General features: G+C 44.9%; 1 protein-coding gene across 1 annotated transcript; it reads left to right on the forward strand.

The window, feature by feature from the left end:
* The first annotated feature begins 890 nt into the window (after positions 1-890).
* LOC103345049 (beta-galactosidase-1-like protein 2) lies at positions 891-41,227 on the forward strand. The gene is made up of 21 exons (XM_017337615.3): positions 891-1,022; positions 2,325-2,417; positions 2,552-2,749; positions 10,289-10,357; positions 15,548-15,643; positions 17,033-17,141; positions 19,940-20,032; positions 20,385-20,466; positions 21,408-21,472; positions 25,051-25,135; positions 25,894-26,031; positions 27,472-27,552; positions 28,157-28,263; positions 32,831-32,977; positions 37,595-37,663; positions 38,158-38,245; positions 38,893-38,980; positions 39,323-39,434; positions 40,035-40,151; positions 40,263-40,326; positions 40,943-41,227. The coding sequence occupies exons 2-21, from the start codon at positions 2,326-2,328 to the stop codon at positions 40,948-40,950; spliced, it is 1,908 nt and encodes a 635-aa protein (XP_017193104.1). The 5' UTR covers positions 891-1,022; position 2,325; the 3' UTR covers positions 40,951-41,227.
* Positions 41,228-60,334: the final 19,107 nt, after the last annotated feature.

Genomic DNA, 60,334 nt, shown 5'->3' on the forward strand with positions numbered 1-60,334 from the left:
ATAAATAAAATAAATATTAAAAAAAGAAAAAGAGGCATGAAAGGGAGAGACGGTTCATCGCAAGTCTTCCTCAAAATTAAGTGGCAGAGGCAGAGGAATGAAAGATCTGAGCTCCACTTCTTTTGACACCCATATAGGCGTCCAAATGCAGCTGTGGGTTTTATACCGAGCTCCGTCTCCCACCAGGAGGGAGCCCACAGCCGAGCCTCCCACTCCAGCGACGCCAGCTTCTGGGGCCGGCCGGCCGGGGAAGTTAAGCCCGGTTGCAAATCAGAAGTCCTGAGGCACCAGCTCCACCTCCTCTCCCTGACTGTGCCCCTCAGAGTGCGGGAGGGGTGGGGGCTACTGCTGCAGACCTGTAGACCCCAAACTCTTAGAGCTGCTTGAGAAATGCCTGCGCGGGGCTGGGGAGGAGGCCGGCTGGTCCCTGCAGCTGCGGCTCACGCCGGCCAGGAGGGGATCGCGCTCTGGGAGACAACGGTTCACCTGGGATTAAGTGACTGGCGTCAGGGCAGGCCCACTCTGCCCCGGGGATGCGCATCCAGCGCTGTAGTCCGGGGCTGCAGAAGACTCAGCCCCCAGAGGACGGAGCGGGGACCGCCAGCTGAGCCCAACCTGGAGCACACGGAGGGCTCTCGGTTGCCTTGGGCTGGCGCTAGGGAACTTCGAGAATCCCCAAAGCCAAAGCCCTCGGGGTTGGTCACGGTAGTGGAGCCTGCCCGCGGAAGCTGGCCATGCAGGCGCTCAACCATCAGCAGAAAGGCGTCGGGCGGGGCCTCGGAGGCTGCCCCAGGGGGTGTGTGCGCGCCGGGGGACTAGGTTGGAGGGGGACCGAGGGTGGGGGAAATGGTCTGCTGGGGATGTTAGCAGGAATGCGGGGCTGTAGGGAGGGTAAAGACTGGCCTAACGAGTCGCGGGTCAGAGGGGCGGGTCTGCCCCGGGGTGCCCTCTTCATCCTGAGCCTGGAGGCTGCCACAAGGAGCCAGAGCTGCGGAGCCTGCCGCGGAGTCCTGGAGCGCAGGGTAAGGTGTGCACTGGCCCCAGCGCTCCCCCCGAGCCCGGGCTCCTCCACAATGGTCCCAGGGCCTCTAGGCATCGCCCACAATGTGGGCTTTCCTGCCCTGAGCATCCTGGACCGCTCCTGTGAGTAGAGATGCCTCACATTCTGGACATTTTTTTTGGGGCGGCGTCCTGCCTCAGTTTCCCTGGCGGGTCTGTGTCGTTCCTCTTTCTCCTGGTCCTTGATGGAGCGTCCTAACTGGGAAGGAGGGCCCGCTGCAGCTCCACTTCTCTCAGTCCTTGTTTTGTCTAATCCGCCTGCCCTCGTTCTGTTTTTCCTGATTCCCCAATTTTGTGCCTATCCAGCTCTGCCCAAGGTGATGCGGGAGGCAACAGCAATGTTTTAGCGATCCTGTAACTCACGGTGGTCAGGCTCTGCTCTGGTGCTGGGGGTACAGCCAGCCCCTTGCATGAGCCTCTGAAATCCAAGGTGCTTAACATTGGCCTCGGTTGCAATACTGCTCCTGTTTGCTCTGTCCACCCTGGACTCCTACTAGACTTTTATTTTAATTAATTAATTAGTTTGCAAGGCAGTTACAGAGAGATAGAGAGCTTCCAGTGGTTGGCTCACTCCCCAGATGGCCACAATGGCTGAGGCTGGGCCAGACTGAAGCTAGGAGCCAAGATCTCATGTGCTTGGGCCATATTCCCATACCTTCCTAGTCACATTAGTGGGGAGCTGTGGAGTAACGGTGTTGCAAACCATAGCGTAACCTGCTGTGCTACAGTGCAGCTCCCAGAATTTGGGATACACCATGGGAAGGGTCCTTGCTCCAGGGTGAGCAGCATAGAGAACACCATGGGCTTGCAAACCCCGAGATGTGTTTGGGGAATTTTTGGAGTGGAGCCCTATAATCAGCAGAGAAGTGGCAAACGAGTGCCCGACCATGGAGGAATTTCTTCTGCATCCTAGGCTGGCCAACACGTGATGACAAGTTCATTCCTGAGCAACTGAATGCTTCGGCGAACTTTCTGGAGATTATTCTCTGCTGTGCAATAAAACCAACCTTTGACTGAGGCTTGACCTCTGAAATGTTTCTGGTGCCTGAAAGCCCAGCGATTTAGCAGGAGACTCCGCCATGCAACAGTTCGCTCTCCAGTCAGTAGATGCCCGTCTGCCATGATTCCCAGCGCTGCAAACAGTCCCTCCTAAATGGGGCTGCTCTCCCCCAGCCCGCCAGGCCAAGACCCCTCTTAGCGCCTCACTACCTTTTCCCCTCTTTCCTGAGCGTCTCTCTGACCTGTGTTCCATCCTTTTTGTTTAGCATGTGGGCCTTCCTGGGGAGACTAGAGAGCATCCTGTACCTGTCTTCAGCTTTATCAGTGATGGTGCAGTTCAACCCTGGCCTCCCACTCAGGTATGTTCCAGAAAGAAGGGCCAGGGAGGTTTCTCGTTCCCCCTGGAGGTATGCCTAAGGCCTTTCTGATCTGCTCTGGTTGTGACTTCGTGGGTGGCATCTCCAGGACTTCATGTGCACCTTTATCTTTGCAGAATTAATCAGACTCACCTGCTACCCTCCTCCCTGAAGAATCGCAGAGTGGGTCTGAAAGTTGAAGGCTCAAACTTCACACTTGAAGGCTTCCCATTCCTGATCTTAGCAGGTACTATGCATTATTTCCGGGTGCCCAGGAAATACTGGAGAGACCGCTTGAAGAAATTAAAGGCCTGCGGCTTCAATACCCTCACCACGTGAGTGCCGTCCATTAGTGTGGGCTCATCCTGCAAGGCCCACACTGTCGGGATGGTGGGGCATGGCGTTCTTTGACAAGAAGCATCAGAGACAATTTCAGTGAACATGTCCAATTATTAGCAGTTAGGCACAAGCTTTTATAAGGCAGGCAAAGGGGAGTAGCTAGCTCATGGCAACACTAACTCTATAGGATAAAGCTGATACTGGCACTGCTATGCTTCTCCAATCAGACTTCCAGGTGGTCTTATGGGTCTGGGCCACACCTGGGAGCTGTTAATCTAGCTGACAATTACAAGGCCCCTCAACAGGAAGTGGGGATGGGGGAAATGTGCCTGGGGTCCCTGCCGTCTGCCAGCAGTCAGGTCATATGTGGGGCTCAGTGTGCTGAGTCCTCAACCAGGGTTTTTCCTGGGGGGCATGGTGTGCTATGCCCTCTTGACCTCCTGCACAGGCTAGGCAGGCAGTCTTCCAGCCAGGCACAGGATCACCCCCACACTAGTATTTGTTTCATTCTGTATTCTGAATTCCTAGCTGTGAGGTTGTATTTGTCAATATAAAGGTTGACTTTTCGGCACTTTTTTAAAAAAAGATTTATTTATTTGAAAGGCAGAGTTATAGAGAGGGAAAGAGATGAATCTTCCATCTACTAGCTTACTACCCAGATGGCTGCAGCAGCCAAGGCTGGGCCAGGCTGAAGCCATGAGCCTGGAACTCCATCTGGATCTCTTACATGGGTGGCAGGGGCCCATGCACTCAACTCACCTTCCACAGCTTTCCCAGGTGCACCAGCAGGGAGCTGGATAGGAAGTGAAGCAGCTGGGACTCAAACTGGTGCCTCTCTGGGATGCTGGCATTGCAGGCAGCAGCTTAACCCACAGAAACACAATGCTGGCCCCATATCACTCATATGTTCTTGCAGGTTATCTACCTTTTCCTTTAGAGGACTTAACATATTAAACATTATTATTTTAAATTCCTGACCTGATAATGCCAGCATCTATTTTTTGTTGTTGTTGTTGAAAGCTGGACATGATATATTGGGAAAATAGAACTGAGATAGATAATCTGATGTGAGGCTTCGTGTTTATCTGCTTAGGTCACAAAGGTGGGCCCTAAAATGCCTGCAAAATCTTTGTCTGGCTTGCCAATGCAACTGCTGGGGGTACTAGAAATTGGTAAAGTCCATAGCAGTTTTTTTTTTTTTTGTAGATTTACTTTATTATTTGAAGAATGAGTTACAGATAAAGATATACACACACACACTCACACACACACTCACACACACGCATACACACAGACCCTCCATCTGTTGGCTCATTTCCCAAATGGTTACAACCACTGGGGCTGGGCCAAGTTGAAACCAGAGGTAGGCGTTCCATCCTGATCTCCCATTGGGTGGCAGAGGCCCAAGCACTTTGGCCATCTTCCATTGCCTTCCTAGGTGCATTAGCAGGGAGATGGATCAGAAGTGGAGCAGCCGGGATTTGAACCAGTGCTCATATAGGATACTGGCATTGCAAGGGACAGCTTAACCCACTGTGCTACAACACCAGCCACAACAGGCTAATTTTTAAACTGATCATTTTGTTTGGCCTGCAAATGGGATTATAAATATGCAAATGGCTCTTGGCAGAAAAACGGATCCCTACCTTGGTGGAGTTTGGCTTTGCTTACCTTTTGCTGTAGTTCTGGTTTCAGAGGTAAAATTTTTTTTTCTAATGTCATTATTTTGTCTCCTTTATTATCCGGATTTTCCTAGACATTTCTTATTAATTAGAATCTGAATAGTTTCTTTAATCATTCCTTGTTATACAGGAGCCCAATTGGTGCAGGGGCAAGGTGTGGGGAAGGATAAGCATTCTATGCTGCTATGATTAGGTCTTGGTGTTTTTGTGAGCCCATGTTTGGTACTTCTCTTGAGCTGTGTTGAGTCCTGTGGTGTGCTGGATTTGGACTTTGCCCTTTCCACATGTGGAAGCTTAGAGTGGCCTGTGTGGGGAGCAACTCGGACTAGACTGTTACTGGAATTAAGACTTATTCTATGCATCTGCTCTCCCACAATATGGCGCTGGGAGAGGAGGAAACAACTTTTACACAGCTGCCTCCAGTTCGACCAGTAACCTGCAGGAGCTGATCCTGCTCCTGATTGGAGGAGAGCAGCGTACTCAGCGTGTGGGTAGCAGAGTTGGGATTGGTGGAAGAGGACTATAAAGGAGGAGCGAGACAACATGCACCAGGAACATCTAAAGGGAACACCTGAGGAACACCTGAGCAGCCCCCGAGAGAGCCGGCCGGCGGTGTGCCGCTCCCCCGTGGAAGTGGGGAAAGTGGCAGGGGGAACCGCCCTTCCACGGAGGTGGAAGGGACAGTAGCCAACCCGGGAAGAACCAGCAGCAAACCCGGGGAGGGCCGAGCAGACAAAAGAACAATGCAGGGTCTAGTGTCGTTCCTCCGCGAAGAGGGGGAGCGACAGCCTGAATTGTGTTGTTGTTTTTTTTTCCCCCCTCCAGTCTAGAACAAGCAGGAGTTGAATATTTTCTTTTTTCCAAGCTGGTTTGGCTCTGGCAAAGTAATTTCCCTTGAGTATAGATATTTGTTAAAAACCAAATATCCTGTGTCTACTTTCTCCTTTCTCTTTTGGAAGCAGAAGGGGATTTTTCTCAGATCTTTCCTAGGAGTTCCTGGAGGTAAAAATCATGAAAATAGGGGGACACTCCTCAGCCTTCTCCCTCCTTCTGAGCTTGTAAACTCTCACACTAGTCTACATGAATCCAGGATTTCATCAATTACAGTTTAAATATTCTTACCAGTACTAGTTCCAGTAATGGATCTCTGCTTTTTAAAAAAGATTTATTTATTTATTGAAAAGTCAGAGTTACAGAGGGCTGGGGGAGAGAGAGGTCTTTCATCTGCTGGTTCATTCCCCAAACAGCTGCAACTACTGGAGCTGAGCCAATCCGAAGCCAGGAGCCAGGAACTTCTTCCAGGTCTCCCACATTGGTGCAGGGACCTAAGGACTTGGGCCATCTTCTACTGCTTTGCCAGGCCATAGCAGAGAGCCGGATCACAAGTGGAACAGCCGGGACCTGAACTAGCACCCATTTGGGATGTCAGCACTGCAGATGGTGGCTTTCACCCACTATGCCACAGTGCCAGCCCAAAACATAGGTTATAAAATTTAATGATAATATATGCTGTGATCCTTTGGTTTTTATTTTTTTTTATTATCCATTTATCCACAACATCATGTCAGAATTGATTACAGCCACTCTGAATGAGCACAGGCTATGCACTGCTCTGTTGATATCAGGCACTGTCACACAGTAGACCTCCTTACATTCACTGCCTGAAGAATGTTTCTTTTTTTTTTTTTTTAAAGATTGATTTTATTTATTTGAGAAGTAGAGTTACAGACAGTGAGAGGGAGAGACAGAGAGAAAGGTCTTCCTTACGTTGGTTCACTCCCCAAATGGCTGCCATGGCCAGCGCTGCGCCGATCTGAAGCCAGGAGCCATGTGCTTCCTCCTGGTCTCCCATGGGGTGCAGGGCCTAAGCACTTGGGCCATTCCTCCACCGCCTTCCCGGGCCACAGCAGAGAGCTGGACTGGAAGAGGGGCAACCTGGACAGAATCCGGCACCCCAACCGAGACTAGAACCCCAGGGTGCCGGTGCCAGAGGCGGAGGATTAGCCTAGTTAGCCACGATGCCAGCCACAATTTTCTTGATTGGACTATACTGGGGCAGTAGATTCTGTATAAAAGATTTTATCACGTATACAAACATCACCTGTTTTCTTGAAAAAATATTAAAGATTATAAACTTGCCAAACTTTCTTTTTTTGGGGGGGGGTTTCTATAAAATGCCTTCAATTTTAATTTAACTCTCATATAGTAATAATGTCCTTTTCTCAGGACTATATTATTTGCATTTTGGGCAACAAGAAACCATTTATTTATTTTAAGATTTATTTTTATTTATTGGAAAGTCACAGTTACACAGAGAGAGGAGAGGTAGAGAGAGAGAGAGAGAGAGAGAGGTCCTCCATCCAATGGTTCACTCCCCAGTTGGCCGCAATGGCCAGAGCTGCACCGATCTGAAACTAGGAGCCAGGAGCTTCCTCTGGGTCTCCCACGCGGGTGCAGAGGCCCAAGGACATGGGCCATCCTCCACTGCTATCCCAGGCCACAGCAGAGAGCTGGATAGGAAGTGGAGCAGCCAGGGCATTAACTCACTACGCCACGGCACCGGCCCCACAAGAAATCATTTAAACTGCCTAAAACACTAATCTTTTTTATATCTCAAAAGTACATTTGTGCAATTTTGCTTTGATGAAAACCTCATAATTTAAAACCTTTAAATTATGTAGGCTAGCATTTTCAATACTACCAAATATATCAACAGATAGAAAGTTAAATCAATGTTAAGAAATGAAGATTCACAGTTTACTTTCCCAAGCTTGTGATTAGCACTTCACATTTATGCTTTAACTTTGATTTGACTGCTTCACAGATGAATTCATATCTAAACATAATTCCACTATAGCATAACACTGATCAGGCAGTTTTCCCAAGCCTAAGAATATCATGCTCATCTAGTTGTAAAGTTTTAAGGCTTGAAATTTAAACTCATGAAAACATCATGGAACCTATAGCTCAGGGTTGTGGAGAAAGGGTTCAGAATTTTTGTTGTTGTTGCTGTAATAATCCTCCTTAAATAAACAACAACAACAAAAAACCCATTTATCAGACACCTGTGAAATAATGCTATTAAAAGTGAACTGTTCAGGTTAAGTTTCATAATCCTAGATATGTTAAATGTTAATTTAATTTTGAATGGAAGAAGATAAATCATTACTACTAGTTAAGAAATTTAAATGACAAGAATGTATATGAAGGGGCTGGCGCTGTGGCCTGCAGTGTCAGCATTCCATATGGGTGCTGGTTTTAGTCCCAGCTGCTCCATTTCTGATTCAGCTCCCTGCTAATGTGCCTGGGAAAGCAGCAAAGGATGGTCTAAGTCCTTGGGCCCTTGCACCCATGTGGGAGACCCGGACGAAGCTCCTGACTTTGGATCTGATCGGCTCAGCTCTGGCTGTTGCTGCCATTTGGGGAGTGAATCAGCAGATGGAAGACCTGTCTCTCTTTGTCTCTGCTTCTCCCTGTAACTCCTTCAAATAAATAAAACAAAACTTAAAACAATGCTTTAAAAAAAGAATGTTTACGCAATGATCCCAAGTTTACTTTTTTATGCATGTAACTACTTTCCCAGAATTCCAGATATTATAGTACTACAGTGTTGAAACACCCTTGCACTTTCCAAACACCCAATGTCAAGATTGATCTGCTGTATCTTGCTTTTTCTTTAAATACACTATCCAAGTTCATATTGATTTTGCTTATAAACTAACGTTCTCAAATTAGTTCACATATGATCCAAAAGTTTGGTTCTATTGTGCTACTCAGCTAAATGAGCCAGAGCTTGGATCTACATAGGGCAAGATGATGTAAAATAAGAAATTACCATTTTACTGCTACTTTTAAAACTTGGGATGTTGAGGAAGGTACTTTTTTTTCATGCTGATTAATGAAATGGCTAACATACATACCAGAGTAATTGGATAATTACTTACCCTTAGGATACTGTATACAGTAAAAGTCTTCAAATATTAGCTGATCAGATCAGTGAAGTCACTTCCCCTTTGCTAGTGCAACTCCATTTTGTTTACTTTGAATAGAATTGATACTTTAATTCTTCAATTATAAAATAAAATTATAGCACTGGATAATTTCCTCTATATGGAGAATAACAATGATCCAAATTTACAAATTAAGGAACCATTTCAGGAATTGTTGGAAGGTGAGTTATTCTATAGTAACTGGCTTCAACTGCTGTGCAGTACACCCATACACAATCCATTTCAACTCCTGAGCTTTTGAACACTTGAGTACTGAGTTCAGCACTTCAATATAGGCTCTTGCCAGAGAGTCAAATCTCTGCCATTTATCTTGGAATGTTTCTGAAGACATTCTATTCCTGCTGTTAACTCTATACACTTCTGTGCTTGGATCTCTAATGTTGAGTTGTCGCTCCCCCTCTTCGCGGAGGAACGACACTAGACCCTGCATTGTTCTTTTGTCTGCTCGGCCCTCCCCGGGTTTGCTGCTGGTTCTTCCCGGGTTGGCTGCCGTCCCTCCACCTCCGTGGAAGGGCGGTTCCCCCTGCCACTTTCCCCACTTCCGCGGGGGAGTGGCACACCGCCGGCCGGCTCTCTCGGGGGCTGCTCAGGTGTTCCTCAGGTGTTCCCTTTAGATGTTCCTGGTGCATGTTGTCTCTCTCCTCCTTTATAGTCCTGTTCCACCAATCCCAACTCTGCTACCCACACGCCGAGTACGCTGCTCTCCTCCAATCAGGAGCAGGATCAGCTCCTGCAGGTTACTGGTCGAACTGGAGGCAGCTGTGTAAAAGTTGTTTACTCCTCTCCCAGCGCCATATTGTGGGAGAGCAGATGCATAGAATAAGTCTTAATTCCAGTAACTTAGTCTAGTCTGAGTTGCTCCCCACATTGAGTATCTTTTCTGTAGAAGTGTATATTCAATTCCTTTGATCATTTTTCAGTTGAAAAGTTTGTTTTTTGTTGTTATTAAGGTAAAGGAATTATTTATATATTATGATATCAATTCCTTATCAGATATGCAATTTTCAAATATTTTCTCCAGTTCTGTGAGCTGCTTTTTCCCTCTGTTGGTAGTTTCCTTTGTTGCAAAGGTTTTAAGTTTTGATGAAATATATTTTGTCTACCTTTTTTGTTGCTGGTACTTTTGATGCCACATTGAAGGAAATATTGCCAAATCTAGTATCATGAAATTTATCCTAAGAGCTTTATAGCTTTAATGCTTACGTTTAAATATTTGATCCATTTTGAATTAATTTTTGTATAAAGTATTTTTTTTTTGACAGGCAAAGTGGACAGTGTGAGAGAGAGACAGAGAGAAAGGTCTTCCTTTTCCATTGGTTCACCCCCCAGTGGCCGCTGCAGCTGGTGCACTGTGGCTGGCGCACTGTGGCCGGCGCACCACGCCGATCTGAAGCCAGGAGCCAGGTGCTTCTCCCGGTCTCCCATGCGGGTGCAGGGCCCAAGGGCTTGGGCCATTCTCCACTGCACTCCCAGGCCACAGCAGAAAGCTGGACTGGAAGAGGAGCAACCAGGACAGAATCCGGTACCCCGACCGGGACTACAACCCGAGTGCTGGCACCACAGGCGGAGGATTAGCCTAGTGAGCCGTGGCGCCGGCCTATATATAGTATTTTGTAAGAGTCCAACTTCATTCTTTTGGCCCTGGGTGTCCCAGCACCTTTTAATGAAAGATATTATATACTGTCTTAAGATTTTATTTATTTGAAAGGCAGAGAGAGCAAGAAAGAGAGAGAAGAGAGAGAGAGAGAAGAGAGAGAGAGAGAGAGAATGAGTGGTGCATAGGGCATCAGGTCAAGGAAGGGAGGGATGAGGTTCTTATATTTTTCTTTTTGTCCTGTTGCAGGCATGTTCCCTGGAACCTCCATGAACCGATCAAAGGACAATATCTTTTCACTGGAAACCTGGATTTTGAGTAAGTGTAAAATTCCCTAATTCTGTGGCTCAGACAGGGGTTTGATATGATCCCATATGTCACTGTTGCTTTGCTCATTTTTTTAAAAAAAAAGTCTTTGTTCTTCATTTTGGATAACTTCTTTTGTTATGTCTTAAAGTTTACTGACCTTTTATTATGACTATAGCTCCAACTGATGTATCTTTCATTTCACATATTATATTTTTAAAGTCTCAAAATTCTGTTTGTGTTCTTTTAAAAATGTCTTTTATTTTCCTCCTCATTATGGGTAGTCCTGTTTTACTTACTGAAGGTGTGGTGTATATTTGTATGTCTCTTAATACTTCTGTTTGCTAGTCTCAACATATATGTCAATTCTAGACTTATTTTTATTGATCAATTTTCCACCCTGGCTTTCAATTACATTTTCCTGTTTCTTTGTGTTCCTAGTAATTTTTAATTAATGCTGGGAATTATAAATTTTTTTCCTTTCCCTCCCCTCCCCTCCTCCCCTCCCCTCCTGCCCTCCCCTTCTCTCTCCCTTTCTTTCTTTCTTTCTTTCTTTCTTTCTTTCTTTCTTTCTTTCTTTCTTTCTTTCTTTCTTTCTCCCTTTCTTTCTCTTTCTCTCTCTCCCTTTCTTTCTCTCTCTCTTTCTTTCTTTCTCTCTCTTTCTTTCTTTCTCTCTCTTTCTTTCTTTCTCTCTCCCTTTCTTTCTTTCTCTCTCTCTTTCTTTCTTTCTCTCTCTTTTTCTTTCTCTCTCCCTTTCTTTCTTTCTTTCTCCCTCCCTTTCTTTCTTTCTCTCTCCCTTTCTTTCTTTCTTTCTTTCTTTCTTTATTTATTTCTCTCTCTCTTTCTTTCTTTCTTTCTCTCTTTCTCTTTCTTTCTTTCTCTCTCTCTTTCTTTCTCTCTCCCTTTCTTTCTTTCTCTCTCCCTTTCTTTCTTTCTTTCTCTCTTTCTCTCTCCCTTTTTTTCTTTCTTTCTCTCTCTCTTTCTCTCTCCCTTTCTTTCTTTCTTTCTTTCTCTCTTTCTCTTTCTTTCTTTCTTTCTTTCTTTCTTTCTTTCTTTCTTTCTTTCTTTCTTTCTTTCTTTCTTTCTTTCTTTCTTTCTTTCTTTCTTTCTTTCTTTCTTTCTTTCTTTCTTTCTTTCTTTCTCTTTCTTTCCTAGAGGCAGAGAGAGAAAGAGATCTTCCCCATTTTCTGGTTTACTCTCTAAGTGCCCATAATGGCCAGACAGGAGTAAGGAACTCAGTCCAGGTCTCCTATGTGGGGTCAAAGACCCAATTACTTGAGTCATCACCTGTTTCCCCCAGGATCTGCATTGGCAGGAGGTTGGAATTGAGCTCTGGAACTGGGCATTGAATACACGTGTTGCAATATGGGTGTGGACATCTAAACTGCTAGACTAAATGAATGCAAAAGAGTGACAGTGAGAGACATATCTCCCATCTCCTCTCTCTGTAATTCTGCCTTTCAAGTAAATAAATAAATCCTTTTTTTAAAAAAGACACCAAAAAGAACTCCGAAGTTTAGAGCTGGATAAAACATTTTTATTTATATGAATAAAATGAAATCCAGTAACCAACAATATAAGGTTCATAAGATGGGGTGAATATGATAGGAAGCACCATCCTTTCTGCCCTGAGAACCATCAGAATGCCCTGTGATAATTTTGTTTCTGGAGTGGAAGAACTCTTGAACAAGACCTTCATGTTTGATTTATGTTAATATTCACAGTGTGATTGGGAAATGGTGCATCCAGAATTCTATAGTGTTAGACTTTGGTAGAGAACCTGCTTACTCAGTTGTAGTAGATCTCTGGGCAGTGGTTTACAGCATTTCTAAGACCTGACAGAAGTAGAATAACTGCTCATGCAGGAATCCAACTGTCTTCCAAAAGTTCATGAAAAACTCATATTATTAAAAAAACTATGCATTTCAAACCTTTTATAACAAAATAAACCTATATTTTTTTCTAAAGATTTTATTTATTTGACAGGCAGAGTTAGACAGTGAGAGAGAAACAGAGAGAAAGGTCTTCCTTCCGTAGGTTCACCTCCAAAATGGCCACTGCAGCCATTTTGTGCTGATCCAAAGCCAGGAGCCAGGTGCTTCCTTCTGGTCTCTCATGTAGGTGCAGGCCCAAGCACCTGGGCCATCCTCCACTGCCTTCCCGGGCCACAGCAGAGAGCTGGACTGGAAGAGGAGCAATTGGGACAGAACTGGTGCCCCCACCGGGACTAGAACCCAGAGTGCTGGCACTGCAGGTGGAGGATTAGCCTAGTGAGCCGCGGCCATAAGATTTTATTTATTGCAGAGAGAGAGGAGGAGAGAGAATGAGAAAGAGAGAGAGAAAGAGAGAGAAAAGAGAGAGAGAGAGAGAGAGAGAGATCTTCCATCTCCTAGTTCCTTACCCAAATGCCTGCAAGAGCTGGGATTGGATCAGGCCAAAATCAGGAGCCTTGAACTCCATCATGAGTGGCAGGGGCTCAGATACTTGAGCTATCACCTCTGCCTCCCAGGGTCCATATTAGCAGGAAGTTGGGTTGGAAGTGGAGTGGAGTGGACACACTGATATGGGATGCAGGCACCTTTGCTGCATCAATTGCTTGCTCCTAAAACTATCTTTTCATTCCATTTTCCATGAACTTTTAGAAATGCTGTCATGTGTACCTACCACCTACTGTAGTTCAGATACTGTCTTTGATGCTGGAAATAGCCAGATAAAACAGTCTGTGCTTTCAGGAATAAGGATTCTGTGCAGTGAAGGAGGCAAATACAACATACTAGGGGAACAGACCATGCAAGACAACAGTGAAGCTGTAGCTAAAGTAAATTTCAAGGCTGATCCTGAGTTAACTAGGAGGAGCTGAATGATAATCCAGGTGGAATATCCAGACAGAGATGTGAGAAAAATTTATAAGCTAGCTAAGGTGATGTTGGCAGCTCTGACAAAGTAAGCCTCAATCTCTTTCAACAACAAAAGCTTATTTTTATTCAAGTAGAACAGAGATAGGGAATATTTTTCTGCCAAGGGTCATTTGGATGTTTATAATATCATTAATGGGTCATACAAAATTATCAACTTAAAAGTAAGTGTGCAACAGATTATTGAATTTTGAGTCCTGCATGCAGTTGCCTTGGCCGGGCCAGACTAAATGATTTCATGGGTCTTATATGCTTGATGGGCTGGACATTCCACAATCCTTGAAGGAGAATCTGAAATAGGTACTCCTGCTGAGGATGTCTGTTTCTCAAGAAATAACTGGAGAGATTCAGGACTATTCTTTCTAGTACTTCATCATCGTCAACACATAAATTCCAAACCATCGTGCACGTGTACATCAAGCCAGTATGTGGAAGAAAGGGCACGGGGATCTCCTTTGGGAGTTGGGACACGTTGCTTCTGTTCCCAGTCAGTCACGTCAGGGGAGGCTGAGAGATATAGTTGAGCTGCACACCCCAGGAAAAAGGGGAATGGGTTTGGTAATTAACTTGTGCTACACATGGTATTTTATGGGGACTGTAAGTAAAGTTGACTGGTTTTTCCTATTAGTTTTAAATTGAGGAATTGTCAAAAAATTAAGTTGGAGAGATAGCTAAAGTCCAGATCCTGGCTTTATCTACCATGCTGTAGAATTTGGAGTCTGTTCTGAGAACGTTGGGGAATCATTTGATGAGTTTTAATTTTCATTTAGAAAAATCAGTTCAGGTATATTTTTAAGAGATAATATAATAGAATAGTTAGGGTTTCATTTCTGGAGGTCCTCTGCTTGCATTCCCAATTTAGTTTTTTCTTTTAAAGATTTATTTATTTGGATGACAAAATGACCTGTAGAGAGGGAATAAGGAAGGGACTAAGGAAGAAGAGAAACAGAGAGAGGGAGAAAGAATCTTCCACTTATTGGTTCACTTCCCAGATGCCCCCAAAAAACTGAAACTGGACTAGGTTGAAGCTGGGAGCCTGAAACTCCATCTGGCTCCCCTAAATGGGTGGCAGGACTCAAAATGGTACCTGAACTATTACATGCTGGCTTCCCAGACTCATTAGCAGGATGCTGGATTGGAAGCAGAGGAGCTGAGGCTCCAGTGAACATCTTTGACCTGGGATGCGGGTGTTTCAAGCCTTGGCTTAACCCACTGTGACACAACACTGGCTGCACAATTAGTTCTCGAATTTACTAAAAATGTAATCTTTGTAAAAATTGTAAAACAAGACGCTCTAAAAGTTTTTATTTTCTTAATTATTAGATGGAAAAGATATCAGCATCATATCTCATTAAATTGTCAAATAAAGTAAACTTAGGGTAGATGTTTGGCCTCGTATGTGTGAGACCCACATCATACATCAGAGTGGCTGAGTTCAATTCGCGGCTCGGGCTCCTGATTCCAGCTTCCCACCAATGTGGATTGCAGGAAGCAACAAGCGATGGCTTTGCTGCTTGAGTCCCTGCTACCTACATGGGAGACTTGTACTGAGTCCCTGGCTCTCAGCTTTGACCTGGCCTAGCCATGGCTGTTGAGAGCACTTGGGGAGTGAACCACTGGATAGGAGCTCTTTTTCTGTCTCTCTGCCTTTTGAGTAAGTAAAAAAGAAAAAAAAAACCTAATAAGAAATTTATCTGTAGAGCCTTTTATTGATACGGAATAAGTATTAGTTCCTTTCACTGCTGATGATGTGACCAACAGTGGTTGTGGATGATTGTAACCAGGTAAGGATGGAGGAAGGAAACCAGTCAGGCAAGTGTTCCGGTAACTCAGGTGAGAAGTGCTGCAGTCTTCATCCAAGGTGGTCGCACAGGGGACTGCTGGGACATTATAAAGTTTTATAGAGAAGGAATAGACATGATTTGGTGCCTGCCTGACAGGAAGAGATGAGGGGGAAAGAACAGGGTAAGTTTCCACTATAGGTGGTGTCTTGTATCCCATCACAGAGGTGGGAAGTGCAAGGGAGTAGATTTGGATGGTAAGATTGGATTTGGTGCAGGATTTCTGGACTTCCACTCCAAAGCCCTCCTTTCTAGGGCTTTGGAAGGACCCATTTTTTCACTGAATGTTGGGCTCCTGTACCCCCAGGGTTATGTCTGTGAAAGGAGTTTTGTCGGCCTTAGTGGAAAGTCTACCTGTTCCAACCACAGAAAAGAATGAGAGACACTGCAGTGATTGTGGGTCCCAGCTTCTGATATGAGCTCATCCTTTTCACTTTGCTTCCTAGGGCTTTTATTTCCATGGCCTCACAGCTGGATCTCTGGGTCATTATTTGTCCAGGTCCCTACATCGGAAGTGACTTAGACCTTGGAGGTTTGCCCAGGTAAGTTGTCCTCAGAGTGTCCCCGGCCATGATTGCACATGGGCCACAACATGCTCAAATGGAAGTTAGAGCAAAGTGTTGTGCTTTGTTTTCTATGTACAATTTTTTTTTTTTTAATTTGAAAGGTGATGTTATACAGAGGGGAAGAGAGAGAGATATCTCTTTGGGTCAGGCCAAAGCCAGGAGCCTGGAACTCCACTAAGGCCTCCCAAGTGGGTGGCACAGGACTAGGCACATCAGCAGGGAACTGGATTGAAAGTGGAGCATCAAGGACTTGAACCTGTGTTCATGTGGGATGTGGGCACTGCAGGCAGTGGCTTAACCTGCTGAGCCAGAGTTGGCCCTCTATCCATTTTATTCTGTACTAAGGGTTAGCAAACTTGCTTTGTGAAAGACCAGATAGTAAACACAGTATACTATGTGGGCCAGACCCCATTTCTGTTGCAATTATCCTGCTTTGGTAGTCCAGAAGCACACATGGCATCATGCAAACACATGGGGATGGATGTGTGCCAATAAAACTTTACTTATATGTTGCTCCCCCTCTTTGTGGAGGAACGACACTAAACCCTGCCTAGGCTTCCTATCCGAGTCACGGCACCATTATGTTGCTCCCCTTCTTCGTGGAGGAACGACACAGGACCCTGCGCTGTTCTTTTGTCTGCTCGGCCCTCCCTGGGTTTGCTGCTGGTTCTTCCCGGGTTGGCTGCCGTCCTTCCACCTCCGTGGAGGGGCAGGCCCCCCTGCCACTTTCCCCACTTCCACGGGGGAGCAGCACACTGCCGGCCAGCTCTCTCGGGGGCTGCACAGGTGTTCCTCTTAGATGTTCCCCTTAGATGTTCCTGGTGCATGTTGTCTCTCTCCTCCTTTATAGTCCTCTTCCACCAATCCCAACTCTGCTACCCACACGCCGAGTACGCTGCTCTCCTCCAATCAGGAGCAGGATCAGCTCCTGCAGCTCAGTCAATCAAATTGGCGAGAGGCAGCTGTGTAGAAGTTTACTCCTCTCCCAGCGCCATATTGTGGGAGAGCAGATGCATAGAATAAGTCTTAATTCCAGTAACAGTCTAGTCCGAGTTGCTCCCAGTTGCTCCCCACACTTATAGAAGTAGACCACAGGTATGGTAGGGCCTAGGAACTGTAGTTTGATGAATCCTGTTGTAAATCAAGTAACTCTCTACTTATATTTTGAAGAAAGGTAACGTCTAAGGGGCAGAGCTACTTGTAACTGGCACAGACTATTTCTTAAAGCTGGAATTAGCCCTCAAAATGCATTATCCCATGTAGCTGTGCAAATTTGGGCTGTCTGAGCTTCCCGGGATGGTGTGCTGGAATATTTCTTATTGCTGTCTCTCATCTCAAGTCTAAGTCTTGTATTTTCAATCCTAGCTGGTTACTCAGGGATCCAAAAATGAAGCTGAGAACAACTTACCAGGGCTTCACTAAAGCAATGAATCGCTATTTTGATCAGCTGATTCCCAGGATAGAAAAACTCCAGGTAAAATATAGTCCCTCCTCCCATCTCTATGGCTGTAGAAAGTAATTACCTGAATGAATTTCTTAGATAGGGTTAGCATACTTTCTGTATACTCAGAGACAGGAATTCCAATTCCTTACTGACAAAACAGTGAGCTTTAACTGCTCAGTTTTTATGTGTTCCCTCTACTTGATGCTAACTGAACACAGTTCATGCACTGGAATCTGCCTTTTTCCTGGTGGGACACGTGGAGCCATACTATGTACATTTTTATTTTGTCTGGTTCATCATTTTTTATTCTCTTCATTACTATAAATGGAAAATTAATGATTGTCTCCAAAATGTCTTCATTTACCTCCTCAAGAAAGCTATATATCATTGTTCACAAGCAATAGCTCCTACAGAAGATGTTAGGTCAATGGTTATGCAGAAGTTGCAATTTGTTAGACTTAATATGCATGTCTACAGTACGAGCATGGTGTCACACATACTCATTGCTTGGGTAAAAACAGTGTGCCAGTACATAAGGAGTCTTCAAAAAGTTCATGAAAATTGCACATTAACTTTTAATTTCATTTTCTATGAACTTTTTGCAATAGCCTCATGAAAAGGACTATGTAGTCTTTCATTGGTTCACCTTATACTGTTTTTGACTGTAAGATGGTGTGAAAGTGATTGGCATTCAGTGTAAACCCCACCTTGAGTTTTGAGTCTGTCTTTTTCCTGGGCTGGCATGTGTGGTTCAGTCTTCTCTCAGGATGGCGGGCTGCGGCAGTGTGCACAGCTCCCAGTAGGTCCTGTCCTCACAACGGGAGGAGCGGATGCTCTGCAGTGCGTTGTGTTGCTAAGCTCAGAGGTGCCACAGGTTAGGGGTATTTTTTTTTTTTTTTGACAGGCACAGTGGACAGTGAGAGAGAGAGACAGAGAGAAAGGTCTTCCTTTGCTGTTGGTTCACCCTCCAATGGCTGCCACGGCTGGTGCACTGTGGCCAGCGCACCACACTGATCGGAAGGCAGGAGCCAGGTGCTTCTCCTGGTCTCCCATGGGGTGCAGGGCCCAAGCACTTGGGCCATCCTCCACTGCATTCCCGGGCCACAGCAGAGAGCTGGCCTGGAAGAGGAGCAACCTGGACAGAATCCGGCTCCCTGACCGGGACTAGAACCTGGTGTGGCGGCGCCGCAAGGTGGAGGATTAGCCTATTGAGCCACGGCGCCTGCCAAGTTTAGGGGTATTAAATGCCTTTTCCACTTACGAGATTTTCATAGGATGGGCTTATCAGCATGTAACTGCATCATAAGTCAAAGAGCATTTGTACTAGGTAGAAAATGAGCAGAGGCAGGCAACAAATATGTAACATTTATTAGAAACCAAGCTTTACACTGGAATTTGACATTTTATTTATTTATTTGAGATGTAGGGTTCCAGACAGAGAGAGGGAGAGACCGAGAGAAAGGTCTTCCATCCACTGGTTCACTCCCTAGATGGCTGCATGGACATTTGACATTTACCTGGCATATTTGATCCTTACAGCAAGGATTGGAAGGAGATATTGTAGCCTAAACAGAAGCAACAATAAAGCCTGTATTTGACAGGGAGAAGGTGTCACATGTATGAATTTACTAGGAACAGGGTTAGTTTATAACATTATGAGTATCCCAGAGTTAATTAGACTCAAGGTGGCCATAAAAACTCCCAAGTGACTAAAGACAATTCTTCAGTGTGCTATTTAGAGGATTGGAGAGATGGTCCTTCACAGAGACTAGTGCTCCATTCTCTAATACAGTAGTCATAGCTACATGTGGATATTTTCATTAAAATTAATTAAAATTAAACAAAATTAAGCATTCATTTCCTCAGTCACATTAGCCACCTTTCAAGTGCTCTAAAGCCACACATGCAGGTTGGTACCACGGCAGCACAGAGTTTGGATTCATTGAGAACCATGAGGAGCAACTACATGGAGAGGTGAGGAGGGCAAGAGAGGCTCACAAAGGAAGCTGAGGGAGAGGGGCCAGACAGGCATGCCCCAGGCGAGGAGAGAACCTGTCACAGAAGGCGGCAGATGAGGGACTTTCAAGGAGTGGGGAATGCCAAGGGGCTCAGTCAAGTGTTGCTGAGAGAGCAATCTAAGTCAGCCTAACATCCCATGTTTGAATTTAGTAACAGAAGGTTGACATTCATCATTCACGTGGAAGGGAAAGGGTGGAAACAAGGCCACCACGAGTGGAATAGATGAGAACTAAGAAGTCAAGAGGGAGGGCAGATGCATCAAACAGAATGAGTCCTTGAGGGTGGAGAGGTCCAGGGCTGGAAGCTGGAGGGGCGCATGGTCCAGGCCAATTATTGGTGACGCAGGGCCCTAAGTCAGTTTCAGTGGTGATGAGGAGTCTTCAGTCTTGGAAGAGATGAAGAGACAGAAGACAAAGGGAGGAAAGTTCCCCAAGAAGTGGGAACGAGATCCAGCCTACAAGAGGTGCGAGAACCTCTAGGGAGGATGGGGGATCCTTTCTTCATTGCACTGTTCTAAGCGGAAAGGAGAGTTGTGGAGTCTGAGGTCTTATGCTTACTGCTTTGAGTTAGGGACAAAGTAACTAGAGTTATGTATTTAGGGAGGATTCTGTGAGCATCTGATTGCCCAATGGTGACTGCTGGCTGTGGAGTGAGAGAAATTCCCAGAACTGTAGTTTAACTTGGGGACGTGGATTTTAAAAGTGTTGTTTTTGTGACACTCAGGTGTCTTTGTACTTAGTAAACTCAGAAAATCTATATTTTTCCTGCCAGTGGCCTCACTGTCAAACTCTCCTCTCTTTCACCCTCAGTATCACTATAAAGGTTCCATCATTGCTGTGCAGGTCGAGAATGAATATGGTGCATACAATCTGGATAAAAAATACATGCCATATGTTAAAAATGTAAGTCATACTTTAATTTCTCTCCATACTTCTTTTCTCACTTTGTTAGTGTGTAGAGCAAACTCAACCCAAGTAACTGTAGCTTGCATGGAACTGTAGGATATGAAGATGGATAGATCCAGTTTAATTTTCCCATGGATTTACACTCTAGAGAGAGGGCTGGAAACAGTCTACACAACTCTAATGGAAGGCAGAGTTAGTTTTGTGCTGATTTCCCAACTTGTAAGTAGTTAGAAAGGGAATTAGAAGGTCCTCTCCATTCCCCAGCTTCATTGCTATAATTTTTTTTCTGGAGAGGAGCAATTCTGTGGTATCAAGAAGAGTTAATTCATCTAACTGAATTTCTCCCTAGGCCCTGGTGAAGAGGAAGATCCAAGTGATGCTCATGACTGCAGATAATGGATTAGAATTGACAAAAGGCCACTTGGAACATGGTACGGTCTAGCTTTTGTCGTATTTCCTCTCCTCGTCAGGTCTGAAACAGGAGTCCCGTGGATGCTTCATTTTTCTCATTTCCCATGAACAAGATCGTATTGTCTTCAGGGCAGAGTGCTGGGGGCATCCGGTCAAGGATGAGCTGAGGAACCAATCTCTTCCTGGCAGCAGCAGCACCAACAGGGCAGACCACCTCCACCACCTCCTCAACCCCTGGGTGGCCTGTGGTGAGGACGGTCTGGGCCAGGGCCAGATGGCCTTGATTGATCAGAAGTGGGTGCAGTGTCTGAGAAATGGTACTGCCCTGGACCCAGCCTCAGGAGCTCCCAGGGTCAGGATGTCAGGAAATAAAAGAAGCAGGGATCTGTAGAATGGGACAATGAGGAGAAAACATGAGCTGGTGCAGGAGAATGGAAAGAAGTAAGTAGTTAGAAAATGTGCAGACCAGTGCAGCCAGAGAAGAACGCTGTTTGGGATTCTTTATGCCCAAGCACTTGGTCAGGTGCTCTCTGGGCTGTTCTCTCTCCAGGCTTTATAGTGTCCCATCCCCATCTTGCAGAGGGACAGTCAGAATATTGTTCTGAGTTAGGGGTCACACAGCCTCTAGTTGTATCTTAGGATCTGAGCAATTCACCTCTCTGGGCTCAGTGTGTCCACCTGGCCTTCATGTATTTGTCAGTGTGGTTTATTGTAACTGCCCACTTTGCTTCTCTGGCTTGTTTACCGCAAATGCCAAGTGAAGGGATAGATTTGCAAGCCTTTTGGAAACAGGTGTATGATTGTGTCTTTATTGCTAGGCACAAGCCCTGAAGTGTCAGTGTGAAGTGGCTGTGAGGTGTTTGGGTAGGAGGCTTGGAGCCCTGGCTCTTCAGCCTGGCTGTGCCCCTGCCCAGTGGGGGTTGTTAGCAGGACTTCTGCAGTTTACCCTTTCCTTCCACAGAGCTTGTCACTGTCCACATGAGGAATATACAGAGAGAAACTTACCAAGACCTCATATCAATGCAGGTAAGGACATTTCAGAGATAGGAGAAGTATTGGGTCTTGTCTCTGCCAGGACCACCTAGTTCATTCGTTGGGGGAGATTCTCAAGCAGTGATTAGTTCAGTTTAACTTGGGTCTGTTGTGCTCTTTAAATGCCAATTATATGTGGTTTTAGGATCAGAAAATCAAATTCACTTGTCTACAACACCTGGCCCAAAGCCTACACTATTAAGGAGTCAATTGTAATTCATTTCTAGTGCATTTCTTATACTTGTCTAAGAAGGAGAACCTTGGGGAAACACAGTACTTAACAAAGTTGTATAATAATAGCTGAATAGAGGGAGAAAGCACAGATTTTGAGCCTTTATTTTTTTTTGTGTGTGTGTTTTTCATGAAAGAAAATCCTCTTCTTAGTGGGACAAGGTAGAGCATATAGTTAAGTGTGGGGAGCAACCCGGACTAGACTGAGTTGCTGGAATTAAGACTTATTCTATGCATCTGCTCTCCCACAATATGGCGCTGGGAGAGAAGAAAACAGCTTCTACACAGGTGCCTCCAGTTCAGCCAATAAACTGTAGGACTTGCTCCTGATTGGAGGAGAGCAGCGTACTCGGCGTGTGGGCAGCCGAGTTGGGATTGGCGGAGAAGGACTATAAAGGAGGAGAGAGACGGCATGCACCAGGAACATCTATGGGGAACATCTAAGGGGAACACCTGTGCAGCCCCCGAGAAGAGCCGGCCGGCGGTGTGCCGCTCCCCTGCGGAAGTGGGGAATGCGGCCAGGGGGAACTGCCCTTCCACGGAGGTGGAAGGGATAGTAGCCAACCCGGGAAGAACCAGCAGCAAACCCGGGGAGGGCCGAGCAGACGAAAGAACAGCGCAGGGTCCTGTGTTGCTCCTCCACGAAGACGGGGAGCGACAGTTAAGGAGGAGATAAACGTGAACTAGTCGAGAAATGAGAGCGTTCATAATTGGAGCAGAGTGGGCACCATTTTCAGTGATAATTTTGAGCCAGGTTTTGCACCAGACTGTGGGTCTTTACTGGGCTTTACATGCAATTTCATGGTATTTACATGTGCCACTGTGCTTACAGAAGTTACAGTTAGGTTTGTTCACTGTTCACAGGGGCACTGTTCTGACTGATAATCTCCCAAGAAAATAGAGAAGCTGTGCTTATCAGGGAGAGTGACTGAAGGTAGTGGAGTCCTTGCGTTGAACTTGAATACAGAGCAATAGCAGCAGAGCTCAGGGGCCAAGAGGCAGAAAAGAAGAGATTCAGCTTAACTTTATGTGGAAGAGATTTTGGAAGCTACTTGATTGCATGTTCCACCTACATCAACTCTGTGAGACCCACTGCCAATGGCTTTGAAAGTTGGGTTTTATTGATAGAAATGACACGGTTATTTCTCCACACATTCAAAGCATTTGGTTTTTTAGCAAAATAGAATACTTCCAGGAAATATAGAAACCATGTAAAGATAAATTAAGGAAACTGGGAGTGGATCTCATATTGAAGACAAAACTGTCTGGTGAGTAGCTTCAGTTTTAAAGTCTTTTCATGTGAAGAGGAAGTACCAGAGAGTGGAATTAATTTCAATAGATAAAAAATTCAGATGAAAACATATATTGTCTCATTATACAAACTATAATCTCTATCTGAATTTATCAAAAATGGAACAAAGTGCCCTGTGTGGTAATGAATTCGTCATCACACAAAAATTAAGGGTGGCTGCAAACCGCCTGTGTTTGGTCCAGCATTTAGAGATGCGGTGAAACGTGATCTACTAGCAATCTTAACATACAACAGTCCCCTCTACTTGAAGACTTTATGAACTGTGGCCTGTTTGGGCTGTTATTAAGACCATAAACTGTGGCTTAAAAAAACAGACGTTTATTTCCAGTTCTGGAGACTGGGAAGTTCAAGACTAAGATGACAGCAGATGCAGCGTCTGGTGATTGCTCATTTCCCGGTTCATAGCTGGTGACTTCTCACTGCTCTCTCGTATGGTAGAGGGGAAAAGTAGCTGTCTATGGTTTTTTTTTTTCTATAAGGATAGTTAATCCTATTCATGGGGGTGCCACCTTTATGATCTAATCACCACTCCATGTCTTAACCTCCTAATACTGTCATCCTGAGGATAAGATTTCAACTGATGAATTTTGTGGGGGAGACATCCAGATTCACACCATGCACTGTGATTGGAGATTCTATGAGACAGAGAGAGAGGAAGTTGCAGGAGCTTGAATCACATATCTTAGTCTAGCTAGCTGTAAGGCATTTAGAACATTACTTTGAGCATTCAATAAAACTTATTTTTAACAATTAAAGATTGTCAGGCAGATGTATTTCCCATGACTTTGTGATAGATCAAGTTGGCAGTGTTCTAGTACTTTCTTTGAAGCATTTGGCAGTTTGGGAGTCCACATGGTACTGCAGGGGGCTGCTGGAAGAGTCTCAATTGGAGATGATGACAGTTATGAGAGCAGAAATTCCAAAAACTAGGTAATCTTTTAGTGCCAGAAGGAGCAATAATGAAAGGGCCAACTGATAGAGACTAGCAAACCCCAGTGGACTGGGAAGAGGAAGGAGGGACCAGTGCTGTGGCTCAGAGGGTTAAAGCTGCAGCCTGCAGTGCCATCATCCCATACGTGTGCTGGTTCAAGGCCTGGCTGCTCCACTTCCAATCCAGCTTCCTGCTAATGTGACTGGAGAGGTAGTGAGGGTGGCCCAAGTCCTTGGGCCCCTGCACCCATATGGGAGACCTGGAAGAAGTACTTGCTGCTGGTTTCAGCATGGCCCAGTCCTGGCTGTGGCAGCCATTTGGAGAATGAACCAATGAATGGAAGCACGCTCTCTCTCTCTCTCTCTCTCTCTCTCTCTCTCTCTCTCTCCTTTTTTCTGTCTGTAACTATGCCTTTCAAATAAGTAAATAAGTCTTTTTACAAAAAGAGAGAGGATACTTGCCATGCCAAGGACAGGGCTTTCTATCATAAAAAAAGAAAGAGAAAGAAAGATGAAGGAAGTAGAAGTCCCCCAGCAACTGCAAATGCAGAGGTGGGCACTAGAAGGAATGCGGAATTTGGGATCTGGGGAATTTGTATTTAGTGCGATTCAATTTTTTCAGTACTCATTTTTGGAACATTTTTAGTACTTCATCTGTGTTGGATACTTTCTTCCCTGACCTCTGTTATGGTCATTCAAGTGAATGTACTTCTAGAAGGTTAGAGAAAGGACAATATTGAAAAGGACCAGTGAAACCACAAGAGGATAATAATACTGTGAGAATGGGAGAGTAGACTTCAGATGAGGGGATGTCTGAGTGGGAAACGGCGTGTGTGAGCTTTGTGATTGCCTTCTATGCAGTGCAGGGCTTCTGAACTGCATCGACATTTTCTGACGCTTGTTCTTTCTCAGGGTCCTAGCCCTGTACTGATGACAGCATACACAGCAAGCAGTGCAGGGCTTCTGAACTGCATCGACATTTTCTGACACTTGTTGTTCTTTCTCAGGGTCCTAGTCCTGTACTGATGACAGCATACACAGCAAGCAGTGCAGGGCTTCTGAACTGCATCGACATTTTCTGACGCTTGTTCTTTCTCAGGGTCCTAGTCCTGTACTGATGACAGTGTACACAGCAAGTTCTGTTGACACATGGGGAGACATCCGCCAAACTGCTAACCCACAAGGCAAGTGCTCCCTGGTCCCTTTCTTGAGACAACGCGTAGCAGAGATGACGTTGGGCTGTTTGTTCCAGCTGCTTAGTGTGTGTGACATTTAGGGGATAGGGGCCCTAGATCTTACAGCTTTATAATGTTAAGGTGAGTTAGTAGATGACTCATGTTTGTGGGGGTAAGATGATAGCGTGGATGAATACCTCAAGAGATCATTGTATTAGTTTTAAATTTTAATGGCATTTCCATTGTAATTATGATTTGTTGAGTCTCTTATAGTAATTAGAACAGAGAGTTCTGACAAGTAGGGAAATTCAATGGAGGTATGTTGAGTGGACGTAGAAAGTCTCCTAGTTTCAGAGTATTTTATCCCTATGTTCTAGTCTTCCCTGGAGAACTGTTGATGATCATTCAAATGGAATTTGAGGTTAAATGTTCCTGGCACTATAATTTCAGATAAATCACTGTTAGAAGTTCGTAAGTAGCATAAGCAAATGTTTGATACATACAGTTTGCTGGAAAATGGTACCTTCCTAAAAATGAAACCATGAGAAAGCAGTACATAGCTTTGGGTTATGAAAAAGCTACTGAGAACCACCCCACCAATCCCTCCCAGTCAGTTTTGGCTAATATCACACATTTTCTGGGCATGAAACCTTGGCATATCTTGACTATTTTGGGTGTAGATCACTTGGAAATCCACAAGGACCTATGAATTATCTCAAACTCTGATTCTCTCCTCCATTTCTCCATTTCTTCTGACGTATCTTCAGTGTTGATGAAGGATGTCCGTGAAATGTTCAATCTTAAGTTCTCCCTCAACTTCTATATGTTCCATGGTGGCACCAACTTTGGCTTCATGGGTGGAGCAAAGATTCTGGACAGCTACTGCCCTGCAGTCACCAGTTATGGCAAGTACTTTTTCCCCAGAACTGTAAACTTAAACCACTCCATCATTGGAATCTGGAGGCTATTAGAGTAAGCCTCCAAGGATCATATCTTTAGAATGGTTCATTTCTTATGCCTTTAACATGTGCTGGGATTTGAGGGTTTCATATTTGCTATTCTTGACAATATTAGAATTTTTCTACTGCTAGAATCGAGTTTCTGGGACTTTTCAAGTAGAGAGGTTGATAGTTCAATCTTTTTTAAAAGATTATACTACTGTGTCTATTTCATTAAATCTAAGGTGCTATTGATTACACAGTTGGTTATTAAAATGTGAAAAGAGGCCAATGGAAATTGAAAACATATTTTCTGGAAAAATGTTTATCTTAGAATTAACTGAATCATGCAAATGAAAGTATCAGTTTCATTATTTCCATTTCAAATCTGCCTAGACCCTCTCTGCCCCAGTAATCAAGCTCTCGGGGATGGAGAGAAGAACATAGGATTCCTTGTTTAGGGAAAGTTTTCCAAATGATCCCATAATCAGGTATTGCTTTGGGACACACACATTATGTTGGAGCTAGAAAAGATAGAACACAAAGGCAGTTTTACACCTTCAAATCAGCAATTAGTTCTCATCCACATTGATTGTAGAATTTTGGAAGTGGTAACAGACATAAGTAACCAAAGTGCAGAATTTGTTTGGCAAATCTTCATCCTCATAATTTTTTTGGACAATCTCATCTGGATTTGATATGGGGTGTTCCTTATTCCTTTGGCCTAGACAGCTTTGCTGAACTGTTATCAATGTGCACAGCTGGAGTCCCTTTCTCTTTCATGGCAAGCTTCCAGATCTCTCTGAGTGTCCGTGGCACACTTCCTGAAGTCCACTGCTTGGATGCACCTGTGGCTGTTGATGTTGGTCACCACTGTGTTGATGGCAGAATGGCCCTTCTTCTTGCTACCCTTCTTTTTTGGAGCCATCTTATAGGGCCCAAGTTTAATCTTGTTCACCCACCAGGCAGATCCTTGTTCTTTGACGCTCCCTGGAGAACCAGTCACTTTGGTTTTCCTGACAGCAGCAGGTAGGGCTTTGTGTGTCTTCCTCAGTCCACAGATCTATTTAGAGACCACATGAGAAGTCAAGGGTGAAAGAAAAAAAGAAAAGCATTCAATTAGAACTAAATGGGAAGTAGAAACCACTTGAGTAGAGAGCCTCGGATCTCATCAGGCTTATTAGAGATCCATTTGCCCTCTGTTGAAAGGCCTGCAAAGCTTGGCAGATATCTTTTAGTTTAGACTGATATATGTCATTTTCTTGTCTAATGCCCTAGGTTTTTTCTCCCAAAGCTGTTGAATGAAAGATCCTTTAGCTTAGTATAAAGCTCCCATTTTTTCCTGCAGAAGAAATTTAAGCTGGGCTTTTCCTGGGGGAAAATAACAAATTTCTCTGTATTTTTCAGATTATGGGGCTCTGCTGAGGGATGACGGAGAGTACACACCCGAGTATACCGTGTATAAAGAGTTTTTTAGCTCTGTTATAGGTACCTAGCAATATCTTAATCTGAATGACAACTCATCCTTTTCAAAGGGTCTCTGTCCTGTGAAGCAGGGAGTGAGAGAGTGGGAGTTTGCTCCTGTTTATTTTTCATGAAGCACTAGGAATTCAGACCTGCCTGCACAAGACGCAGGGCCTGTTCCCCAGGTACTCAGCACTAAAGGTCACGCTGCTTAGTCTTGGCCATGCATCCCAATTCTTTATGGAACTTCTGAAAAACCAAAGGTTCCAAGCCCTTCTCAGAGCTATTAGATAAGTCCGCCCTGGTAGGGGTGGGGTGGGAGGGGTGGCATCCAAGCCCACTGGTCTTTAGAAGATTCTGATGTACAGCTGTGGTTGAGAAATGGCCTAGCAGGGGCCTGATGTGTTCCCTCCTCCAGGGGAGTAGCACACCCTGACCCAGAGGCAAGGGTATGTGGGTACCTGCACTCAATCACTGCCTGATGGATAACTCTTGAAATTGTCAAGCCATGCCTGTTCCTGGGCCCTTCATTCCACTGGGTGGCTTTGGGAGAGCAGGGTTTCTGGTGCCCTTGAAGGGGGCTGGGGAAGGTTTGTGGAATGGCCTAACCACCTGTTTTTCATTGCAGTGTTTCCCAGTGCCCCCGAACCAGAACGTATCCGGAAGATGGTGTATAAGTCAGTGAAAACATTATACTTCATGACACTATGGGAAATCCTGCCCTATCTGGACCAGGTGAGCCTATTCCCAAGCATAAACACGTGGGTTAGCCTTCATTTAAAAGGGAGGAGAAGCCGGCGCTGTGGCTCACTAGGCTAATCCTCTGCCTTGCGGCGCCGGCACACCAGGTTCTAGTCCTGGTCGGGGCGCCGGATTCTGTCCGGTTGCCCCTCTTCCAGGCCAGCTCTCTGCTGTGGCCAGGGAGTGCAGTGGAGGATGGCCCAGGTGCTTGGGCCCTGCACCCCATGGGAGACCAGGAGAAGCACCTGGCTCCTGGCTTCGGATCAGCGCGATGCGCCGGCCGCAGCGGCCATTGTGGGGGTGAACCAACGGCAAAGGAAGACCTTTCTCTCTGTCTCTCTCTCTCACTGTCCACTCTGCCTGTTAAAAAAAGAATTGGGAGGAGAGATAAACGCTTAGCCCAGAGACATGGAATAAATGATTGGGGGGGGGGCACAAAGCAGGTCTTAGGAGTTTCAGTTTCTTCCCCAATTTCACAGTTTAGACTAGGAAAGCCAGAATAAGAATTCAGATTAGAAACTTGAATTTGAAGAAGAAATATAAGCATGGCAGGACTCCAAGAACAATCCCTTGCATTCTGAAGATTACAGCATTGAAGATACAGTGGCTGGAGCTAGGGCAATGATTTTCACAAGCTTTTGCTTTGGTAGAGGGACCCCTCCAAATTTGCTGCGAAGTTCAGTGTGTAAAACGTGAGTTGGGTGAGTCAGGGGTTTCGTTCTGTACTGTAGTGCTTTTTTCCTCCCTGAGAGTCACCACCCCTTTTTAGGGTTGCCCTTGTGACACTTCTGAATTTCCTTCAGAATTCCCAGGACTGTAGTTTGAAAGCCATTGGGCTAGGAAAGAGCCCGAATCCTTGGCGATATATCGTTTACTGCATGTTAATATTTTGGGAACTGTATTATCAAGACAGCATTATAGGCAGCTTCCAGGTTAATGAGTAAAAACGTGAGTGAAGTAGAGTTGGAGGCTCACAGGTGCTGGGCTGGAGGCATGAAGCAATACAGCATTTGCTGAGGGGATCCTGTTCGGTGCTGGTCAGTGTAAGCTCTGGACTCGTGCTATCTCGTCTCAAGTCTTTGCTCCAGTATTCATCAGCTGGTAGGCCCCATTCTGAGTTTTTTCTTCTGTAAAACTAGGCTAACAATTGCCCCTACTTTATAGGATTATATGTGGATTAAACAGCTAATGTCTGTCCCTCTCCCCAAGTATGTGTTAGCTGTGGTTACTGTTGTAGAGATGAGGTCAGCAGGCTGGACTGCCATCAGATCCTGGGTGACATCTGGTTGAGCTGATTGGAGATCTGCAGGCTGGACAGGAGCTGACAGGCTGGCACCTGTATGACCAGGGGTGGCCAGGGAGTCTGGCACCATGCACTCTCTGGATAAAGGCGTGGTGAAGCTGCATGCCTGGGGAACTGCAATTAGGATTAGAGTGCAAGACTCTTGCTGGGATTCCTGCGAAGGAAGCCAGGTACCAAATAAGTCTTTGTGGTTGTGAATGTTTCCCTATGGAATTTTACAAAGTGGAGGAAATGTTATTGGTCTCCCATGTGTAAAATGTCCAGCTTAAGCAGATCTCAGATGTCACAGAATTTTAGCTGTAATATATCTCAAAGATAAGGATTCCAAAATAACAACAACTACAAATCATTATCATCCTTAATGATGATGATGATGATGATAATTCCTTAAAATGAGTGATTTGCTAGGAAATGTTTAGAAACTGGCTCTCTGTAAGGAAAGATTCTAATTAGTAGTCTAGGCCAATTTCTGTGATGCAAATATTCCCACCCTGGCTAGTTTCCTACCACTAACACAAGGACATTGAACACAGAGTTGGGACTTATGTATGGAGTCAGCTCTTGTCAGCTAGTACAGGCTGGCCCTTGCTAGCACACCATTATTCAAAATCATGAAATATCGAGTGCTCACATTTTGTCAACCATATCATAACAATTTTTAGCATTTACAAACAAGGATCCAGATAAAGCTCATCACACATTGCATTTAATTGATATTTCGAAGTCTCTTAGTATACAGTTTCTTTGCTCCTTTTTATTTCATTTATACATCAAAAAAGCTGGAGTATTGGTATTATGAATGGCCTAGATCTTGAGTTTTGTTTTACAGAGTGGATCTGTATGTGTCAGGCAGCATGTCCCTGCATTTTCTGTAAGTTGATAGTGAGAACTGGTTTATTGATGAGGTTTAAATTAGGCTTGTTATTTGTTTGTACTTCACAGAAGATGCTGCTGTACTTTTTATGCATCACATCCCAGGCATGTAATCACAGGTTGTTTCTGTTTTCTTTTTAAAAGATTTATTTATTTATTTTAAAGGCAGAGTTACAAGAGAGAGAGGGAGAGATAGAGAGACACAGAAAGACAGAAAGATGGAGAGACAGAAAGAGAGAGACAGAGAGAGAGAGATCTTTCATTCACTGGTTTATTCCCCAGATGGTTGCAATGGTCAACGCTGGGCCAGGCTGAAACCAGGAGCCAGGAGCTTCTTCCAGAGATCCCATTAGGATAGTTGGGGCACAAGTACTTGGACTATCATTCACTGCTTTCACAAGGCTATTAGCAGGGAGCTGGATTGGAAGTGGAGTAGCTGGGACTTGAACTGGTGCCCACATGGGATGCTGGCATTGCAAGTGGAGGCTTTATCTACTATGCTACAACACCAACCGCTAAAATTACTTCTTGATATCTTCCAAAAGTAGTCAATGAATTGTTTTGCTTGTTTTATGATTATCAACTCATAAATGTTTAGCACATTTAGTGTTTTTCTACCCCCACTGCAGCCTCTTTTTTTTTTTTTTTTTTTTTTTTTTTTTTTTTTTTTTTGCTCAAATTGTCCCAATTACACCAGCAGGAACCCCTGCAAGTTGGCTGCTATATTCTCCTGACCTGACTTCAGTAGCTTTTGATATCTTTGCATTTTGGTTTCCCAGTATGTTTCAGACTGTGAGGCGCCACTCACCTAGAATAATCTATTTCTCCAAGTAGCTCTGAAGGTCCATTTTTAAAAAAGATTTATTTATTTATTTGAAAGACAGAGTTACAGAAAGAGAGAGAGAGAGAGAGAGAGATATCTTCCATCTGCTGGTTCACTCCCCAAATGGCTGCAATGGCTGGAGCTGTGCTGATCTGAAGTCAGGAGCCAGGAGCTTCTTCCAGGTCTCCCACATGGGTACAGGGGCCCAAGGACTTGGATCATCTTCCACTGCTTTCCCAGGTGCATTAGCAGAGAGCTGGTTCGGAAGTAGAGCAGCTGGAACTTGAACCAGTGCCCATATGGGATGCTGGCAGTGCAGGTGGCAACTTTACCTGCTATGCCACAGCGCCAGCCCAGGTCCATGTTTTAATACTAAGAAGTTTGAACATTTCCCTGAAAGTTAGGGAAAGCCATTTTTGATGAGAGCTGAGTCAGATGGCAGCTTTGCTATCTTTGGCAATTCTATGTGGGACCAGACTGGAGTACTGAAACCAAGTAGAAGTCTACTGAACTTGAGTTTAGGTTATAGGAACAAAGAAGAAGGATTAGTGACAGATAAAGGAGAAGATGAGTGGTGGGCACAGAATGCTGAGGGAGAGGGAGAGGATGCTGCCCATGCTTTCTATCTGTTTGTAGGGATGGTGTTGCTTATTTTAAAGGAGAAGAGTGGGGTGGGAAGTGTTGTGGTATACATAGTTTGTGTGATGCTGATGAGAGGTGTCCATGAGTGTTTCCAGGTGGAGGTGCAGTAGGCCTGAAGATACACAGAGATGGGGTTCTGTGGATCAGTACTGGGTAACCAGGCTTTTCAATAGCTATGGCCCCAGCTGGACCATGGGCTAGGATGACTCTCAGAGTTTGTGAAAAGGGACACAAGAGAAGGCCAAAGACAGAGAGAATTTGGCGCAAGTGGATTGGGATTTCTGCGATAGGGAGTCTGGTACAGGCTCTATTATGAATTGAGCCAGGCCCGCAAATCATTCCCTTTTCTTTTTTTTTTTTTTTAAGATTTTATTTATTTATTTGAGATGTAGAGTTACAGAGAGAGGGAGAGACAGAGAGAAGTCTTCCATCCTCTGGCTCACTCCTCAGATGGCCACAACGGCCAGAGCTGAGCTGATCTGAAGCCAGGAGCTTCTTCTGGATCTCCCACACAGGTGCAGGGGCCCAAGCACTTGTGCCATCTTCCACTGCTTTTCCAGGTCACAGCAGAGAGCTGAATCGGAAGAGAGCAGCCAGGACTTAAATCTGTGCCCATATGGGATTCCGGTGCCTCAGGTGGAGGCTTAGCCCACTATGCCACAGTGCTGGGCCCTGATTCCCCTTCTTGAATTCAGCTTTCCCATATAAAAAGCAGGCATATCTCAGTGGCCAGCACAGGCAGGGAAACAGGGTTGGTATGTGCTCTGCTTCAGCGTGGTTAGCATTGCATGTTTCTTTTTTACACTCCTGTGTGCAAGGCCCTTGGGCCATTCCGTTGGAGAAGTGGGCTTCAGGTGGGCCTTCTGACATTCTCTGTCCAGCCTGAACCTTCAGCCTGTGTTTACTTGTCTCTGCAACAGCCAATCAAGTCTATCAAGCCAATCTCCATGGAGAACCTGCCTGTGAACCAAGACAGTGGCCAGGCCTTCGGGTACACACTTTATGAGACTACCATCTTCTCTGGTCATGTCCTCTACTCAAGAGGCCATGTTCAAGATCGGGGCCAGGTAAGGGACAATGAGTAGGTCTCAGTGGCAGCTGTCTGTCACTCAGCTGTGCTGCTGAGGCGAATGTCTGAACAATACATCTTTTTGGCCTTCAAAAAATTATCACTGTTCCTGAAAATCTGTCCCTTGAGTGCAGTCTTTATACTTGTGCCGCGCTGTATACCTAAGGTAGGTAAAACCCTTGGGAGGGTATCTGCTTTAAGGGAGCTGATGGCAGATTTTGTTTGTTTCTTTGTTTTGCAATTCAGTGCTTTCCAAACATTCACTGGACTGGACAACCATTGCTATCACCTAATTTGAGAACATTTCATTATCCCCAAAGGTCTACTCTGATTAGAAGTCAAATTTTTTTGTTCTTTTTGTCTAGAGGATACATTCTCTTTTGTGAAGTGTGTCTCATCATAGTGCTTTTTAAAGGATTTGTTTATTATTTATATGAAAGTCAGAGCTATACAGGAGAGGCAGAGAGAGAGAGAGAGAGAGAAAGGGAGGGAGAGAGGGAGGAAGGGAGGGAGGGAGGGAGAGAGAGGTCTTTCATCTGCTGGTTCACTCCCCAATGGCTATAGTTGGGCTGATCCGACGCAAGGAGACAGAAGCATCTTCTGGGTCTCCCATGCAGGTGCAGGGGCCTAAGCACTTGGGCCATCTTCTACTGCTTTCCCAGGCTTTAGCAGAGAGCTGGATTGGAAGTGGAGCAGCGGGTCTCAAACTGGCGCCCATATGGGATACCGGCACTGCAGGTGGTGGCTTTACCTGCTATGCCATGGCACTGGCCCCATCATCATAGTGTTTTGAGGTTTCATTTTTGTGGTGATGTGCATCTGTGCTTTATTCTTGAGGATGATATTTTTAAGTTTATTTATTTATCTATTTGAAAGGCGGAGGGAGAGAGGGTGAAATAGAGACTTAAGATTTTTTAAAGGAGGTCTGGGAAAAATTTACATAGTCCCTATATATATTGTACCATAGTCCCTAATGTTTACATGGCATAGTTTAGGTGGCCCTTCTCATGTAACTTTTAAAATATCTACATGAGGTATTGGTTACAAATGAGGAAACCTCAGAGGAGTTATATGACTTTCAAAGGCTTCTCAAGTACAAAGGCAGAGCCAAGCTAAAACACCATCTTCTTATTCCAAGTGCAGAGCTGCTTTCTGCAGGTGCTGATGAGGTTCTCTTGCTTCTCTGCTTTGAGCACGAATCATCTTCTCCCAAGGATTCAAGAACAGACTGAGCATCCCTAAACTGAAAATCCCTAACCTGAGCTGGTCCTACAAATGTTCTGGATTTCAGCTTTGTGGATAGGGATGTCAAACTACTGTAGTCTACGCAAATATTCCACAATCCTAAAAACCCAATCCTGGAACATTTCTGGTCCCAAACATTTTGGATAAAGGATACTCAACCTGTATTTCTATTTTAGTGACTCTAGCCCTCCGACTCTCTTAGCTACAAACTCACATTTCCTGCTGTTTACTGGACATTCATCGTCACTGGGTATATGGTCCATAGGCCTCTCAAACTCATTAAAACCCAATCCAAACTCCTTAGCTTCCTAAGTGAAGTTCCTGTTGGTTCCCAGTCTCTAGCCTGCAAATGTGTCTCTCATGTTCTCCTTAGCCTTCTTCATTCCATATTTCCAGCTGGCCCTGTGTGGTGCAACAGTATCCAGTGGTTCTCCTTTTAACTTTCACACTGTAGTCACCTCAGTCTTGCCCTGGTCTCTTGCTTGCACTGTTGTTAGAACCTCATACCTGACCTTCCGACTTCAGACCCCTCTGCTTCATCCTCTGTCCTGTCTCCTTGCTAAGTCCTCCGTAATGCTGCTGTCAGTTCTTAAAGAGGCAGCAGCCTTGTAACTCCACTTCCCTACTTACAGCCTTCCCCTGACATCCCTGGCCACCCATCATCATGTCCATGAAGTCGCCTGGATTGCACAGATGCTTAGCACTCGCTATTTGTTGGTGCTTCCACTGCAGTCTGTCCACAGCCCCCTGGCAGCCCCTGTGGTGCCTTCTGATCATTTCTCTATGCAGCTCCCTGAGTTCCGCAAAGGCCAGCATTGTGTTTCCTCCGGGTGACTCCTTCCTTGGAGACATAGAAGAGATAGATAGAGATAGAGACACAGAGAGAGAGAGAGAGAGAGAGAGAGACAGAGAGACAGAGAGAGAGAGAGAGACAGAGAGAGAGAGACACAGAGAGAGAGTTCAAGATAGATTTTACAACTGCTGATTTATTCCTCAGATGCCTGCAAAAGTCAGGGCTGGGCTAGGCTGAAGCCAGGAACTCATGTGGGTCTCCCATGTGGGTGACACTGAAGTTGAGCCGTCACCTGCTGCCTCTCAGGGTGTGCTTTAGCTGGAAGCTAGAGCCAGGAATGGAGCTGGGACTTGAACCCAGGCACTCAGATATAGGATGCAGTTGTCCCAAGGGGCATCTTAACATCTACATCAAATTCCAGCACCCTCAGGGAAATATTGCGTCTGCTGTAGGTGTTCAATAAATGATCACAGAATATATAAACCTGTCATTAGACTCTAGTAAGCTTAAAATAAAAATGCTGTATAATATTAACATTTATATGTTTTTAATTCTTGCAGATTTTTATTATTATAGCTTCCTAGCCAAATTTCATTTGAAAAATTGTGATTTTAAATAATCTAAGAAGTAAAGAATTTATACTTATATTTATTTTTATTGTATTTTTTATTTTTAAAGATTTATTTATTTATTTGAAAGGCAGAGTTACAGAGAGGCAGAGGCAGAGGCAGAGAGAGAGAGAGAGAGAAAGAAGAAGTCTTCCATCCACTGGTTCACTCTCCAGATGGCCACAGTGGCTAGAGCTGGGCCAATCTGAAGCCAGGAGCCAGGAGCTTCTTCTGGTTTTCCCACATAGGGGCCCCAGGACTTGGGCCATCTTCTACTGCCTTCCCAGGTCATAGCAGAGAGCTGAATTGGAAGAGGAGCAGCTGGTACTCAAACCGGCACCCTTATGGGATGCCAGCACTGAAGGCAGCAGCTTTACCTGCTGCGATACAGCACTGGCCCCAAAACTTATACTTTCAAAAAATTTATTTATTTTAGTTGAAAGGTAGAGTTACAGAGGAAGAAAGAGAGAGAGAGAGAGAGAGAGAGAGAGAGAGAGAATGAATCTTCCATCTGCTGGCTCACTTCCTAAATGTTACAATGGCCAGAGCTAGGCAGATCTGAAGCCAGGAGCCGGGAGCTTCTTCCAGGTCTCCCACATGAGTGGCAGGGGCCCAAGGACTTGGGCCATCTGCTGCTGCTTGCCCAGGTGCGTTATCAGGGAGGTGAATCAGAAGTGGAGCAGCGGGGACTTGAACTGATGCCCATATAGGGTGATGGCACCGTAGGCGGAGGCTTTACCTGTTATGCCGCAGTGCCAGCCCCATGATTTATACTTTTTAAAAAAGAATTTATTGGCCAGTGCCGTGGCTCACTTGGCTAATCCTCTGCCTGCGGCGCTGGCATCCCATGTGGGTGCTGGGTTCTAGTCCGAGTTGCTCTTCTTCAAGTCCAGCTCTCTGCTGTGGCCCAGGAAGGCAGTGGAGGATGGCCCAAGTGCTTGGGCCCCTGCACCCGCGTGGGAGACCAGGAGGAAGCACCTGGCTCCTGGCTTTGGATCGGCACAGTGCGCTGGCTGTAGCGGCCATTTGAGGGGTGAACCAACAGAAAGAAGACCTTTCTCTGTCTCTCTCTTTCTCTCTCTTTCTCACTGTCTAATTCTATCTGTCGAATTAAAAAAAAAAAGAATTTATTTGTTTGAAAGGCAAGGTTACAGAGAGAGAGATGGAGAGAGAGAGAGAGAGAGAGAGAGAGATCTTCCTTCTGCTGGTTCAACCCCAAAATGGCTGCAACAAATATGTGGCAGGGGTTCAAACACTCAGGTCATCTTTTATTGCAGGTGCATTAGCAGGGAGCTGGATAGGAAGTAGCACAGCCACAGCTCCAACTGTCACTTATATTGGATACAAGCATTACAGGTGGCAGCTTAACTTATTGTGTCACAATGACACTGACTCCTTAAAAAAAAGATTTATTATTTTAAAGACAGAGTTAGAGTTAGAGAGAGAGAGAGAGAGAGGATTTATCCTATTCTGGTCTTGCATGGCTGTAGTAGGGCCTTCTGAGTGACTCGGTCTGGGGCTGCAACAATACAGTAGATCACAGAAAATACATGGAACTGCACCAAATAGTTAGTAAGACCAGATGGAGTTGTGGCAACAGCCTTCCCACTTAGGAGCCCAGGAATCCTACGTAGTACGGTGGGGAGCCTGTGGGGCAAGGCAGGCAGACACCACAACAAGCGTTGTACCTGTAATTTCCACGCCTTCCCTTCCCCCTTCTTCATCCCTACACCCCCTCCCCACCCCCACCCTGCAGTGGAACTGGGGCCCAGATTTAAAGTCTGAATGCTCTTCTTACCTCTCATCTCATGCCTCTTGTCACTGTGCTATTTTCAATACAGTCTGTATTTGTGAATGGTCAGCTTGTGGCTTCCAGCGAGACAAAGCTCTCGGCTTTCTCTTTGCTTTTCCAAGGCCCCATTTCTCCTTTCCTTGTGAGATCCTATTTTTTTTTTTCTTTCTTCGGCAGGTGTTTCTGAATGAGAGATTTATTGGAGTTCTGGATCATTTGACTGATCAGCTGCCTATTACGAGACAGGTATTAACCCAATGAAATGCCCAAGGAAGCAGAGCTATGGCACCCTTTGGCTCTGCTCAGTTGAGGGCATGGCCTGGCCCCAGGATAGCTCATTTTCTCCTCCCTGCCCTTTGGGTTGATGTTTTCAGAGAAGCCCAGCAGGGACGAGGGGAAGCTGTGTCCTTCTCTAAGGTATATGGTTATATACTCTGGGGAGCTGAGATTTTCCTACTTTGAATATTCGGTGCTCAGAAATTTCTGGGTTTGTTCATCAGCCCCAGTGCATCCTTTGATAAAATGTTCAAGTGACTCTCTCCAGGATAGGGCTGGCCCAGGAGGATTGGGGAGCAGATACAAAGAGCAGGAGCCTGAGAGCAGTCCAGAGCTTGAGGGGGCTCTGGGGATTTTCAGTCTTCCACCCCAAGCAAAGCCTCATCTTAGTTTCAGGGGGAGTCTAACAGGTCTGCGTGAGGGTGCTCAAGTGGTACCCACTCTGGCTGGTCTGTCTTGGACAGGATTACCAGGACACCCACCTTCTGAGGATCCTAGTGGAAAATCAAGGCCGACTTGCCTCTGGGAAGAATATCAATACGGAGAGAAAAGGTGGGCTCCATATTATGTGGGTTTGAGACTTGGAGAAATCAAGTGCCTGCTGCTGTTAGTTACCCCAGGCTGAGGGCAGTCAGGACCAGATATGTGGTTTGGAAGCAAGCAGATGGTCTTGGCTGTTCAACTTATGTGCAGAACCTATGATGATGGTGTTGGGCCATCATTGTTCCCCCAAGGGTGTTATTTAATTACCAAACCGGAACTGAGGGGTTTGAAAGTAGTTTCATCATGAGAATGCTGTTGGGATGTGCCTCAAAAATAAAAATGTTTCTGCTTTTTCTGGAGCTCACTGGCTTCAGGCTGTCCTTCTCCTGGATCAACACTCTTGGGAAGGGTCGCACGTGCTTTTCGTGTTCTGCCCTTAATGTTTCGCCATTCCCAAGGCACAGACCAGCCTGAAACCCTGTGGTGGCCATGTCTGGCAGGAATTACGGTGACTTCTGTGCTATTAATGTACAAGATGCAAGCACCACTCTGAGAGGTGAATTTTGGAGAGAAAAATCAATGTAGGATGTTGTAGAAATCGCCCAGTCTGGTGACACTAGGGGAATCACTTCCTTCTGAGAGCCCTGGCTACTGCCTGTGCCCATCACTGCTCACTTCCTGCCCTTCCTACCTCCTTCATTCTCGCTTTTCTACAGGTATAACTGGGGATATCTACCTGGACAATTCTCCATTAAGAAAGTTTACAATCTACAACCTGGAGATGAGAACTAGACTCCTGCAAAGGTGAGTGACCAACTTTTGACTCCAGGTGGTTGACCAGCGATGGCTAGTGTTTAGATTTAGAAGGGACTTCAAAGAGCATCCGCATGAAGCCCATGGCTTTTCAGATAGGAAAGACTGAGACTCAGAATATTGATGGAAATGGCTCCAAGCTTCATAGCTCTTTGTGGGGAAGGGTGGTGAACTGTGCCCCTCTCACACACACCCTGTGTCATGCATGCTGAAGACATTGCCCATGCTACAGAGGGGACGCTGGGCCCCAGGGAGGCATCTTTCCTCTGAGGTCATAGCCACACACCATAAAGGAAAGAATGACCGTTCTGCTGGTGTTTGACTCTATCTTAGGAAACTGCCCTCATTGTGGAAACCAGCCACAGAAGAAGTGAAGGGGCCTGCCTTCTTCCTTGGATTGCTGAGAGTTGGTGATAACCCCAAAGACACCTTTATTAAGCTGGAGGTTAGTGATATTTCTTCCTTGCTCTACCTCCCATCCACAAAATACCTTTAAAGAGTACTCCCTACTGCTGCAGCAGCCATCTGCGAGGCTGCCCCTTGCTTGGGGTAAACAGATGTAACAGACACATGAGCAGTGGGTATGTTTGGAGAACATGTTGCATGAGAAATTTAGTCCTGGACATAAGATGGAATGTGGAGACCCACACCACCGTGGGCTCATCATCTGACCTGTGATAGGATGTTGGAGGTGACATGCCGGTATACATTTGCCACCCCACTGGAAGTCTACAACTCCAGTTATGCTGCAGCCTGCGTGTGTTTTGATGAACACCTCGTGATACATGGGAATCCTCTGCTGGCTTGGTGCAGATACAGGGGAATGAGATAGAAACCAGAGCCTTCCTTTGTGTAGCCTGGATACTAAGCCAGCCATGGGCAGGGGCACTGGCATGGGGCTCAGCAGTCACCTCCCATCTGGGCCTCAAGCTGGTGAGCCATTCTGTCTGGGCGTGTCTGTGGTATAGGAGGGATGTGCCCCCAGCCCCTCATGTGTTTGCACCTAGAACTCAGATCCTCAATCCTGTGTTCTTGTCTTGTCCAGGGCTGGAAGAAAGGAGTCGTATTCATCAATGGACAAAACCTAGGACGCTACTGGGATTTAGGTCCCCAGGAAACCCTTTACCTTCCGGGACCCTGGCTTCGTCCTGGAAAAAACGAGGTGAACGTCCCCCTCCCACACATAGTCTGGCCTCCCAGCCTGCAGTCCTTAGACTTAAGCTTGCCCCAGAGGCAGCCCTTGGATCTTAGGTCTTCCCATCTTCTTCAACAGATCATCGTGTTTGAGGAATCGGAATCTGGCATGCAGATCCAGTTTGCGAGAGCACCCCATCTGGGTATGGCATCCTGAAGGTCATTGGTAGCATCTGGGAGGAACTGTTGGGATCTTTCTAGCTGAGACAGAGGTAAAGAGGGCAGGATGTGCACAACCTCCTGGAATCTGGAGCCTACTTTGCTGTCCTAGCATGATAGATAGGTTTTCTCCTGTACCTGTCACAGCCCCATCCATCCCTTCTGTTTCCAAAAGACCAAATTAACCCATTCCTGCAGCAGCCTCAACTTCCTCAGCCTCTCTTCCGGATGTTTGTGTTGTCTCATTGTAATCAATCCCAACACCCTCTGTTTCTTGCCTTTTCTGAAATGCATCCTGCTTTCAACAGCTCTTTCTCGTGATGCCATGTTCAGTACCTGCAAGATATTGTCTCCCGTTCGCTTTCCCAGGTGCTAATGGAAGGGATTGCATGGACCCATGATACCAGGCACAAGCCCTGCGCAGGACATTCTGTGCCAGTCTGTTGCAGATGCCTGCTGTCTGTGCACCCAGCCTCCCTCTCTCCTTTGGTTTGAACATCCACTCTTCCAATCAAACTGCCCTTTTTCCCTACCAGCCACTGTCCCCTGCTCCCTGGTGTGGGCATGTGATAGTCAGGCCAATCAGACTTTCTTTTGCAGGATATTGAGTCTTGAGTGGTGTGACAAGAAGCAGGAAACTGAGTGAGTCACATCAGCAGTGCTGCCGTGCGTAGCCTGTTGGTCCTCATACACAGAACTCTGACTCTCCTGGCTCCTGCATCTGCCTCAGCTCGGCTCTGGGTCCACCATCTGACTCCTAAGCTGTCAACACTCTTTTTTTTATTTTATTAGCTTACCTGTTTCTGTTGTTTACCACAAAATAAACCTACTGGATACACACCTTTCTCATGTTGCTACAATAAAGCTGTTTGTCCACCAAACAAAATGTTGAAGAAAATGACTGAAGTTCCCTAGAGTTCTTGACCTCACAAGTGTGAATCTGTGGAGCATAATGATCTTTCCAAGAAATCAAATCAAAGATATAAGTCAATGCAGGAACTGGTAGGCAGATCACAAACACCTTGTATTTACAGTGTTTTTTGGTGCTGTTGTTGTTATTTTCCTTTTACTTCCTAGTCATCTTTTCATCAGTTGGTTTTCCTTTCCTGGATGAAACCTTGCTTCTTTGAGGCTTATGCCAGCAAGCTGTGCCTCTCCCTGCCACCACTGGCACCTTATTTGTAGCCCCTGTGACTCCTGTCCTGCTCCCATTCTCCCTTGACAGAGCAAGGGCAACCAGAGGAAATTACCCCAGTCTTGTGTGCACAGGTTCTGGGTTAGCTGACAGGCTTCGGGGGACTCTGCAGGACCAGGTCACCACTGAGGTGCCCTGACACTGATGCTGCGGAGGGAAGATCAGGAGTTCCAGCAAGACCTCAGAGACTGAACTGCGGTGGGAACTGGGGTCAGGCAAGGCGGACCTGAATCAACCAAGAGAGTCAGGACTGTGAGCACACTCCTTGTGTCCAGAAGACGAGCAGCAGCCACATGCATGAAGACTTCAGCAGCCCAAGTAGGCTGAAGGGCAAGAGCTGCCTGTTCAGTGTTTAACTTCCCTGCCCCTTCATACGAACCCTCTGTCAGTTGAAAGCAGTTCAATGGCAACCCAACTTTCTTCTTCCCTTTCTTCCTTCTCATCATTACCCAGAGCCATAAGTGTCAAGTGCTTCTCAGGGCACAGCCATGCTCATAAACCTCTGTGTGTGTCACAGTCATCGAGAGGGCTTGTTAGGCATGGTTGCTAGGCCCCTCCCTGTAGTTGGATTCTGGTCTGGGGGAGGCCCGAGGATGTGTGTTTCTAGAAGGTTCCCCAGTGATGCTTGCACTGTGCACTGGCAACCTGAGTTAGAGCGTTTGCCTAAAGCAAGAGGATCTTAGGCTCAGCTCTTTTGGTCTTTGGGGCCAGAAGATTCCTTGGGATGAGGACTGTCCTGTGTGTTGCAGGATATTCAACAGCACCCACTTTTCTCTGCTCACTGGGTACCAGTAGCACCCTACAAATGTGTCCAGACATTGACATATATCCTTTGGGGTAAAAAAATCCCTCCAGGTGAGAACACCTGTTTTTCCTAGTCAGAAGTGGCACTTTTCCTACCCTGTAGGAAACCTCTGGGAACCGTTGCCTCCTGAATCAACCCTTAGTAAGGGAAAGACAAGCATGAGGAATTTGGGAAAACCTCTCTCAGGATGACAACCTGTCTATGACTTGTTTTTCCATCTTAGTTCTGAGCGACAGAAATAGCTCTCTTTTTGAACTAATTTTGAAACCAACTTTAATATTCACACAGGTAAATGGATTCCTAGGGTGAATTGGGTCAAAGATCATGTGTGGAGGAGGCTGATGAGAAAGCCACACTACCCTTTTTATTTTTTATTTTATTTATTTTTTTATTTTTTTGACAGGCAGAGTTAGACAGTGAGAGAGAGAGACAGAGAGAAAGTCTTCCTTCTGTTGGTTCACCCCCAAAATGGCCGCTACGGCCGGCGTGCTGCACCGATCCAAAGCCAGGGGCCAAGTGTTTCTCCTGGTCTCCCATGCGGGTGCAGGGCACAAGCACTTGGGCCATCCTCCACAGCCTTCCCCAGGCCACAGCAGAGAGTTGGACTGGAAGAGGAGCAACTGGGACAGAATCCGGTGCCCCAACCAGGATTAGAACCCGGGGTACTGGCGCCGCAGGCAGAGGATTAGCCTAGTGAGCCGCAGCACCGGCCATGCTGCCCTTTTTACAAAACAAATATTGCTCCCTTTATACCCACCAACAGGCAAACAAGATATGGGGGATGCTCCAAATTATGTATCTATGAGGGACACTTATCTGTCCAGGTAACAGGAAGAGCGTTAGACCCATCAAACACTCATTTAACCCAAACGTCCAGTGGAAGAGGTTTTCAGGAGATTTAATGGTGGCGGTAGAGGTGGCAGTGGTAGTTTTTGGGTGGTAATCAGAGGTTACTCATTTTGATAAGATGCCTTATTGGGGCCTGCGCTGTGGCACAGTGGGTTAACGCCCTGGCCTGAAGCGCCGGCATCCCTTATGGGCGCCGGTTCGAGTCCTAGCTGCTCCTCTTGCAATTCAGCTCTCTGGTATGGCCTGGGAAAGCAGTGGAAGATGGCCCAAGTCCTTGGGCCCCTGCACCTAATGGGAGACCCGGAGGAAGCTCCTGGCTCCTGGCTTCGGATCAGCACAATTCCGGCCGTTGCGGCCATCTGGGGAGTGAACCAGCAGATTCACCTCTCTCTCTCTGTCTCTACCTCTCTCTGTAACTCTGTCTTTCAAATAAATAAAAACTAAATCTTTACAAAAAATATGCCATATCAAAGTCTAGAAGCTAAAATTTCTCTAGCTGAGCATGCTGGGGTGAATCTTTGTCTCTCTTTAATTGTGTGTTTAGGGTCTATTACAGTGATTAAATGTCATATCAGAATATAGAAGCTACAATTTCTCTAGCCAAGCATGCTGGGGTATGAACCTCTGTCTATTTAATTATTGTGTCTTTAGGTCTATCACAGTGTTAGAAATACAGGAGATACACAGGCAAGCTAGATTTATTTGCACTGAATAATCCCATCCAGCATTTGACAAAACTCTGAGCAGCAGTACTAGATACCTATGGTGTCAGAGTGTGCTCTAATTTTACTTTTCCAGGGAAGTCTGGAGGAGTTGAGGACCTGCAGAGAACCAAGCCCTGTTATCCTCTATCACACAGAGACCCAGTGCCTGCATAACAGCTACCAGTGACTGCATGGGATGGCCCTTTGAGAGGCCATGTGTCATGCAAATCCACATTTCCCGTATCCCACATCAAGTTTCTGTGTTGGGTCTGTTTTGTAGCATCATTAGAACCGGATGCTGCCACTCAGGGTGTCTCCTGGTCAGTCTCAGCACTGGCTCAGTTACTGGCTGGACTTCAGGTGGCAGAAAGGTCTGGAACTGGCTGTTGCTACTTGCCCTTGATGGTGTCGTGCTGGCACGGGGATTGAGGTGAAGGTAGCATGGAAAGGACAACAAGTCTACAGAATGATTACAAACTTAAAGCCCCTCTGGGCCCCTGAGTTGATTCTCTCTACCCTTCCACGTGTTATTCAAAAACAACCAGAACTTGTATTTACTGTTTCAATGTAGATAGCTAAAAGAAAGAGGGAAAGATAGATGCTCCATAAAGAGCTAAGCTTCTAAAGGGTTAGTAAGTGTTTTCAGGTTCTCCACTCTCTTCCTTGACCAATTTCTGTTCTTGTTGGTAGAAAGCTCATGGACTGAAATCTTCCCTGTCATTCAAATAAATGAATAAATCTTTCAAATAAAGACATTTTATTTGAGATACATACATGTTTTATTTATTTTTTAACTTTTTTATAGAAAGCTTTTATTTAATAAATATAAATTTCTTAAGTACAGCTTTTGGATTATAGTGGTTCTTCCTCCTCATACCCCCACACCAACCCCGAAACCATACCACCTCCTACTCCCTCCCCCATGGCATTCTTCATTAAAATTCATTTTTAATTATCCTTATATACATAATATCAACTCTATATTAAGTAAAGATTCAACAGTTTGAACCCACACAGACACATAAAGTATAAAGTACTGTCTGAAGACAGTTTTACTGTTAATTCTCAAAGTACAACACATTAAGGACAGAGGTCCTACATGGGGAGCAAGTGCACAGTGACTCCTGTTGTTGATTTAACAATTGACACTCTTAAGTATGACGTCAGTAATCATTCAAGGCTCTTGTCATGAGCTGCCAAGGCTAAGGAAGCCTCTTGAATCCACAAACTCTGTTCATATGTGGACAAGGCCATAATCAAAGTAGAAGTTCTCTCTTCCCTCAGAGAAAGGTACCTCCTTCTTTGATGGCCCTTTCTTTCCACAGGGATCTCACTCACAGATATCTTTTGTGGAGGTCATTTTTTCCCCCCCCACACTGTCTTGGCTTTCCATGACTGAAATGCCCTCATGGGCTTTTCAGCCAGATCTGAATGCCTTGAGGGCTGATTCTAGGGAAGAGTGTTGTTTAGGGCATCTGCTATTCTATGAGTCTGCTGTGTATCCCACTTCCCATGTTGAGTCGTTCTCTCCTTTTTAATTCTATCAGTTAGTATTAGCAGACACTGGTTTTATTTATGTGACACTTTAATCCTATGACACTTAATCCTATTTTTATGATCAGTTATGAACTTAAACTGATCACTTTAACCAGTAAGATGCCATTGGCACCTGCCAACCAAATGGGATTAAGAGTCCTATGGCAAGGTTTTAGCTTTACCCTTAGAGGTAAGCCTGAGGAATGTGTGCTGAACTGTACATCTCCTCCCTCTCTTATTCCCACTCTTATTTTTTACAGGGATCAATTTTCAATTGGATTTAAACACCTAAGAATAATTCTGTGTTAAGTAAAGAGTTCAAACAATGGTATTAAGTAGAAAAAGAAAATATTAAAAAGAATAAAATAGCTGTTCCTCAACAGTCAGGACAAGGGCTGATCAAGTCACTATTTCTCATAGTGTCCATTTCACTTCTACAGGTTTCCTTTTTGGTGCTCAGTTAGTTGTCACCGATCAGGGAGAACATATGATATTTGCCCCTCTGAGACTGGCTTATTTCACTCAGCATGATGTTTTCCAGATTCCTCCATTTTGTTGCAAATGAACAGATTTCATTGTTTTTGACTGCTGTATAGTATTCTATAGAGTACATATCATATAATTTCTTTATCCAGTCTACTGTTGATGGGCATTTGGGTTCATTCCAGGTCTTAGCTATTGTGAATTGAGCTGCAAGAAACATGGAGATGCAGATAGATCTTTTATTCGCCAATTTAATTTCCCTTGGGTAAATTCCAAGGAGTGGGATGGCTGGGTTGTATGGTAGGGCTATAGTCAGGTTTCTGAGGAATCTCCAAACTGTGTTTCATAGTGGCTTTCCCAGTTTGCATTCCTACCAACAGTGGATTAGTGTGCCTTTTCCCCCACATCCTCGCCAGCATTTGTTGTTTGTTGATTTCTGTATGAAAGCCATGCTAACCAGAGTGAGGTGAAACCTCATTGTTGTTTTGATTTGCATTTCTTTGATGACTAGTGATCCTGAACATTTTTTCATGTGTCTGTTGGCCATTTGGATTTCCTCTTTTGAAAAATGTCTGTTTCAGTCCTTGACCCATCTCTTAAAACATTTGTTTTGTTGTTGTGGAGTTTCTTGATCTCTTTGTAAATTCTGGTTATTAATCCTTTATCAGTTGCATAATTTTTTTTTATCTTTTATTTAATGAATATAAATTTCCAAAGTACGACTCATGGGTTACAATGGCTTTCCCCCCCATACCGTCCCTCCCACCCACAACCCTCCCCTTTCCCACTCCCTCTCCCCTTCCATTCACATCAAGATTCATTTTCGATTATCTTAATATACAGAAGATCAGCTTAGTATACCTTAAGTAAGGATTTCAACAGTTTGTTCCCACACAGAAACATAAAGTGAAAAATAATAGATGATTTTTTTTAAATCATGATGAAATCAGATCAGACCTATTGTCATGTTTAATCCCAGTGAGAGTCAAGTTGGGAATTGATAATTTCTTTTTTTTTTTTTTTTTACAGAAGATCAGTTTAGTGTACATTAAGTAAAGATTTCAATCGTTTGCACCCCCATAGAAACACAAAGTGAAATATACTGTTTGAGTACTCGTTATAGCATTAAGCCTCAGTGTACAGCACATTAAGGACAGAGATCCTACATGAGGAGTAAGTGCACAGTGACTCCTGTTGTTGACTTTACAAATTGACACTCCTGTTTATGGCATCAATAATCTCCCTATGCACCAGTCATGAGTTTCCAAGGCTATGGAAGCCCCTTGAGTTCTCCGACTCTTATCTTGTTTAGACAAGGTCATAGTCAAAGTGGAGGTTCTCTCCTCCCTTCAGAGAAAGGCACCTCCCTCTTTGAAGACCTGTTCTTTCCACTGGGATCTCACTCACAGAGATCTTTTTGCCAGAGTGCCTTGGCTTTCCATGCCTGAAATACTCTCATGGGCTTTTCAGCCAGATCCGAGTGCCTTTAGGGCTGATTCTGAGGCCAGAGTGCTATTTAGGACATCCGCCATTCTATGAGTCTGCTGAGTATCTCACTTCCCATGTTGGATCACTCTCCCCTTTATTTATTCTATCGGTTGGTGTTAGCAGGTACTAGACTTGTTTATGTGCTCCCTTTGACTCTTAGTCCTTTCATTATGATCAATTGTGAACTGAAATTGATCACTTGGAGTAGTGAGATGGCATTGGCACATGCCACCTTGATGGGATTGAATTGGAATCCCCTGGTATGTTTCCAACTCTACCAATTGGGGCAAGTCAGCCCGAGCATGCCCCAAATTATACATCTCTTCCCTCTCTTATTCCCACTTTTATGTTTAACAGGGATCACATTTCAGTTAATTTTCAACACTTAAGAATAACTGTGTGATAATTACAGAATGAAACCAGTCATATTAAGTAGAACAGACAAAAAAAAAATACTATGAGGGATAATATATTAAGTTGTCCATTAGCAGTCAGGGCTATGCTGATCAAGTCACCATTTCCCATAGTGTCCATTTCACTTCAGGAGGTTTCCTTTTTGGTGTTCAGTCAGTTGTCACCGATCAGGGAGAACATATGGTATTTGTCCCTTTGGGACTGGCTTACTTCACTCAGCATGATGTGTTCCAGATTCCTCCATTTTGTTGCAAATGACTGGATTTCGTTGTTTCTTACTGCGGTATAGTACTCTAAAGAATACATATCCCATAATTTCTTTATCCAGTCTACCATTGATGGGCATTTAGGTTGGTTCCAGGTCTTGGCTATTGTGAATTGTGCTGCAATAAACATTAGGGTGCAGACCGCTTTTTTCTTTATCAATTTAAACTCCTTTGGGTAAATTCCAAGGAGTGGGATGGCTGGGTCGAACGGTAGGGTTATATTCAGGTTTCTGAGGAATCTCCAGACTGATTTCCATAGTGGCTTGACCAGTTTGCATTCCCACCAACAGTGGGTTAGTGTCCCTTTTTCCCCACATCCTCGCCAGCATCTGTTGTTGGTAGATTTCTGTATGTGAGCCATTCTAACCGGGGTGAGGTGAAACCTCATTGTGGTTTTGATTTGCATTTCCCTGATTGCTAGTGACCTTGAACATTTTTTCATGTGCCTGTTGGCCATTTGGATTTCCTCTTTTGAAAAATGTCTATTGAAGTCCTTGGCCCATCTCTTAAGTGGGTTGTTGGTTTTGTTTTTGTGGAGTTTCTTGATCTCTTTGTAGATTCTGGTTATTAACCCTTTATCTGTTGCATAGTTTGCAAATATTTTTTCCCATTCTGTTGGTTGTCTCTTCACTCTCCTGACTGTTTCTTTTGCAGTACAGAAACTTCTCAATTTGATGCAATCCCAATAGTTGATTTTGGCTTTGACTGTCTGTGCCTCCCGGGTCTTTTCCAGAAATTCTTTGCCTGTGCCAATATCTTGAAGGGTTTCTCCAATGTTCTCTAATAACTTAATGGTGTCAGGACGTAGATTTAGGTCTTTAATCCACGTTGAGTCGATTTTTGTGTAAGGTGTAAGGTAGGGGTCTTGCTTCATGCTTCTGCACGTGGAAATCCAGTTTTCCCAGCACCATTTATTGAATAGACTGTCCTTGCTCCAGGAATTAGTTTTAGATCCTTGATCAAATATAAGTTGGCTGTAGATGTTTGGATTGATTTCTGGTGTTTCAATTCTGTTCCATTGGTCTATCCATCTGTTTCTGTACCAGTACCATGCTGTTTTGATTACAACTGCCCTGTAGTATGTCCTGAAGTCTGGTATTGTGATGCCTCCGGCTTTGTTTTTGTTGTACAAGATTGCTTTAGCTATTCGAGGTCTCTTGTGCCTCCATATGAATTTCAGCATCATTTTTTCTAGATCTGCGAAGAATGTCTTTGGTATCTTGATTGTGATTGCATGTAATCTATAAATTGCTTTTGGGAGAATGGACATTTTGATGATGTTGATTCTTCCAATCATGAGCATGGAAGATTTTTCCATTTTTTGGTATCCTCTTCTATTTCTTTCTTTAAGGTTTTATAATTTTCATCGTAGAGATCTTTAACGTCCTTGGTTAAGTTTATTCCAAGGTATTTGATTGTTTTTGTAGCTATTGTGAATGGGATTGATCTTAGCAGTTCTTTCTCAGTCATGGCATTGCTTGTGGATACAAAGGCTGTTGATTTTTGTGCATTGATTTTATATCCTGCCACTTGGCCAAACTCCTCTATGAGTTCCAATAGTCTCTTAGTAGAGTTCTTTGGATCCTCTAAGTACAGAATCATATCGTCTGCAAAGAGGGATAGTTTGACTTCTTCCTTCTTGATTTGTATTCCTTTGATTTCTTTTTCTTGTCTGATGGCTCTGGCTAAAACTTCCAGAACTATGTTAAATAGCAGTGGTGAGAGTGGGCATCCCTGCCTGGTGCCAGATTTCAGTGGAAATGATTCCAACTTTTCCCCATTCAATAGGATGCTGGCTGTGGGTTTTTTATAAATTGCTTTGATTATATTGAGGAATGTTCCTTCTATACCCAATTTGCTTAGAGTTTTCATCATGAAAGGGTGTTGAATTTTATCAAATGCTTTCTCTGCATCAATTGAGATAACCATATGGTTTTTCTTCTGCAGTCTGTTAATGTGGTGAATCACATTGATTGATTTGCGAATGTTGAACCATCCCTGCATACCAGGGATGAATCCCACTTGGTCTGGGTGGATGATTTTCCTGATGTGTTGTTGTATTCTATTGGCCAGAATTTTATTGAGGATTTTTGCATCTATGTTCATCAGGGATATCGGTCTGTAATTTTCTTTCAGTGCTGCATCTTTCTCTGGCTTAGGGATTAAGGTGATGCTGGCTTCATAGGAAGAATTTGGGAGGATTCCCTCTTCTTCGATTGTTCTGAATAGTTTGAGAAGAAATGGGATTAGTTCTTCTTTAAATGTCTGGTAGAATTCAGCAGTGAATCCATCTGGTCCTGGGCTTTTCTTTGTTGGGAGGGCCTTTATTACTGTTTCAATTTCTGTTTCAGTTATGGGTCTATTTAGGTTTTCGATGTCTTCCTGGTTCAATTTAGGTAGGTTGCATGTGTCCAGGAATCTATCCATTTCTGATAGATTTTCCTGTTTGCTGGCATACAGGTCCTTGTAGTAATTTCTGATGATTCTTTTTATTTCTGTGGTGTCTGTTGTTACATTTCCTTTTTCATCTCTGATTTTATTGATTTGGGTCTTTTCTCTTCTTTTTTTAGTTAGTTGGGCCAATGGGGTGTCAATTTTGTTTATTTTTTCAAAAAACCAGCTTCTCGCTTGGCTGATTTTTTGTAATGTTTTTTTGGATTCAATCCTGTTAATTTCTTCTCTGGTTTTAATTATTTCTCTTCTCCTACTTGATTTGGGTTTGGTTTGCTGCAGTTTTTCTAGGTCCTTGAGGTGCGCTGAAAGCTCATTTATTTGGTACCTTTCCAATTTCTTGATATAGGCACCTATTGCTATAAATTTGCCTCTCAATACTGCTTTTGCTGTATCCCATAAGTTTTTATATGTTGTGTTGTTGTCTTCATTTACTTCCAGAAAGTTTTTGATTTCTCTTTTGATTTCTTGAATGACCCAGTGTTCATTCAGGAGCATGTTGTTCAGTCTCCATGTGTTTGCATACTTTCTGGGGTTTCCTGAGTTGCTAATTTCCAGCTTCATTCCGCTGTGGTCTGAGAAGCTGCATGGTATGATTCTAATTCTTTTAAATTTGCTGAGACTTGCTATATGGCCTAGTATGTGATCAATCCTAGAGAAGGTTCCATGCGCTGCTGAGAAGAATGTGAAGTTTGTAGATGTAGGGTTGAAAGTTCTGTAGATATCTGTTAGATCCATTTGGGCAATAGTGTCAATTAAATCTGCTGTTTCCTTGTTGATCTTCTGTCTGGATGATCTGTCTATTTCTGAGAGTGGAGTATTGAAGTCCCCCAGTACTATTGTATTGGAATCTAAATCTCCCTTTAAGTCCCTTAACATATCTTTTAAATAGACCGGTGCCCTGTAATTAGGTGCATATACATTTATAATAGTTACATCTTCCTGTTGAATTGAACCCTTAATCATTATATAGTGTCCCTCTTTGTCTCTCTTAACAGTTTTTGTATTAAAGTTTATTTTGTCTGATATTAATATGGCTACACCTGCTTTTTTTTGGTTTCTGTTGGCATGGAATATCTTTTTCCAACCTTTCACTTTCAGTCTGCATGCCTCTTTGTTAGAGAGATGTGTTTCTTGTAGGCAACAAATAGTTGGGTTGTGTTCTGTGAGCCAGTCAGCCAAACGGTGTCTTTTAACTGAAGAATTCAGACCATTAATGTTCAATGTGACAATTGATATGTAGTGACTTTGCCCTGCCATTTTCCCGGAAATATTTTCTAGTATATGCTTTGAGCTTCCCATGCTCTTTTACTGGTAGGTGTTCTTCCTTTCCCTTCTTTCATATTGATGGCCGTGTTTCTGTGTTTCTGAGTGTAGCACATCTTTAAGTATCTTTTGCAGGGCCGGACGAGTGGCCACAAAGTCCTTCAATTTCTGTTTGCTATGAAAGGTCTTTATTTCACCTTCATTCACAAATGAGAGCTTGGCAGGATATAATATTCTGGGCTGGCAATTTTTCTCTCTTAGCACCTGTGCTATGTCTCGCCATTCCCTCCTGGCTTGTAGGGTTTCTGATGAGAAGTCAGCTGTGAGTCTGATTGGAGATCCTCTGAGAGTAATCTGACGTTTCTCTCTTGCACATTTTAGGATCTTTTCTTTATGTTTCACTGTGGTAAGTTTAATTACCACGTGTCGTGGTGAGGATCTCTTTTGGTCATGTTTATTGGGGGTTCTATGAGCTTCCTGTACTAGGATATCTCTGTCCTTCTCCAAACCTGGAAAGTTCTCTGCTAGTATCTCACTAAAAAGGCCTTCCAATCCTTTCTCTCTCTCCATGCCTTCAGGAACTCCTAGAACTCGAATGTTGGTTTTTTTAATAGTATCCTGTAGATTCCCAACAATATTTTTTAGGTTTCTAATTTCCTCTTCTTTTCTTTGGTTTGACTGTATGTTTTCCTGTGCTCTATCTTCTAAGTCCGATATTCTCTCTTCTGCTTCACCCATTCTGTTTTTAAGGCTTTCTAATGTGTTTGTCATTTGATCTATTGAGCTCTTCATTTCATTTTGATTTCTCTTGACTATTACACTTTCCTGTTCTACTAGTTTCTGAGTTTCATTTTGACTCTTCCTTAAAATTTCATTTTCACGAGAGAGATTTTCAATCTTGTCCGTTAAGGATTTCTGTAGTTCAAGGATTTGCTTTTGAAAACTTCTAAATGTTCTTATCATAAATTTTTTGAAATACGTATCTTGCATTTCTTCTATCTCATCATCTTCATACTCTTGGCTTGGGGTGTTTTGCTTATTTGGAGGCATCATAGTGTCATCGTTGATCTTGCTCCCTCTATTTCTGTGTTTGTTACTCGGCATAGTTAATTCTTCTTGCGTCACTGTGCGTTTTTTTTTTCTTTTTTTCTTTTTTTTTTTATACTGTGTCCCTCCCTGTTAAGTGGACTGCCTGCTGTTGGAGGAGCCTTGGAGGCTTGAGATGGGTGCGGCCTGAGAGCTCTGCCTGGTTCTTCCTGGTTAAGGGTGTGCAAAGGTGACACCCTCAGGTTATGCGTGGTAAATCTCTCTCTTTTTATTTATTTATTTATTTTATTTATTCAGGGGGTAAGTAACACCGCAGGGCAGGGCTGTGCAGCATTGATGGTATTTAGCTTCCAGTCTTTGGCTCCTCTGGACTCCCACTGGGTTGCCTAGGCTACTGAATTGTAGTGACTCAGTTCCTTAACTCTCCCCCATTGATATGTAAATCCAAAGAGGAGGCCTGCTCTTTGTCTCTTGGGAATTCTTCAAGTGTTGCAGCCTTGTAACCTTTGCAAGGTTAGGGGGAAGAGAAACCCTGAAGCTTTTTTTTTTCCTTCTTTCCGGTAGTGAGTTTGCTGCACTTTCCGGCCCCCCTCTAGATTCTGACCCCCGTTTCCCCACCAATGTCTCGGGTTATTGAGCTCACCTCCCCTTCCAGCGCCGATGTGTGGACTCGGAGCCCTGAGCGTCCCAAGTCTCCCCGCTGTTGTCTGTGTGGCGTGCACTCCCCTTGGAGCACTGTCGCGTAGACCCTGGGGCTTCTGCGGCTGGGTCCCGCAACTTGGCTTCCGCGGTGGGTGACCTTGTTCTCCCAGTAGGTCCTCCAATTCACGCCTGCTCCATCCAGAAGGGTTTCCCCTGCAATTTTTTGGTTCTATTTTCTGCGGCTACCGTAACTCCCCTTTTATTAAACTAAATTTTCCCGGACTATCGGTGCGCGCCCTCACTATTCCGCCATCTTGGCTCCGCCCCCCTATCAGTTGCATAATTTTCAAATAATTTCTCCCATTCTGCTGGTTGCCTCTTCACTTTCCTGTTTCTTTTGTAGTACAGAAACTTCTCAGTTTGATGTAATCCCAGTTGTTAATTTTGGCTTTGGCTGCCTGTGCCTCTGGGCAAGAAGTCTTTGCCTGTGCCCATATCTTGAAGGCTTTTTCAAATGTTCTCTAATAATTTGATGGTGTGAGGCCATAGATTTAGGTCTTTAATCCATGTTGAGTGGATTTTTGTGTAAGGTGTAAGGTAAGGGTCTTGCTTCATACTTCTGCATGTGGAAATCCAGTTTTCACAGCACCATTTGTTGAATAGGCTGTCCTTACTCCAGGAATTGGTTTTAGATCCTTGATCAAATATAAGTTGGCTGTAGATGTTTGGATTAATTTCTGGTGTTTATTCTGTTCCATATGGTCTATCCATCTGTTTCTGTACCAGTACCATGCTGTTTTGATTACAACTGCCCTGTTGTACATCTTGCTTGGTGAGAAATTCTTCTGAGTGTTGTGGTCCTTGTTCCTGGGTGGGGGTTGTGGTGAGGTGGCCCCCGCCATTGATGGGCATGTGCGCAAGAGGCAAAGGTGGTATTACCCTGCTTATGTTCAAAAATGTAAACAAACAAAATGGCTTCTCCCAGCCTGCTGCAGATCTGGGTGGGGAGTAAAGGGGGGAGGGAGGTGGGCAGGGAGGTGCCGGACTTCTGTTTGTTCCTCTGTACCTTCTCTTTTTTCCCTGGTGGAACTTCAAAAGCAATTCACCAAGCTCTCCCTCCCACTGCTGTTTGCAGCTCTGTAGACCCGAGGTTTCCTATCCAACCTGGTCCACTGGGGGCTGGCACCAATGTCCCTGGTCTGGGCCTCCGCTGCTTTCCTTTCTTATTTGCTCTTTCGGCGTGGACCTGCCTGTCGCTCCCCCTCTTCGTGGAGGAACGACACAGGACCCTGCGCTGTTCTTTCGTCTGCTCGGCCTTCCCCGGGTTTGCTGCTGGTTCTTCCCGGGTTGGCTACTATCCCTTCCACCTCCGTGGAAGGGCAGTTCCCCCTGGCCGCATTCCCCACTTCCGCAGGGGAGCGGCACACCGCCGGCCGGCTTTCTCGGGGGCTGCACGGGTGTTCCTTCAGCTGGATGTTCCCCATAGATGTTCCTCGTGCATGCCGTCTCTCTCCTCCTTTATAGTCCTCCTCCGCCAATCCCAACTCGGCTGCCCACACGCCGAGTACGCTGCTCTCCTCCAATCAGGAGCAAGTCCTACAGTTTATTAGTTGAACTGGAGGCAGCTGTGCGGAAGCTGTTTACTTCTCTCCCAACGCCATGTTGTGGGAGAGCAGATGCATAGAATAAGTCTTAATTTCAGTAACTTAGTCCAGTCCGGATTGCTCCCCACAGATCCCCCTTTCTTTTTATTTTTTGGCGTTGATACGCGCCTGTCTTCGGTGTCCCGCGGCACACACTCTGCTCTACTTGCTAGAGTTGCCACAGGCTCTTACAAGTCCTATCAATCAGGAAAACCGAATCCGGGTCCTCTCTTCGCCATTGTGAGGAGGTTTTTAGGCGCTGATGCGTGCCTGTGTTCGGTGCCCTGCAGCTCATGCTCTGCTCTGCTAGAACTGCCTGCAGGTGTTTACAAAACCTATCAGGCAAACCGAATCCAAGCCTTCTCATTGCCGTATTGTGGGGGAGACTTACTAGTGTTGGTTTGTGCCTATCTTCGGTGACCTGCAGCTCATACTCTGGTCGAGCTGCTTGCTGGCGCTTACCGCCTTAATCAGGCAGACCGAATCCAAGCCTCCTAATTGTTGCATTGTGAGGAAGCCTTACTAATGTTAATTCGTGCCTGTTTTCGGTGACCTGCGGCGCATAAGCTGCTAGCCGCCCAGGTGCTCATCGCCTCACTCAATCAGGCAGACCGAATCCAAGCTTTCTCGTTGCCATGTTGAGGGGAGGCCTTATTTTTCTCTATTTCTCTATCTCCGGGTATTCCTATTTCTCCCATTTTACTTCTGTCTGCCAACGTTCCTATTTCTCTCACTTTACTTCTAAAACTTCTGTTTCTCTTATCCCCGCGGCTTCCCGGCGCCTCGCCCTGCCGGCAGGCTCCGCCCCGAGGCTGCTTCTTGGCGCCTCGCCCCGCGGCGGGTCCCCGGCTCTGCGCCACTTCAGCCCGCGCCTCATCTGCGCGGCTCGGCTTTGCGCGGCTTGGCTTCGCGCGCTCCGCGGTCTCCACGCTTAACCCTTTCGCGTCTGAACCACGGCCTACGCCAGCCCCGTTCCCTATCTATTCACGCCCCGTGCTCTCTCTGCACGCGGCGGCTTCCGGGAGTAACACAGCGTAGCTTACGTGTCCACCACTAGCATTCAATCTAAGTTCCCCGGGCTAGCCTGGCGAATTCAACCCAGCGTACGTCTCCGCCCCACGGTTTGGCTTCCCGTCCTTTGCTCCCCGGGCTAATCAGACGGATCCCAACCTGGCTCACGTTTCAGCTTCTGGTTTCAACTTTTCGCCCCCTATTCCCGGGCTAACTTGAGAACCCCAAAGTGGCTTCCGTTTCCGCCTCGGCCTGCCCCCCGCGGCTTCAATTTCCCTAACATTTTTCTCTACCCGGTATGTTTCCCCAAGCTTTCCTCCAACGATATTCCTCCCTCATTTCTCCTGGCCTCTCCCCACAGTCCGCGTCCGAGTCTGTTTGTTCTAGCTTTCACTTTTGCTTTCGACCTTAGAGATTTCTCCCAGCTTCCCCCCGTAGTCCGTATCCGAGTCTATGCCTAGGCTTTCAATAGCTTCTTCCGGCTCCTTTTTCGTCCGGCTTTTCCCTAGGCTGTTTCGAGTCTATGCCTAGGCTTTCAATAGCTTCTTCCGGCTCCTTTTTCGTCCGGCTTTTCCCTAGGCTGTTTGCTAGTTTCTCTCTCCGATATTTTCCCTAGTTCTTCCCGTTTCTTCCCTCCTAAGTTTCATATCCGTCCTAAGTTTCCTATCCGAGTCACGGCACCATTATGTCGCTCCCCCTCTTCGTGGAGGAGCAACACTAAACCCTGCCTAGGCTTCATATCCGAGTCACGGCACCATTATGTCGCTCCCCCTCTTCGTGGAGGAACGACACAGGACCCTGCGCTGTTCTTTCGTCTGCTCGGCCCTCCCCGGGTTTGCTGCTGGTTCTTCCCAGGTTGGCTACTATCCCTTCCACCTCCGTGGAAGGGCAGTTCCCCCTGGCCGCATTCCCCACTTCCGCAGGGGAGCGGCACACCGCCGGCCGGCTTTCTCGGGGGCTGCACGGGTGTTCCTTCAGCTGGATGTTCCCCATAGATGTTCCTCGTGCATGCCGTCTCTCTCCTCCTTTATAGTCCTCCTCCGCCAATCCCAACTCGGCTGCCCACACGCCGAGTACGCTGCTCTCCTCCAATCAGGAGCAAGTCCTACAGTTTATTAGTTGAACTGGAGGCAGCTGTGCGGAAGCTGTTTACTTCTCTCCCAACGCCATGTTGTGGGAGAGCAGATGCATAGAATAAGTCTTAATTTCAGTAACTTAGTCCAGTCCGGATTGCTCCCCACACCTGCCCAGTCTCTGTTGCTCTCCCTGGCTTCCCATTGAGAATTTCTCATGGCTCTATCTCTGGAGTGTGTCTTCTCTCCTTTTTAACTATCTATTTTGCCTCGCGTGACTCAGATAGTCCTGTTGCTATACCGCTGTCTTGGGACTCCCAATCAGTTGCTCAAGCTTTGATGTTTTGCATTCCATGTTCAGCTGGCCCCTGCTGGTGAGACTGTGAGAGCACCCACCTGAGAAAGTCTTACAGAATGAGAAGCTAACTGGGTGGTACATACGAATTTTCCAGGATACTAATTTTTAGCTGAAAGCTGCAGTTTTTTCCCTTGGTAAAAGTACTGTCAGTTCTTATCCTTAAAGTGACAGGCTGATTAGTTATCAAAAGAAGAAATACAAATGGCCAAAAATTTATGAAAAAAAGCTCAATGTTACTAACCATCAGGGAAAGGCCAATCAAATCTACAGTGAGCTCTCACCACACCCCTGCCAGAATGGCTGTTTTCCCAAAGACAGCCAGCAACAAATGCTGGGGAGGATGCAGAGAAAGGGATCTCTTATATATTGTTGTGAGAATGTAAATTATTGCAGCCACCGTGAAAAAAGGAATGAAGATTTCTTTAAAAACTAGCAATAGACCCTCCAAATGATCCAGTGATCCCACTACTGGGTGTTTATGTAAAAGATGTGAACTCAGTTTATCAAAGGGATACCAGCTTCACCATGTTTATAGCAAGCACTGTTCATAATAGCCAAGATATGGAATCAACTGAGGTGTCCATACTCAAATAAATGGATAAAGAAATGTAGTACATATGCACAATAGAATATTATTTAACTATAAAAATAATGAAATTCTGTCATTTGCAGCAAATGGACTGAACTGGAGGACTTGATGCTGAGTGAATTAAACCAAACACCGAAAGACAAATGCCGCATGTTTTCATTGTATGTGGGAGCTAAAATTAAAAAAAAAAAAAAAGAAGAAAAGAAAAGACAGGCTCATATTCTTCTATTTTTTGCTTTTTGTAAAAAAATGGCAACTTTATTGAGCTATAATACACATACCACAAAACTAATGCATTTAGAGTACAGTTCAGCAGTTTTTAGAATATTCCCAGACTTTGTGCAGCCCTCAGCACCAACCTTCCTTTAGAACATTTCCGTCACTGCAGAAGGACCCCAGAGACCTGCCTGCAGTCACTCACAGTTTCCTCCTCTGCAGCCCTTGGTAACCAGTAACCTACTTTCTGCCTCCCTGACTTTGTCTGTTCTAGAATTTTCTATACGTAGAATCATGCGATACCCATATGCATGGACTTCAAAGGTATTTTTTTTTAAATGGCCATTTCCTGTCAACTTTTTTTCTTACAAAATACCAAGTATCTATATTTATGTAAATTGTGTTGTTTGTCATTATGCTTCCTTAAGGAGCTAAGTATATGTTTAAAATAAAATTTATGGCCGGCGCCGCTGCTCAATAGGCTAATCCTCTACCTAGCGGTGCTGGCACACGGGGTTCTAGTCCCGGTTGGGGTGCCAGATTCTGTCTCGGTTGCTCCTCTTCCAGGCCAGCTCTCTGCTGTGGCCTGGGAGTGCAGTGGAGGATGGCCCAAGTGCTTGGGCCCTACACCCCATGGGAGACCAGGAGAAGCACCTTCAGATCAGCGTGGTGTGCTGGCCGCAGCACGCCGGCCACGGCAGCCATTGGAGGGTGAACCAACGGCAAAGGAAGACCTTTCTCTCTGTCTCTCTCTCTCTCTCACTGTCCACTCTGCCTGTAAAAAATAAATAAATAAATAAATAAATAAATAAATAAAATTTATTACTCATTTTTTCAACTTTTAAAATTTATATAAGGTAAACAAATTTCATAAATACAGATGTAGGTGCAAGTTATACTTCTCACCTTCCCCTGCCCTCCTCTTCTTTTCTTATTCTTTTGTTTAATTTTTACAATGAGCTGCTTTTAGTTTACTTTATAATCATAAGCTTAATCCTCCACTAGGTAAAGAATTCAACAAATAGTAAGAAGAAAAAAAAAAAAACACTGTTCCTCAACAGTAGAGATAAGGGCTCTCAACAGTAATCAAATTTCAGAATGTCAATTTCACCTGCCGCTTTTTTTTTTTTTTTTTTAAGAAAAAGATACATTCATTTGAAAGGCAGGGCAACAGATAGAGAGAAACATCTTTCCTCCTCTGATTAACTCCTCAAATTAATTCTGATTAACTCTGTCTCACTGCCAACTACCCCAGCACAGGAGCCCAGCCATCGCCACAAATCCCTGAACTTGTTTCCTGCTCTTCAGTGGAGCCAAGATTGTCAATGTACAGTCTCAGGGAGGCTCTGTTGTCCTGTGATAGTAGAAAGCTTGGAACTTCACAGCTGCTTTAGAAATGGGTGCCTTTCCTTTGTTGTTGTCTTTCCTTTCTCTGCCAGATATTGTCACCAGAAGCCTGCTTTGAGGATTAGGGCAGGAATATCACCCACATGTGATACAACGAATTCCTTCTGGGACCGCAGCCGCTCAGCTCGCTGCTCACGAATCTTCCCCAAATTATATTAGAGTTTTAAACCTCTGTTGTAGTCCATCAATACTGAAATTTCTCACTAGTTTTGGGATCGTGTCACTCAAAGAAAAATAGCTCTAGGGGCTCAGTTCCAAGTCCATGCAAATGAATGCATCCTCTAAGACAGCGTAATACTTGTATCCCCTGCAAGCTGACCACCAGAACACAGGCATTGGGTACTACTGGATGAATGTCCTGAATTGCTTCATTCATGGCCCTCACATGCAGTATAAATCTATATTAATCAGATCCAGGTTTCTCAATAGGTAACATAAAGATGGTACAGAAAATCTGCATGGCCTGATCAATTCCTAAGGAGTCTTTCTTTCTTTTTTTTAAAGATGCATTTATTTATTAGAAAGAATTACAGAGAGAGGGACAGGCAG

This window comes from Oryctolagus cuniculus, chromosome 1, assembly GCF_964237555.1.
Source record: "Oryctolagus cuniculus chromosome 1, mOryCun1.1, whole genome shotgun sequence".
Taxonomy (NCBI): domain Eukaryota; kingdom Metazoa; phylum Chordata; class Mammalia; order Lagomorpha; family Leporidae; genus Oryctolagus; species Oryctolagus cuniculus.

What these genes read in the sequence shown, in the direction of transcription:
- LOC103345049 (XM_017337615.3), top strand. Translation starts at nt 2,326, where the DNA reads ATGTGGGCCTTCCTGGGGAGACTAGAGAGCATCCTGTACCTGTCTTCA. An exon ending in CCAAACTGCTAACCCACAAG is followed by an intron (nt 25,136 to 25,893) that starts GCAAGTGCTCCC and finishes ACGTATCTTCAG; the next exon opens with TGTTGATGAAGGATGTCCGT. An exon ending in GTTTTTTAGCTCTGTTATAG is followed by an intron (nt 27,553 to 28,156) that starts GTACCTAGCAAT and finishes TTTTCATTGCAG; the next exon opens with TGTTTCCCAGTGCCCCCGAA.